The sequence below is a fragment of the Malus sylvestris genome, chromosome 1 (genome assembly GCF_916048215.2).
Source record: "Malus sylvestris chromosome 1, drMalSylv7.2, whole genome shotgun sequence".
Taxonomy (NCBI): domain Eukaryota; kingdom Viridiplantae; phylum Streptophyta; class Magnoliopsida; order Rosales; family Rosaceae; genus Malus; species Malus sylvestris.
Window position 1 is genome coordinate 109,639 of NC_062260.1, and position 72,089 is coordinate 181,727.

General features: G+C 38.4%; 1 protein-coding gene across 1 annotated transcript; it reads left to right on the forward strand.

Annotated features, from left to right (window-relative positions):
• Positions 1–12,682: 12,682 nt before the first annotated feature.
• LOC126628674 (vacuolar protein sorting-associated protein 20 homolog 2-like) lies at positions 12,683–39,432 on the forward strand. The gene is made up of 6 exons (XM_050298459.1): positions 12,683–13,076; positions 31,009–31,118; positions 31,242–31,394; positions 32,017–32,100; positions 39,035–39,179; positions 39,310–39,432. Exons 1-6 carry the CDS (start codon positions 12,683–12,685, stop codon positions 39,333–39,335), a joined length of 912 nt encoding a protein of 303 aa, XP_050154416.1. The 3' UTR covers positions 39,336–39,432.
• The last annotated feature ends 32,657 nt before the right edge of the window (positions 39,433–72,089 follow it).

Sequence of the window (72,089 nt, forward strand, 5' to 3'; positions counted from 1 at the left end):
ACAAAGGTTCATAGTCATCCTAAGGCCCTAAGGCAACTATATAGTCCATCAATGGATGCAAACCTTATGTTAGTAGTATCATATACTCTTGCTTTAAAAACCGTTTTATAAGCATAGTGGGAGTATTATATACAACTAAAACAATCAAATGGACCAATAGTTGTAATAGGACCAAAATTGTTTTAATAAAGATTAAAATGAATATTTATATGTGATGAGACCTAAAACCCTCAACCAAACCATTATTAAGTTGATAAGCGTGAGAGTGCTTTGAACACTCTTTCGTGGCCTTCCACCGTGGTAGCTCCGATCGTTTGTGACTCGTACACCGGCTTCACCCTATCATGGGGGAGTACAGCTTACACTCAGGAGGAGTCTATATACATACTTGATGAGGTGAGTGTAGGCAACGAGGATGGCCAACATCATATCATTGTGAGGCTATTCTTGAACCCCTTCATGAACTAAGCATGTTGGGAATGACTTAACTAAGTGCAATGGAGCCAACATCATATCATTGTGAGGTGACATTCTCTAGAGGCCAAATAAGATGGGTACTTGCAAGAGATGCAAATAAGTAAGCGTACTCTCTGATTATTATTAATGCTAGCCAACATCATATCATTGTGAGGTGGGCTTGGTAATAGTGAGTCTCCCATACCCTACTAAGAGTTTCCTCCAAAACTCTCAAATTCCAATGAGGGATATGGAATTTGCCAAAAATAGTGGGTGGTGCTATTTGATTTAAAGACCCAAATCAAATGGCTTAAAATCAATCAATTTATATTCGTTATGTATTTACTTACCATTATATTTGCAAACGCTATCCCTCACTTGACAAATAAAAACCGAAAGTTTAGTTTCCGGACTTGGTACTACAAAACCATAGATTGTCTTTAAATGGCTTGTAAATGTACCTAAGTACTCTCATCCTCACAATCTTCCTATTGATAATGTATCATTGGAAGAACATGTTAGATAAAGTCTATCATAAAGAGGACAACACTTTTAATGTCATAATTCTTCAATTACAATTTGTTGTATGAAGAAATAAGAGTTGCTTTGAACAACCCTTAATCAATGCAAACATTAGTGCTTGTTTCTTTGTTACATGAACAAGGAACTTTAGAAGAAAGCACAAAGGCATGGACACTTAATGTGCCATGATTCTTCACTTACAAATTGATGTATGAAGAAATGAGAGTTGCCTTGTACAACTCTTGAAAGTTTGTAATTATGTTTAGAACATAATGGTTGGTTGACAAAAATAGTCCATCAACATGGACTTATGATGATTTTGAATCATTGAGTGTTGAAGTGATAAACCACTTAACGAGATGGAAACTAGGCAAGGACTTCACCTTTATGTCCCTATCCTAATGGTTCACTAAGTTTATTGTAAACTATATAGTGAACAATAAACACATACTCTCCAAAATCGTTTGATGTGTATAACACAATCGAAATAAGTTTCAAGAGAGATAGTGGGAGTTTAGGGGCCATGACTATTGTAGTCAAAGGAGAAGTCAAATGAATAAAGCGAAATAAACTCCAAGGGAACAAACTTTCTTTATGAAAGGATGGACATTGGAAGGGGTATTTGCAAGAAATGTCTTGCAAGTGTCAAGAACACACCTTTCGAAGGTGTTGTAAATTGTTCTTGAATAGTTCAAAACAGTTGGTTCTTCTACTTGAATGCTTGATTCCGTATTAGCAACTATGTTTTACAATCGTTGTAAAAGTGTGACTAATAAGAAGTAGAAGATATATGAGAGAAGAAAAATGTGCTTTACATTCGGAACGTGAATAAAATATAGATCTCTACGAAAGCAGATAGTACTTACTTCCTCATATGAACTACCAAAGAAATTGGAAAAACCAAAGATTGTCTTTACATTCCAATTTTAAAGAACTTAATTCCGTCACTATAGTAGAGATGGATGAATGTTTTGTTTGACAAAACATTGTTCGTTATTAATCAATGATTGGATTATAGTAATCTAATTGATTGTCTCTATAGTAGAGATGATATGGTAGTCTTAACTGTTTAGAATATAATGATGCTTAAAACCCAAAAGGTTGCAAGGTAGTGACTAATCTCAACTAAATTGTGATACCTCTAAATCATAAATTACGAGTTGGTCATAGATGGATGCTTTGGATCGTTAGATCCGGATCCAATACCTTCTTGTTAAAATTGTATAGAGGTGAAATGTTCGAATCTTTATTCTTTTGGAAAGAAGAAAGAATCACAAAGTTGTTGAGGTTAATTCACTTAGATGTTAGTGGCACTTGTCCACAACATAATACTACTCATGCTATATGACATTCACCGAAGATCACTCTCGGTTGGACTATAGTTTATTTTGATTAAACACAAATCCGAATACCTTGCAAAATGTTTCAAAGAATTCAAGTAATGTAAGTTGATGAGTAAGACGTCTAAAGTATTTACCTCCTTAGATTTGATCCAAGATAAGGTAACACTTTAGAACAGTTTCCTTGAAAGATATTAAGGAAATAAGCATCATAAGATAATAGATTTCTACATAAGGAGAAGAACGAACTTAAATAAGATTTAGTTCGTTGGATGTTATCTATTACCCATATATAGGATATATACTTCTAAAAACAATATGATTGTCAATTAGAAGATCTTCCAAATTTTTCATGACTCCATAAGATGTAGTTGGAAAGAAAGACAAATCTTAAGCATGTTAAGATTTGGGGTTGTGTGCTAATAAGCAATATTTGTTTGATAACAATCTTGTGGGATATCCTTAAATTAACTTTTGGATATCGCTTCTATAAACCAACTAACAAATGTTGTTTTGCTGGGTAGTTCATTGTAATCCTACAATGTGATTTGCCTAAGAGCAAATGAACGAGGGATAGAACTCAAAGAATGGTTCTTTAAGAAACAAGATAGTGATCAACAAATATAACAACCTAGTTCCTATACCACAAGCTCCAAGGTAGTCGAGAAGGATTTATAAACCGTCTCAGTTGAATGGTTTGAACTTTATGACTATGTCATAGAGTTACACCTCTTAATTCGAAAGAAATAAGAATGAAAATCCTTATGACTACATTGAGTGTATATATGATATATACTCAAGGAAATGGTAAAGTACCATTTGACCCGAAATAATGAAACCTTCATAAGCTAATTGGTAGCTTAAGGTAACTACAATCAAAAGGATGGTTGACTTTGAAGAAACCATTTTTGACGTAGTCTTGGTTTCAATTAATTCGAAGATAGCTAGCTACAACTAAATGGTGATTCAATGTTTGGACATAATATGGGTTTCCGAAACCATTATTAAGATAGTCTTGATAATATATGTCTAAAACTATAAATCAAAAGACATGTAAGATGTAGAGATCCATCCATCATGAATCTTAGCAAGCTAGTGGGAGCCATATGCATCTTATGAGAGAAAGTTCAAATTGTTTAATTTCTCATAAAGATGTAAATGAATCTTTTGTTTACTAGGTTTACAAAAGATTAGCGGGAGTTAATCATATTCCTAAATTTAAATATATATTTGATATATTAATTTTGGAAATGAAAAGAATACTTCTTCGTTAAAGTTATGACTTTAAAACATTATATGAAGATAGAATGTATATGGGAGATATAGTCTATATACATGGGATGGAAATCTATAATGATATATTTCATGATATAATTGGATTATATCAATCCCTAATAATAGACAATAGATGCTAGGAAGTTTCTCATATGATGATAAACTTCAATTAGAAGGACAACTCTAGTGAGACTAAGAAGTTGCTCTTCTCAAAGAGAACGTACTCTTTGACTCCCAAAGAAATAATGCTTAAATAGAATCCTTTATGCGTATTCATAAAGGGGATTTATGTATTTCATATTGTATGAAAAACATTGATATGAGTTGTACCTAGAACGGTACAAGACGATATCAGTGCAAGCCCAGGATCAGAACCATGGCAACTGTCAAGTGAGTCCTTAAGTATTTAAGAAATACTAAAGGATAGATTCCTCAAAGACTGAGGAAGAATTAGAGTAACGTAAAGGAAGCGTAAATGTATTAGATTATGAATCTAATCCATCATTGGATGTTTCTTCATTATGAATGAAGAGATAATCAGATATCTCTTTATTATGACTAAAGAGATATTTGGATGGAAACATTAAAAGTAATGACTTTAGTGTGTTCCATTATGAATGCAAAATATATTGCCATATAGAAGCTTACAACAATGTTGTTTGGATGGGAAAGTTCATTTATGAACTCTCTATTCGGTTCCAACCAGAAAGTGTATCTAGTGTACTGACACTATGACACTAATGGGGCGATAGCTCAAGCCAGGGAATTAAGGTCTCATCAAGGTTCGAACTCAAATGAGAGACTGAACCACATGATTGAGAATCATGTATAATGGTGACGTCGTTATTCTCAAGGTTGCTTCTATGGATAACATATAGATATCCATTGTCTAGGCCAACTATTCAGCCATTTATGAAATGACTACAGAAGAGGTATCATCACTGATGACCAAGCTGATTGGCTCTAGTGCAAGTGGGAGATTGTTGGAAATGTGCCCTAAAACCAATCATATGATGATACTTTACGGACATTTCACATGTTAAACTAATCTAGTTTAATATCAAGGGCAAAGATTATTGTTTGAGCCGTCTCATATAAATGTTATATGCTTAAACGATAAGTCCAAGGAATATGTGATTGGGAGAATGCGATCTAAAGAAGTTAGATTCATGAGACCATCCTTTCGTAGACACATCCTAAACGTTCCTGATCATAGGATTGCCAATTGGGCATTGACAGTCCGTTAAGATCAGTACGTGCTGTGTATTCTCTCAGGGAGATTAACTAGTCTCGAGTCATTGGTGTGTGTGACATCAAGACAAGTACGTAGGTGCTCAATAGAGAATGAGTTCACTGAACACGATCAACGAAGAGTTCTCATATTCATGTCACATGAGAACTCATGGTTGGGATAATGCAAAGTAGTCCTTTGACCTGAGGCATCACAGTTGTCTTGTGGTTAAGTCCTTGATCTTTGATTATGTCAAAGTCACCCCATCCGCGGGTGTCCACGGCATCGTTGGGGTTAAGCCACTTAGCTATGGAGGCAAGTGAATGCGCAACAAGGGATCTCTAACCTTCAAACCGTTTGGGGGAGAATACTCTATGATATGATTTAGAATCTCTGGCCAGAGTATGAATGAGATTTAGGAAAGTCGTTCCAAATCACATTCAAGGTAATCATATAAGCACACGAATCACATTGGATAGTAGACATGAATAAACTATCAAACCAAACAATGTGGTCAAGAGTATTGTATTAGAGAAAGACCGTATTGCATTTGTAATCCTAAACTGAATAGGTTCTCTACCTCTTCTGATTAGCTTGGGTAACCATGATATGCTGCTAGGTGTCACTCTTGGTTTGTGGAAGCCCTAAACGTGTATAAACACTAAAGGGAGAATTGAAAGTAAGTTTCAATTCACAATCGATTTGAAAGAGTTTTAATCGCCCACTGCCTCGCTAAAAGAAACCTAATGGATCGTACACCGTGTAAGGTGGAGATTGAAGAAACAATGGAGATGAGTAAGAATAATTAAATGGTTTAATTATTTATGGCAAAGATTAATTAATATGTTAATTAATCAAACGAATAAGTTCGTTAAAGACCTCGGGATAGTTTTGGACCTTAAGGCCCAATGGGCTTCGAACGTCAAGCCCATTGACTTAAGTTGTATGACAATTTAATGAATAAAGATTCACAAAGGCCCAAAAGCCCAAATCCCTTATGTGGCCGGCCATGTGTGTTGAATTAGGGTTTTTGGTTCTTAAGTCATTTAAAGAAGTGACTATATAAAGAACTTTATAGCCTAAAATTCATTAAGGGTTCTTTTGGAGAAAATTGGAGAGAACATGTCTCTCCTTTTCTCTCTAGGAGGCCGGCCCCCTTGGAGGGATTAGCTAGCAATCCCACTCCTCCAAGGTCACTCATTTCTTCTCCAATCTAACCTTGGTGTAGACACTTTGAGGTTCTCAATTTTGGGAACTTGGAGAACCATATTATTCCATCCAAATCCATGGATCTAAGAAGCAAGGAATGAAGGCCCTCTCCTTGGGTGATTAGCCTTTGCTTATGCAAAGAGGAATCTACAAAGGTATAAATTTCTCAACTCACTTTGATTTGAGTTGAGTCTTGGTTCACCAATCTACTAGGCTTTGAATTTCATGGGTAATGTTTTGTTTTTGAATGCATGCAAGCATGATTCCGCCTTTTAATTGTTAAATGCATGCTATAAATGTTATTCAAATGAACATGTTTTCACAAAATCATCCGTCATCTGGGTCATAGCGGGATAAGTCTGTAAACTTCCTATAATACTCATGCATTGACATATTTTTTTCTTCAATTGATTGAACTCCTGCTTCTTAAGATCAAAGTACTCCGGGGGAACAAATCTTTTCTTAAAATTCTCTTTGAATACTTCCCAATCAGCTGCCGCTTCAGGTGACATAAACTGAGTTTGATTTTCCCACCAAGCTGCAGGCTCTCGTCCTAGAAACCAAGTAGTGGTCTCGACCCATTTACTAGCCTTAAGATTCCCTTAACTCTGCATCACCTGAAAGGTCTTCTCAATACGGTCTAACCACTTTTCTGCCCCTTCATGACCATCATTACCCATGAAGCGGTCTAATTTCAGATTATACATAGTCTCCAGGGGTGTTCTCAGAGGAGGACGGATTGCAGTCTGAAAGGCATAGGCCATCGCTTCCCCTAATTGAGTTATGTCAGGGAAATTAGGCTCAGAAGCACAACATGATTCCCTACGAGGCGACATAGTTCTGACAGAAGACACCAAAGTTCATTAGAGCATTCATAATTAATACAGGACTGCAAACCTAGGCTTTGATACCAAACTGACACACCCCGACCCTAAAATCAGGGCGTGCTGGCCATCACGTGGGCGTGACGTAACCAAAAGTACGACGCGGAAGCAAGAAGGTAAAAGAAATACGAAGGAATAAAAAACCAACTACTAGCAATAATATCCAACTAACATGCTAGAGTAAGTTTAAGAGTGAAACACACATAATCAGAGCATAAGTACTAAGTGCAGTCAAGTAGGACCATTACTAAAGTACAACACCCGAAGGTGAGTCCTACATTTAAGTAGTCTGTCAGAACGCTGTGGAAAATCCTCATGAGTCACCAACACTGCTAACTACAACCTGGAAGGGCGCAAAACAAGATTGAGTGGGTCAGTAAAACAAAGCTTTTCGAAAATATTTAAATTAATAATACTTCTAACCCCTCACTGTAAAACATGTATACTTCTAACCCCTCACTGTAAAACAAGATTGAGTGGGTCAGTAAAACAAAGCTTTTCGAAAATATTTAAATTAATAATACTTCTAACCCCTCACTGTAAAACATGTATACTTCTAACCCCTCACTGTAAAACATATATATATATAACCATATATACAGCAAATAACTCAAATCACAAGTCTTTAACACTTTTCATGAAATATGCCATGCTATGCTTCAAAACATAATAAGGATGCATCAATAGAACATGTGAAATAAGGAATCAACCGGAGACTCTGCAATTGTCCTGTACGGCTAATTCTATAGCTTAATATCCAATCCAACCGAAGTCACCAACTGTGACCTGTACGACACTACTCTGCACATAAGTCGGAACTATCTAAAGTAGTCTGTACGACAAGAATGGTGTAAGAATACGCTCTAGTGCTTCTCTCATCAACAGCTATATAATAATCTAAAGTCACCTATAAGTCGGAACCACCTCTAATGGTCTGTACGACATGTCGGAACCACCTCTAGTGATCTGTACGACATGCACCTACTTGGATCCAAGGTCAGCGTGTGGTGCGGGGTGAATAATATAATCACTAACACCAGGGATGCAAGTTATGAGCTCTTAACATAAATCATATCAAACAATAAACTACATGAACAACATAAAACTCACCTGATACTCACATGTGTGTCCACAACACCATTTAACATATATGCATCAAATACTAGTTCATATATTTCATATAATAGGTATGCATGGCATTTTAAAACATACTTTCATTTAAATTCAAATTCTGGAAAAAGTCAGTAGTATATTGATAGGAGCATATTTATGCGCCTTAGTTTAGCTCGTTCTTGTGCATTTATAGTGTTTTTCCTTAGTTAAGTAGTCTTTTAAGCTAGTTTTATGTGTTTTCAGGTTCTAAGGGCAAAGTATGCAAAAGGATGCATTTTGGAGCTTTTTGGAGCAAAGTTGAGCTTGGAATGGATGTCATATGCTTGGAGCCAAGAGGATGGACGAAATTGAAGATTTGAAGATGATTTTTCCTACTTGAACAAGGTTTCCTAGTCGAAGTAGGAAAGCGCCTAAGTGAAGATGGAATCCTAGTTGAATTAGGATTCCTAGTCAAAATGGGTTTCCTAGTTGAATTAGGATTCCTTGAGGATGAAGATTCCTACTCAAACAAGGTTTCCTACTTGAAGTAGGAAAGTTAAATCCAAATGGCATCAAGTTGTAGCTACAAAGAAGATTTCCAAGTCCAAGAAGGAGAAGGAATCCAGAATGAAGAAGGAATGACAAAGACAAGGTTTCCTAATCCTAATAGGCAAAGTTTCCAAATGCAATGAGGAGTCCTTATCCATTTAAGATACCTTATCCTTGTTCTAGAAACCTTATCCATCCTTGCCGTGAGTTTTCCTTGCATTAGAGGGTTTCTAGAAGCCCTAATCTGCCCTATCCTTTAAGTGCCGCACCTATCCCTTCTAGAAACCTGATTTCCTTGCCTTGCAAGGCCATCTAGAAGCCTTATCCACCTTATTCCTATCCAGCCACACCTAGGACCCCTTTTCCCTTGCAAAATCTGACTGTTAGACCTATTTCCTTGTGGATTTGGGTTATCCAAGTCCATATCTGATTACCCTAGGGTTTTAAGTGCCTATATATACTCCTATTAACCCCTAAATCAGAACACAACTCACCACAATTCACAAACAACTCCAGAAATTCGTCCAAACTGCTCTCCACTCTTGCAGCAGCCTCCCTACACCATTCTACACCTTTGCCGCACCATCCTTCCTCCCTAAACACTCATACATCCATCCATAATCGTTCTACACCATCCATAAGGCCCTAAACCTGTCCCTAAGTCCTTTGCCGCACCAAGGAGGATGAGAAGAATGCTTGGGAGTTCATGAAATTCAAGTTGAAGCTGCTGGAATTTCTAGGTGTTTCTTTTCCTTTGATTTCAATGTTTAAATTCAATTCTCTTTGTTTTGTGCATATGAGGAACTAAACCCCCCCTTGGCTAGGGGGGATTCGAAATACATGTTTATGCTTGCGTTATGATTTGATTACTTCTAATTGCGTTTCATAAGTTGTGAATTCAATTTACTTATCTATGTGGATTACATTGATTTGTGTGTGTTGGTTGAGAGTGCACGCTTAATTATCATGCATAAATTGAATGCTAGGATATAAGGAAATTTCACCTAATCGTTATGGAATTATATTCACAAGTAGTAAAGGTTGATGATCTCAATCGCGTTAAGTAAATTCTTGGCATAAGTTTCATGCAATCATAGTAACAAGTGCTTCGTCAATGCTTATGGTTTTCATAGAACTTAATGATTCTTGCTTGTATCTCTATTATGCAATCATGTAGGGGACTTGTGGGGAATGTTTTGGGTTGTCGTATGCAATCATCCAATTCAATAACGTTAGGAAAATCTGAAGGTTAATTTAAGCGGACCTAATTAACTTGGGGTATTGAGAATTCATGGTTTATTGAAAAGCAATTGGAAATCGTTTCGTATGCAAGTATAACATGTGTGGAGATGAACCCCTTAGCTAGCCTTCCATTCACCCATTTAAATCAAATTCGTTCTTTCAATCTGTTCTAATTTACAAAGTTTGTTTTGTTTTTAAATTCGTCCAAAACCAATCCCCCTTTGTTTTAAAGTGTCAAATTAGTTAGTAAGTGTTTTACTTTGTGTTTTTAAGTGTTTTGATTCAAGTTAAAACCCAAATTCGTCCAATTTGGTGCTTAGTGTCCAAAACTGCCCAGATTGTGTTTTTAAGGCAGTTTTGAGTGTTTTGGTGCTGTTTTGAGTCTTTTGGTTTGTTTTGGTGTTTTAAAGTTTAGTTTTGCATTCTTTGAGTCTATTTTAGTGTTTAAAACTTGTTTTTACGTTTTTGAGTCCTGTCCAAGTGATTTTGCAATCCCTCCTAATCCCCGGTCTAGAACGATCCCTACTTACATACATTGCTACAATTGATAAAAAGAGGGTTTAATTTGAGTGTCAACATAATTTTCACACCAAATTTTGGCGCCGTTGCCGGGGATTAGCAACTTTGCTAATCCCTTGGATTGTGATTTTCGTTTTTCTTATTAGATCAGATTCTTATGTTGTTTTGTTTCTTGTTTTAGGTACTTGTTTATGACTCGGAGTTCTAATCCGGTTCACGAACATATTTTAGACTTTGACGACGATTTTGAGCGTGAATTGAGACGTAAGAGGAAGAACCCAGAACCTAGTGAGTCAAGTGCAAGTTCCGAGTCCGTTTCTGAATTTGAAGAGGAAGTGGAAGACATGGCAGCAGACAACCGAACGATCAAGGAGCTTTCCGCTTCAGGATTGGATAACGCCGCACCTTTATGTATCCAATACCCTAGGGCTGCTCCGGACAAAACTGCCGAGTTCGAATTGAAGTCAAGCTTGTTACATCACATTCCGAAGTACCATGGGCTGTCCATGGAAGATCCGAACAAGCATTTGAAGGAGTTTGAAGTCGTTTGCTCAAGCATGACTCCGGTGAACGTGGATGAAAGCATCTTGAAGATGAAGGCTTTTCCCTTTTCTCTCCTAGAGAAGGCGAAAGATTGGTTGTACGAGTTGGCTCCCGGCACTGTCACATCATGGGAAAGCATGAAACGCGCTTTCTTGGAGAAGTTTTTCCCAACTTCTCGAGTCATCCTCCTACGAAAAAGGATAACTGGAATTCAACAAGATGAAGGTGAGTCGTTTCCTACATATTATGAACGTTTTAAATCTCTTGTTGCTTCATGTCCACAGCATCAAATGAAGGAGGAACTACTTCTACAATACTTCTACGAGGGGCTATTACCTATCGAACGTCAAATGTTAGATGCCTCGGCAGGAGGAGCATTGGTGGACAAGACCCCTACGGCTGCAAAGATGTTGATTTCCAACCGTGCGTTGAATGCTCAACAATACGAAGGCGTTGGACAAAGGAGCATGCCACGGCAACATCAAGTCAATGAGGTAAGTGCCATAACCGAACTTCAAAATCAAATGGCTAACCTTACTACTTTGCTTTCTCAGGTGGTGGAAGGTCCAAAAGTCAAAACCGTAGCTTCTTGTGGTGTATGCTCTATGCAAGGACACCCTACGGACAAGTGCCCACAATTGATCGAGAATGGAGGGTGGGAGACACTCAATGTCGTGGGATATGGTAACCAATACCAATCACGTGGTGATCCATTTTCCAATACTTACAATCCCGGTTGGCGTGATCATCCGAATTTCAAATGGCGAGACCCCCAACAAGGCCAACAACAAAGCGGATTTAGGCAACAACCCCCGGGGTTCTATCAAAAGCCGTTGGCACCACCACAAGCCCAAGCCCAACCTGCCCAAAGCAATGTAGGTAATTCAACTGATAATGATAAGATTTTTCAATTACTTACTACTTTGACGCAGGAAGTCCAAACTCAAAACAAAGAAAGGCAAATCCAAGACAAGAGGGTGGACAACTTGGAGAAGCAAGTGGGACAAATTGCTGAGTTCATGGGGCAATTTCGTGAGCAAGGAAGGTTGCCTAGCTCAACGGTGGTCAATCCGAAATGTGGATTCGAATCTGCAAAAGCTATACATTTGCGAAGTGGGAAGCAAGTCGGATCTGACCACAAACGATCCAAGTCACGTTCCAACGAGGAGGAAGAGTTGAGAATTGAGGAGGAGGAGCAAAGGCCACTCACGGCCAAGGTGGAACCAACCTTGCCGCAAGCACCAATGGAGTCCAATTCGGCCAATTCAACCAATAAAGGTAAAAACGTGTCAAGTTCGGTTTCTACTAATGATTTTCCTGCCAATGTTCCTTTTCCTAGTAGATTCAAGCAAACAAAGAAAGAAGAAGCGGAGAAGGACATTTTGGAGACGTTTCGGAAAGTTCAAGTCAATATCCCCCTTTTGGATGCAATCAAGCAAGTTCCGAGGTACGCCAAGTTCTTGAAGGAACTTTGCACTAATAGGAGGAGGATTTCGACCAAGGAGGTGGTCAAAGTAGGTGAGAACGTCTCAGCCATCTTACAACGCAAACTGCCCCCAAAATGCAAAGATCCGGGTAGTTTTACAATTCCGTGTGTTATTGGTAATTCTAGGTTTGAATCTGCCATGTTAGACCTAGGTGCATCTATAAATGTCATGCCATATTCAATTTATGCATCTATGAACCTAGGAGCGTTGAAAAACGATGGTGTAATCATACAATTAGCCGATAGATCTAACGCCTATCCCAAGGGAGTTTTGGAGGATGTGTTAGTACAGGTTAATCATTTGATCTTCCCGGCGGATTTTTATGTACTTGAGATGGATGAATCGGGTCATGCCCCTTCCTTGCCCATCCTCCTTGGAAGGCCATTCATGAAGACTGCTAGGACGAAGATTGACGTCTATAATGGCACTTTGACAATGGAATTCGATGGGGAAGTTATTAATTTCAATCTTTCCGATTCTATGAAGTACCCTAGTGAGAATCATTCATGTTTTGCTATTGATTTAATTGACTCTTTGTCACAGGACCATTTGGACAAATTGAACGACGATGCACTTGAAGTGGTCATTGCACAAAGCATGGACAAGCCAAACGTTGAAACTACAACCAAGGAAGCCCATGGCATGCATGATCATCCTTGTGCCGTGCCCCCTAATGATGAGGTTATTGAGATGGTGGCTGCCCTCGAGTCATTGCCATCACAATCGGGTAAGTATTCGGACCCTATTTTAAGTTCAGTTTCGGCTAATAAAATGCTTCCCTCAGTTGTGCAGGCACCTACACTTGAACTTAAGCCGTTGCCTAGTCACTTGAAGTACGTTTTCTTAGGCGAGAATGACACGTTGCCCGTCATTATTTCATCCTCACTCACGGCACAAGAAGAGAGCAAATTGGTGCGAGTGCTTAAGGAGTACAAAACGGCAATTGGATGGACCTTAGCCGACATAAAGGGAATTAGCCCTACTACATGCATGCATCGCATACTTCTAGAGGAGGGGTCCAAAACATCCCGAGAGGCTCAACGCCGTCTCAACCCTCCGATGATGGAAGTTGTGAAAAAGGAGGTAATCAAGCTTTTGGATTGCGGCGTAATCTATCCAATCTCGGATAGTAAGTGGGTCTCACCTGTTCAATGTGTTCCGAAGAAATCTGGAGTGACGGTGGTTGCAAATGCCGAGAATGAACTTGTTCCTCAACGCATCCAAACCGGTTGGAGAGTGTGCATAGATTATAGGAAGCTAAACGCCGCCACGAGGAAGGATCACTTCCCTTTGCCGTTCATCGACCAAATGCTTGAAAGGTTAGCCGGTTATGCTTTTTATTGTTTTCTTGATGGTTATTCTGGATATAATCAAATTGTCATAACACCTGAAGATCAAGAAAAAACCACTTTTACATGCCCCTTTGGCACTTTTGCATATCGTCGCATGCCTTTTGGTCTATGTAATGCACCGGCTACATTTCAAAGATGCATGATGAGCATATTTTCGGATTATGTTGAGAAAATCATTGAAGTGTTTATGGATGATTTTAGCGTGTTTGGTGATTCTTTTGATGGTTGCTTGCATAATCTTAGTTTAATTTTAAAACGTTGTGTTGAAACTAACCTTGTACTTAATTGGGAAAAATGCCATTTCATGGTTAAACAGGGCATAGTTTTAGGTCATATAGTCTCTGAAAACGGTATTGAGGTTGATAAGTCGAAAATAGATCTTGTACGTCACTTACCCTCTCCAACTTCGGTTAGAGAGGTTCGTTCTTTTCTTGGCCATGCAGGTTTCTATCGTAGGTTTATCAAGGATTTCTCAAAGGTTGCACAACCTCTTTGCCGTCTCCTACAAAAAGACGTGGCGTTTGAATTCACCAAGGAGTGCACGGCATCATTCAACCAACTCAAGGAGTTGTTGACCACGGCACCCATCATTGTTCCACCAGATTGGAGTCTACCTTTTGAGCTCATGTGTGATGCGTCCGACTATGCCTTAGGAGCTGTTTTAGGACAACGAAAGGACAAGAGGCCGCATGTCATCTACTACGCCTCACGAACGTTGAATGATGCACAATTGAACTACTCCACTACGGAAAAAGAACTTCTTGCCGTTGTCTTTGCTTTAGATAAATTTCGATCATATCTAATTGGTACTAAAGTAATTGTTTTCACTGATCATGCAGCTCTGAAGTACTTGCTCACCAAAAAGGAGGCCAAGCCACGGCTAATTCGATGGATGTTGCTACTTCAAGAGTTCGACATAGAGATTCGGGACAAGAAGGGAAGTGAAAACGTGGTGGCTGACCACCTAAGCCGAATGGTGCACAATGAGGAGTCTTTGCCAATTTTGGAGACATTCCCCGATGAACAATTGCTGTCCGTTAAGGTTAGTACACCTTGGTATGCCGATATTGTTAATTTTTTGGTGTCAAAACGTATTCCAAGTGAGTTCACTAGGCACCAACGTGATAAACTTAGGCATGATGCACGGTTTTATGTGTGGGATGATCCGTACTTGTGGAAATTTTGCCCCGATCAGATTATACGTCGTTGTGTGCACGATTCTGAATGTCAATCAATTTTGAGTTTTTGTCACACATATGCATGTGGGGGGCACTTTGGCACACAACGCACAGCCCTCAAGGTGTTACAATGTGGATTCTATTGGCCTAGTATTTTTAAAGATGCTAAAACGTTTTGCTTAACATGTGATAAATGCCAAAGAATGGGTGGAATTAGTGCAAGAGACCAAATGCCGCAGGTTTCTATCCTCAATGTTGAAATTTTTGATGTTTGGGGTATTGATTTTATGGGTCCCTTCCCTTCTTCGTATGGTTTTATGTATATTTTGCTTGCGGTTGATTATGTGTCGAAATGGGTGGAAGCCAAGGCCACCCGTACTAATGATTCTAAAGTGGTTGCAGATTTTATTAGAACTAACATTTTTGCAAGGTTTGGAATGCCACGAGTAATCATTAGTGATGGAGGATCACACTTTTGCAATCGGACCATTGAAGCATTATTGAAGAAATACAGTGTCACCCATAAGGTTTCTACACCTTACCATCCTCAAACGAACGACCAAGCCGAGGTGTCCAACCGAGAGATCAAGCAAATACTTGAGAAGACCGTTGGGCCAACAAGGAAGGATTGGAGCTTACGGTTAGATGATGCACTTTGGGCGTATCGTACGGCGTACAAAACCCCCATTGGGATGTCCCCCTTCCGGCTTGTCTATGGCAAGGCGTGCCATCTTCCCGTTGAATTGGAACACAAAGCACTTTGGGCCATCAAGAAGTTTAACATGAACCTCGATGAAGCAAGAAGTCAACGGAGATTGCAATTGAATGAGCTTGATGAGATACGGCACGAGGCGTACGAGAATGCAAGCATTTACAAGCAAAAGACCAAAGCTTTCCATGACAACATGATCCGTGGGAAATCATTCTCACTTGGGCAGAAAGTGCTATTGTTCAATTCCCGTTTACGGTTGTTTCCCGGTAAGTTACGTTCTAAGTGGATTGGACCGTTTGTTGTTACTAATGTTTTTGTTCATGGTGCAGTCCAAATCCAAAGCTTGAAAACGGGACAAGAATTCAAGGTGAACGGGCATCGTTTGAAGCCATATTATGACACCTTTGTGGAGCATGCCGTGGATGACATACCCTTGGATGCCGTGGGACCTAGCAAGGAGTGAATGAGGTCTTCGTCCGGCTGAACGACGTTAAAGCAAGCGCTTCTTGGGAGGCAACCCATGCATGCAACAAAGGAAGACCTAGAAAGCACTCCAATTCCAGATTTGCGTTCCTAAACTCTTCTCTTTGTTGTTGATTTCATTTCTGCCATGTTAGGTTGTTAGATGTGTTTTGTTTGCTTGTTGTTATTTGTGTGAGTCTATGCTTGAAACATTGAGGACAATGTTTGATTTAAGTGTGGGGGGGTAACCAAAGTGTTTTCTTGCAAATTCGTAAGGTTTTATCAACCATAATTTCAAATGTTGTTTCTTGCTGTTTTTAGGTGTTTTTAGGCTGTTTTGGTGTGTTTGAGTATATGTTGATCTAAAAATCCGAAAATCCCATAAAAATGTGAAAAATTTGTTTTAAAAACCCAAAAAGAGTCGTTTTTGTGTGTTTGTTTGTGTCTTAGGGTACCTTCCAACACAATGATGAGGATTCGGTTTGTAATTGCATGACGGTTAAAGAGAGTTAGAAACATGGATAAAACTTTGATTTACTCTTTGGTTTACGCTTGGTTGTGGTTATAACTTATGAATGCACATGTAATCATAAAAGGAAAAAATTAGTTTTTGTAACATGCTTGAAGGAAGTAACTCAACTAACGCTACAACCTTGTGAGACTTGAGCCTAAACGTTTAATTGGAGAGTTAAAATCTGTGCATTCTTTGTTTTCTAAAGTCGTTGCATGATCTCATTATTCTTTGCTTGGTTGCTACTTAGAAGGCGTTTCATCACTTAGAACCAAACACTAGAACTCATGCCCATTGCATTCAAAACATGTCATTGATTTGCATAACACATATTCAAGATTAAAGTGTGTAGTGTCCACCATAGCCCAAAAGCCGTATATCCCTATTCCATTATGTTTTGTAGGTTTTAACCCCATTGAGACTTGTTTAGCCTATTTTCTTTGTTAACCACATTATCCTCACCTAGCCTAGATTAGGACCATCCACACCCTTGTTCTTAAAACATAGTAAAGCATAACACAAAGATGAATTCCTTTTGATCAATGTGTGCGGGAAATAAGTGTGGGGGAAGGATGAGTGATATGGGGATGTGCCAAAGTCTTGAATGAGGCACGGCAAAAGAAGAAGAAGAAAAGAAAAAGAAAAAAAGAAAAGAAAGAAAAAAAATTCGTGAAAAATAGAAAGAAAAAAAGAAAAGTTGTGAAAAACATGCAAAATAGTTGAAATGCATGTGAAAAAGAGTTCCAAAGTGTTGTTTGTTGAAGAAAGGGTCCAAAGAGTTGCATTCGGCCCTAATTGATTGTTTGAGTCTTCCACTCTGTTTTGAATTTGATTTCGGCATGCTAAAGTGAATTCTAAGTTTCGATTTCCATACTTTGCTTACTATTGTTTTAAAGAACGTTTGTTTTCCATATCCGTTTTTGTTAGCCAATACCTTGAGCCCCGTTACAACCCTTAACTTTAATCTTGAGTGTTGTGTATTTCAATTTGTGGAGTTTGAATTTGGTTTGAGCATATGGTGTCATTGGTTCTCGCATCTAAGTAGTGGCATTCCATTCATGAGATCATATTTATAAACATGCTTAATAACTCCGTAAAGTGCTTTCTTTGTCATACATATATGTGAGCATTCGTTTTTATTTTTACATCAATCTTCTCACATATAACTAGGGTAGGGTGTGAAGTTAGAAAATCTGAGTGAAAATAGAGTGCATATCTAGTAAGGAATTGAGGGATTCTCTAAGGCATGTTACTACATTCAAAATCATGTTTTAATTGGTTATTTGTGAACTAATGAGTAGTGATTATGATTAAGTATATGCTTAAGTGTAAAGATGGCTAAAATCTGTGGGAATGATGATTTTTAACATGTCATGTGCATTGGAAATCCCTGAGGCGATTGTTGGAAGGTTTAGGTCGAGTTTTACTTGTTTTGCTTTGTTTTATTTACTTTGTTTCGTTTTGTTTTGCTCGAGGACTATGATGTGAAAATTATGTTGACACACAAATTAACCCTCTTTTTATCGATTGTAGTAAGTATGTAAGTAGGGATCGTTCTAGGCCGGGGATTAGGAGGGATTGCTAAATCACTTGAAAACTGACTCAAATACGTAAAAACAAGTTTAAAACACTAAACTAGACTCAAAGAATGCAAAACTAAACTTTAAAACACCAAAACAAACAAAAAGACTCAAAACAGCAAACAAACACTCAAAACTGCCTTAAAACACTTTCTGGGCAGTTTCTGACACTCAGGAAGAATTTGGACGAAAATTGATTATAACTTGACTCAAGACACTTAAAAACACAAACTAAATTGATTTCTAACTAGTATGACTCAACAAAGAAAAGGGGGATTGATTTTGGACGAATTTAAAAACAAAACAAAACTTTGTAAACTAAAACAGATTTTAAAACGAATTTGGAAGATTTGAATGGATGGAAGGCTAGCTAAGGGGTTCATCTCCACACATGTCACACTTGCATATAAAACGATTTCCAATTGCTTTTCAATAAACCATGAATTCTCAACGCCCCAAGTTAATTAGGTCCGCTTAAATTAACCCTCAGATTTTCCTTAAGTTATTGAATTGGATGAATTGCATACGACAACCCAAAGCATTCCCCACAAGTCCCCTACATGATTGCATAATAGAGATACAAGCAAGAATCATTAAGTTCTATGAAAACCATAAGCATTGACGAAGCACTTGTTACTATGATTGCATGAAACTTATGCCAAGAATTTACTTAACACGATTGTGATCAACAACCTTTACTACTTGTGAATATAAGTTCATAACGATTAGGTGAAATTCCCTTATATCCTAGCATCAAATTCATGCATGCAAACTAAGTGTCGACCCTCAATCAACATACAAGAATAAGTTTTAATTCACATAGATAAGCAAATTGAACTCACAACTTATGAAACGCAATTAGAAGTAATCAAATCATATAGCAAGCATAAACATGGTTTCGAATCCCCCCCTAGCCAAGGGGGTTTAGTTCCTCATACTCGCAAATAAACAAAGATAAATAAATTTAAACATTAAAACAAAGATAGAAAACACCTAGAAACGCTCCACAATCCAAGCTCCTTGAATGGCATGCACGGCTCCAAGAGTTCTTCCTTCTTCTCCTTTGCAAACTCACGGCACAAGAGGTATATTTGGGTGAATGGTGTAGTGAAAATATGGTAGAGGATGGTGACTAAATGGTGCAGCAAAAGATGGTATTTATAGGCTGAAATTCGCAGCCCCTATGTAGCAAAGGAAAAGGATTTAAAGGCCTAATTTGTATAGGATAATAACACACAATCCTTGAAGGAAAAGGCTAAGGCTTTTAGAAACCAAGGGGGAAAGGAATAATCAGGTTTCTAGGAGTCCTAGAAAGGTTTGGGGCGTCACTTTTGTAGGACAAGGGATAAGGCCTTCTAGAAAGGTTATTTTGTGGCTGATTTCTAGAAAAACAAGGGATAAGGTGTGGCACCTTTGTAGGAAAGGATTAGGTCTTCTAGAAATCCCATTTTAAGCATCCTAATCTAGTTAGAAACCCTCCTAAGTGGCTGGAATGTGGATAATTTAGGATTAGGATAAGATAAGATAGGATAAGGTTTGTTTGGATAAGATAAGCTAAGATAAGGTTATGGATGAGGTTTTGGATAAGATCCTTCTCTTGAGTTGATTCTTTGGCTTTAATTCTTCTTCTTCATGTAGGAATACTTGCTTGAGTAGGAAACTTCATTCGTCTAGGAATCCATCTTCAATTAGGACTCCTACATTGATTAGGAATCCTTCTTCATTTAGGAATCCTTCGTTTAAGCCCTTTCCTACTTCAACTAGGAAACTTTGTATATTCAATTCTTCAACTTTGAAACACCTTCCTAGCTTCATCAATTCCTCAAATTCGTCCATCCCTTGTGCTTCATGTGCATGAACTCCATTCTAGCCCAATTTTGCTCCAAATTGCTCCAAATTGCTTCCTTTTGCTCACTTTGTCTCTAAAACCTGAAAACATATGAAAATAGCTTAAAAGACTAACTTAACTAAGAAAACACAACATAAATGCATAAGAACTAACTAACTAAGGCGCATAAATATGCTCCTATCAGACTAGCAAAAGCTAAGTGTGGGGGAATTTGATAGGAGCATATTTATGCGCCTTAGTTTAGCTCGTTCTTGTGCATTTATAGTGTTTTTCCTTAGTTAAGTAGTCTTTTAAGCTAGTTTTATGTGTTTTCAGGTTCTAAGGGCAAAGTATGCAAAAGGATGCATTTTGGAGCTTTTTGGAGCAAAGTTGAGCTTGGAATGGATGTCATATGCTTGGAGCCAAGAGGATGGACGAAATTGAAGATTTGAAGATGATTTTTCCTACTTGAACAAGGTTTCCTAGTCGAAGTAGGAAAGCGCCTAAGTGAAGATGGAATCCTAGTTGAATTAGGATTCCTAGTCAAAATGGGTTTCCTAGTTGAATTAGGATTCCTTGAGGATGAAGATTCCTACTCAAACAAGGTTTCCTACTTGAAGTAGGAAAGTTAAATCCAAATGGCATCAAGTTGTAGCTACAAAGAAGATTTCCAAGTCCAAGAAGGAGAAGGAATCCAGAATGAAGAAGGAATGACAAAGACAAGGTTTCCTAATCCTAATAGGCAAAGTTTCCAAATGCAATGAGGAGTCCTTATCCATTTAAGATACCTTATCCTTGTTCTAGAAACCTTATCCATCCTTGCCGTGAGTTTTCCTTGCATTAGAGGGTTTCTAGAAGCCCTAATCTGCCCTATCCTTTAAGTGCCGCACCTATCCCTTCTAGAAACCTGATTTCCTTGCCTTGCAAGGCCATCTAGAAGCCTTATCCACCTTATTCCTATCCAGCCGCACCTAGGACCCCTTTTCCCTTGCAAAATCTGACTGTTAGACCTATTTCCTTGTGGATTTGGGTTATCCAAGTCCATATCTGATTACCCTAGGGTTTTAAGTGCCTATATATACTCCTATTAACCCCTAAATCAGAACACAACTCACCACAATTCACAAACAACTCCAGAAATTCGTCCAAACTGCTCTCCACTCTTGCAGCAGCCTCCCTACACCATTCTACACCTTTGCCGCACCATCCTTCCTCCCTAAACACTCATACATCCATCCATAATCGTTCTACACCATCCATAAGGCCCTAAACCTGTCCCTAAGTCCTTTGCCGCACCAAGGAGGATGAGAAGAATGCTTGGGAGTTCATGAAATTCAAGTTGAAGCTGCTGGAATTTCTAGGTGTTTCTTTTCCTTTGATTTCAATGTTTAAATTCAATTCTCTTTGTTTTGTGCATATGAGGAACTAAACCCCCCCTTGGCTAGGGGGGATTCGAAATACATGTTTATGCTTGCGTTATGATTTGATTACTTCTAATTGCGTTTCATAAGTTGTGAATTCAATTTACTTATCTATGTGGATTACATTGATTTGTGTGTGTTGGTTGAGAGTGCACGCTTAATTATCATGCATAAATTGAATGCTAGGATATAAGGAAATTTCACCTAATCGTTATGGAATTATATTCACAAGTAGTAAAGGTTGATGATCTCAATCGCGTTAAGTAAATTCTTGGGATAAGTTTCATGCAATCATAGTAACAAGTGCTTCGTCAATGCTTATGGTTTTCATAGAACTTAATGATTCTTGCTTGTATCTCTATTATGCAATCATGTAGGGGACTTGTGGGGAATGTTTTGGGTTGTCGTATGCAATCATCCAATTCAATAACGTTAGGAAAATCTGAAGGTTAATTTAAGCGGACCTAATTAACTTGGGGTATTGAGAATTCATGGTTTATTGAAAAGCAATTGGAAATCGTTTCGTATGCAAGTATAACATGTGTGGAGATGAACCCCTTAGCTAGCCTTCCATTCACCCATTTAAATCAAATTCGTTCTTTCAATCTGTTCTAATTTACAAAGTTTGTTTTGTTTTTAAATTCGTCCAAAACCAATCCCCCTTTGTTTTAAAGTGTCAAATTAGTTAGTAAGTGTTTTACTTTGTGTTTTTAAGTGTTTTGATTCAAGTTAAAACCCAAATTCGTCCAATTTGGTGCTTAGTGTCCAAAACTGCCCAGATTGTGTTTTTAAGGCAGTTTTGAGTGTTTTGGTGCTGTTTTGAGTCTTTTGGTTTGTTTTGGTGTTTTAAAGTTTAGTTTTGCATTCTTTGAGTCTATTTTAGTGTTTAAAACTTGTTTTTACGTTTTTGAGTCCTGTCCAAGTGATTTTGCAATCCCTCCTAATCCCCGGTCTAGAACGATCCCTACTTACATACATTGCTACAATTGATAAAAAGAGGGTTTAATTTGAGTGTCAACATAATTTTCACACCATATATAGGTATATACAGAAAATAACTGCCCACTCACTGGTATGTCGAAGGGTCGTAACCCCCGTGACACCCTTGAATGCGCTCGTCCTCGGGATAGGTCTCACCTATATGCGAAACAACTATAAAAACGTTATTTAAAGCACATAGGCAAAACTAGCTAATAATTTCTCATACATTGCTCAATTTTGGTATCTGAATATACCAACGCGATCAACTCAACCTCAGGATCATCACCAAATTTTTAGAAAAAATTTTGGAACTCTCACGCGCCCTCACGCGCCGACCAAGGTGTTGGAAGTATGCCCACAAAGCCAATCATTTGATGTAATAGCTTTTGGAAAACTTATTGTATTAAACTTTTATATGTTTAATGAAGGGCAAAGCTTAGTGTTAATCACTATTTATTGTATCATGTGTTTAAGCAATAAGGGAATCCAAGGAATGTATTTGATCTAAGAGACAAATGATTTAAGTAAGTTAGATTAACGAGACCTTTCTCTTATGTTCATTCCTAAAACGTTCCTAACCAAAGGATTGCCAATTAGGCATTGACAATCCGCTAAGGTTAGTATGTGTTATGTCGACTCAAGCGTGAGTATGACTAGTCTCAAGTCATTTGGTGTTGGACACTAAGACAAACACATAGGTGCTCGAAAGAGTAATCGAGTACACTGAACTACGATGAAAAGAGAGTTCGAACATACATGTCATGTAAGAACTCGATAGTTGCAATATGCAAAGTAGTTCTTTGACCTGAGGCATCATAGATGTCTAATGGTTAGGTCATTGACCTTTCATCATGTCAAAGGCATTCCATTGGAGTGTCCACGGCATTGTTGGGGTCAAGCTATCTAGTCATGTAGGCATATGAATGCACAACAAGAGATCTCTAACCTTCCATGGTGGAAGGAGAATACTCTAAGATATGATTCGAGAGTCTTTGGCCAAAGCATATGAATATGACTTAGGAAGTTTGTTCCAAATCTTATTCAATAGAATCATATGGAGAAGTATCACATTGGATAGTAGACATGAAACAAACTATCACTTAAACAATGTGATTAAGAGTATTGTATTAGAGAAGGACCGTATTGCATTGTAGTTGTAACTGGATAGGTTCTCCAACCAATTCTACTTAGCTTGGGTAACCATGACATGCTGCTAGGTGTCACTCATGGTTTGTGGAAGCCCTAATGATTAGCAAACACTAATTTTAAGGGAGAATTGAAATGTGGTTTCAATTCACAATCGATGGTTAAGAGTAACAATCGCCCACTACCTCGCTAAATGGAACCTAATGGATCGTACACCGAGTAAGGATGAAAGTGAAGATATTAAATGAAATGGATATGCAATTAAATGGTTTAATTGAAGAATGGTCAAAGTTAATTAATTAGTTAATTAATTATACGAAATGTTTGTATTGGGCTTTTAAGTTGGTTTTGGGCTTCGGGGCCCAAAAGCGTTTTGGTCCACAAGGCCCATTATGTTTAAGTTGTATGATAACTAAAACAAAATGGGCAATTAGCCCAATAACATCAACATGGCTGGCCATAGGGTGAGTGGATGCAAACTTGGATTAATTACAAGTTTGCCACTCACATGTGATGAAGTATAAATTCAACTTTATAGCTTTATTTTCATTTAGGGTTTTCTTGATGAAAAGAGGTGAAACATTTGCTCTCTTTTTCTCTATAGAGGCCGGCCACTTAGAGAAGTTTTAGCTAGCAATCTATTCTTCTCTAAGTCATCCATTTCTTCTTCACAATATATCCTTGGTGAAGAGACTTAGAGACATCAAGCTTTTGGTGTTTTGGAGAACATATCCTCAAATCCTCAAAGAAGCAAAGGAGCACTAAAAGGAAGAAAATCACAAGGAAGATCCAAGGAGCAAGGAGGTGACTTGAAGGCCGTCCACTTGGGTGAATCCCTTGTGTAATCAAGGATGAGCTTCAAGGGTAATGAATCTCTAAATCCTTTATTCTCTTTAATGTTGTTAAAGAGTTTATTGGTTCACCATTCACTAGGCTTTGAAAGTCATGGGTTTTATGAATCGTTTTTTAATGCACGCCTACTTTAATGTGTTAATAGTTTGTATATGTATTCAAATATTCTCACATGTTCTTAGCTAAGACAAAATTTTTCCTTCAAGTGGTATCAGAGCCTAGGCCTAGTTTATGGTGAATCCTTTTGGGTTTTGTGATTTTTCATGGTTTATGATTTAAGTGTTGTAAATGTTACAAGCTCTGTTCTTGCTTTTGAATAAATTTTGCTTGAAAATTTTGCATCTCAAATGTTGTAGATGTAGTTCATTGAAGCATGAATATTGGAACTAAAATTTGGTGCCATATATGTGGGGAAATTCGGCCAAATCCAAAGGGTGGTTTTTTGGGTTCATGTTTGTCTTGTTAAAAAGGTTTTAAAGTGACTTTTGGAACCCCTAAGTACCCTAGGATGTTAGCCCTCTTTTGAGTAGTGAAAATTTGAGTTTTATTGAGTGAAAAACATTCATGGAGCTATTATGAGTTTTCATGAGTGTTCTTCAATGTTCTTGAAGTTCTTGTCAAGAACAAAAAGTTTTGATTTTTAGATTCAAAAGTTTAATGTTTTTCATAAAGTTTTGGTTTATTTTTCATGGGTGATGGTTATAGGTGAAGGATGTTTAATGCCTTTAATGTTAGACAAAAAATTTTCAATGTTTGACAAAACTTTATCTTACAACCCATCCAAATCACCTTTATCTCATCTAACAAATCAACTTGCAAAAACTTTTTAGAAAATTTTTCACTTCTTCACTAAAAGCCGGCCACCCTATAGAATAGGGTATTTTTTGGCCTTTTGTGCAATTATATAAAGTTTTGATACTTTTGTGTATTTGCATTTTGGCCCAAAAGTTTACGTATTTTTACGTAAAGGTCCAAAATCACTAAAGGACAAATTGTTTTGTTCCTTTAATGAAGTTTTAGCAATTGTTGAAACTTTTGGGTTCTAGTTGTAATTACATGAAATTGTGGACTTTTGTGTTTTTACAAAGTGACCCCAAAAGTTTTTTTTTTGTTTTTGCAAAATGGCCCAAAAGTTGTGGTCATTGTTTTTGGCCCAAATAAAATGAGAACAAAATGGTTTTGTCTCTTTAAATGAGAATTGGATTTTCATTTTGTTTAGTTCCATTTAAATCAATTCTATGAATCCGAAAACCAATTGTTTAAGTTGCTTTCTTAGTTAATGTGATTGATTAAGAAAAGGGTGATTATGAACCAAAGGCCTCGATAATTGAGCTATGTGATTGGCCGCTTTACATTATGAATGTTTGGGTTAAGTAGATTAGATTTGAATGTAATTTGATTAGTTCTAATTTGTTGTAAATGGAAATAAGTCCATCAAATGTGTTGTAAAAGGGCATAAACCCTTCTTTTTATTTCTTGTATTCCTTTTTGTTTAAATGTATGCAAATTGGAATAGTTGGGTCCAACGCCCAATAGGAAATAACGGTTTAATTAGATTAAACGCGTAAATAAAATCAACAACTATCTACCTTAAACCCAAGGTCCAATACAAGGCTCGTGTTGGATCAAATGAAACGGTTCATAATCATCCTAAAACCTAATATGACTATATAGTCCATATGAGGATGCAAAGCATTCGTTAGTAGTTCCATATAGTCTGGCTTATTTCATCGAAATAGTGGGAGTATTATAAACTACTAATTCATAATAACTTGGACCAATGGTTGTGATAGGCCCAAGTTCTTTTAATGAGATTAAAATAAATTTGATGTAGCCCAACACTACTCCCTTAACAAAACGAATATTAAGTTGATAAGCGAGAGATGTTTTGAACATCTCTTCGTAGGCCTTCCACCGTGGTGGGCTGCAATCGTTTGTGACTCCTACACCGGCTTCACCCTATCATGGGGAAGTTCAAAGTATGTGCTTACATCGAGGAGGAGTCCATAAACATATGATGAAGTGAGTGTACGCAACGAGGATGGCCGACATCGTATCATCGTGAGGCTATTCATGAACCCCTACACGAACTAAGCATGGTGGGAATAACTTAACTAAGTGCAATGGTGCCGACATTGTATCATCGTGAGGTAACATTCTCTAGAGGCCAAACTAGATGGGTAATTACAAAAGTTGTAAATGAATAAAGCGTTATTTTCTCATCATTATTTTTGCTAACCAACATCATATCATCGTGAGGTGGGCTTGGTAATGGTGAGTCTCCCATACCCCGCTTAGAGTTCAAAATAACTCTCGAATTCCATTGAGGGATGTGGAATTTGCCAAAAATAGTGGGTGGTACTATTTGATTTAAGACCCAATCAAGTAGTTTTAAAACAAACAATCTAATACGATTTCTGTTATGTTATGTAGTTAACGACATGCCTAAAATAATACCCACCTTTATACTTGACAAAAGGGGCCTTAGGGGCCAACGTTTCCTTGCTTGGTATCGCCACATTGAGAATGTCTCAAAGGTGAAAGACATATTGTATGTGCTTAAGCAATCCCCTCCTCATGTACCTCCTATGAAACTAGCTTCAAATGAGGAGTGTCAAAATTATGTTAGACACTATGAGGATGACTTACAAGCCAAATGCTTAATCCTCACTTCACTTAGTGAAGAGCTTATGAAGCTACATAAGCACATGGACACTTCTTGTGCCATGGTTGAAAGTTTGCATAACATGCATGACATTGAGACCAGTAATGTACGATTCTCAAATGTTTGTAGTCTATTGAATGCCAAAATGGCAAAGGGGACATCGGTCCATAAACATGGACAAAAGATGGAAAGGATCTTTAAAGATCTTGCGAGTTTAGGAACTTCCATCGATGGGAAAATGGCCCAAGATTTTTTCCTTGCATCTCTCTCGAATGATTTCACTAAGTTTATTGTAAACTATAAAGTGAATAGATTCGATCATACTTTTACCGAGATGATTGACATGTGCTGTAAGTTTGAACAAGGTTTCAAAAAGGACAGTGGGAGTGAGAATGCAGTCACAAGGAAAAGGTTGCATAAGAAGAAGGCAAAGAAATCCAAAGGAACATGCTTGCATTGTGGAAAGGATGAACGTTGGAAGAAGAAATACAGGGTGCGCATTGCGAGCCTTATGACACGAACTTTTGAAGAGACTATTTCCCTCATAGAGAGTGCTTTTACAGTGAGCTCCAATTCCTGGATATTTGATTCAGGCGCTAGTCAACATATCTGTAATACGATGCAGGGACTAGCAGGGAGCAGGTCACTGCACAATGGGGAGATGGTTGTGCGAGTTGGGAACGGCACTAAAATCTCTGCAAAAGCAATAGGCACCTACATGCTTAAACTACCCTCTGGGGAAGTCCTGGAACTTAAAAATTGTTTATATTTTCCTTCATGTATAAAGAATTTGATTTCTATCTCTAAGCTTTTATGAGATGGGCACTCAGTATTGTTTGACAAAAGGAGTTGCACTTTATACTTGAACGGTCGTATTATCTCTCATGGTAATATGATAGAGGGACTTTTTCACCTAGAGACGAATAGTGGGATGCACTGTATTGAAAGCGGGAATACCTCAAAACCCAAAAGGGCTAGAGAAGAAGTTAACCAAGAAAGGATGTGGCATCTTAAACTTGGACATGTGAACCTTGATAAGATTCGCAAGATGTCGAAAGATGGATATTTCCGCCCATTAGGTAATGACCAGATGGGTACTTGTGAATGTTGCTTGAAAGGGAAGATGACCAAATCTCCATTTATTGGAAAAGGAAAGCGTGCCACTGAAATTCTAGGGTTAATCCACACTGACGTATATGGACCTATGTCTACTACATCGAGAGGAGGCTTCTCCTACTATATCACATTCACCAACGATCACTCTCGGTTTGGCTATGTGTATCTTATGAAGTACAAGTCAGAATCCTTTGAAAGGTTCAAACAATTCAAGAATGAAGTTGAGAAGCAAACTGGGAAACAGATAAAGACCCTAAGATCGGATTGAGGGGGTGAATATCTGAGTAATGAGTTCCTAGATTATCTCAAAGAATGTGGAATAGTATCACAGTGGACTCCACCGGGAACTCCACAACTTAATGGAGTTTCTGAAAGGAGAAATCGAACCTTGATGAACATGGTTCGTTCTATGATGAGTTCTGCCAATCTACCTGTAGCATTCTGGGGATACGCTCTATATACAGCAACTTACTTGCTTAACAGAGTACCTTCCAAGTCAGTTTCACAAACGCCCTATGAGATATGGCATGGAAGAAAGCCAAGTCTTAATCACATTAAGATTTGGGGTTGTGAAGCATATGTCAAGAAGCTTGAAGCTACTAAGCTTGAAGCGAGATCAGTAAGACGCTATTTTGTGGGATATCCTAGAGAAACTATGGGATATGAGTTCTACCAACCTGACGACCTGACGACCAGAAAGTCTTTGTCGCCAGAACTGCTAAGTTTCTAGAGGACGAATTTGTTCTCAAAGGAACTATACGCAAAGAGATGGAAATTAATGAGATTAATGATGAACCACAAACAAGCACTCAACAAGTTGACAACCCTGTTCCCGAACCCCTAGCTCCACGTAGATCTGAACAGGTTAGCAAGCCACCTAAGAGGTATGGCTTAAATAATGACTTTGCGGAATTGCACGTTCTAGGTGGCAATGACACAAAGGAGGACCCTAGGGACTACACTGAAGTAATGTCCGACATTGATTCAAAGAGATGTCAAGAGGCCATGAAATCCGAGATGGATTCCATGTATCAAAATCAGGTCTGGACTCTTGTAGACCCTTCAGAAGGTATAGTACATGTTGGAAACAAATGGGTCTTCAAGAGGAAGATAGGCGTTGATGGGAACGTGGAGACTTATAAGGCTAGACTAGTAGCCAAGGGTTACAGGCAAATAGAATGGATTGACTATGAAGAAACGTTTTCTCCTGTAGCCATGATTAAGTCCATTCAAATTTTGCTTGTTATAGCTGCGTACCATGATTATGAGATTTGGCAAATGGACGTGAAGACGGCCTTTCTGAATGGCTACCTAGAGGAAGAGCTTTATATGACTCAACTCGAAGGTTTCATGTCCAAGTCTGAAAACACTAAGGTATGCAAGCTTCAGATGTCCATTTATGGACTTAAGCAAGCCTCCAGGAGCTGGAACATTCGTTTTGATACTGAAATCAAATCGTTTGGTTTTACTCAAAACGAAGACGACAATTGTGTTTATCAAAAGGTCGTTAGGGATGCAGTTGTATTCCTAGTGTTATATGTAGATGACATATTACTATTCAGGAATGACACTGCAGTACTTTCTTCTGTAAAAGTGTGGTTGTCCAAAACCTTCCACATGAAAGATTTAGGAGATGCATCTTATGCACTTGGGATAAAGCTCTATCGTGATAGATCAAGAAAATTAATTGGATTATCCCAATCTATGTACATTGATAAGGTGCTAAGTAGGTTCCAGATGGAACAATCTAAGAAAGGTTTTCTTCCTGTGAGACATGGAATTCACCTTTCTAAGTCCATGGAACCTAAGACTCCTGAAGAGATACGGAAAATGAAAGCTATTCCTTAAGCTTCTGCGAAAGGAAGTCTCATGTATGCCATGATATGCACAAGCCTTATATCGCAATAGCTGTGAGCATTACTAGTCGATATCAATCTAACCCAGGATCAAAACACTAGACAGCTGTCAAGACGGTCCTTAAGTACTTAAGAAGAACTAAGGACATGTTCCTCGTTTATGGAGGAGCGACAGAGTTGCGAGTGGAAGCCTATACAGACGCAGATTTCCAATCTGACGTCGATGATAGAAGTTCCAACTCTGGATATGTATTCACTCTAAATGGTGGGGCTGTCAGTTGGAAAAGCAAGAAACAAAATGTAATTGCTGATTCCACGACAGAGGCTGAATATGTCATTGCAGCTGAAGCCGGCAAAGAAGCGTTCTGGATGAAGAAGTTCATTACTGAACTTGGAGTGGTTCCAACCATTACATCACTAGTAACTTTGTATTGTGATAAAGTGGGGCGATAGCTCAAACCAAGGAACCCAGGGCACATCAAAAGAACAAGCATTTTGACAGGCGCTTTAATATCATTAGAAGATATGCTGCCGAGGGGAAAATCAACATCCTCAAAGTTGCCTCAGCCGATAACGTAGCAGATCCACTAACGAAGCCAATGTCTCAAATCCAACTTGACCGCCATATGGAAAGGATGGGTATTAGATACATGGGAGGATGGCTTTGAGTGCAAGTGGGAGATTATTGGAAGTATGCCGACAAAGCCAATCATTTGATGTAATAGCTTTTGGAATACTTATTGTATTAAACTTTTATATGTTTAATGAAGGGCAAAGCTTATTGTTAATCACTATTTATTGTATCATGTGTTTAAGCAATAAGGGAATCCAAAGAATGTATTTGATCTAAGAGACAAATGATTTAAGTAAGTTAGATTAACGAGACCTTTCTCTTATGTTCATTCCTAAAACGTTCCTAGCCATAGGATTGCCACTTGGGCATTGACAATCCGCTAAGGTTAGTATGTGTTATGTCGACTCAAGCGTGAGTATGACTAGTCTCAAGTCATTTGGTGTTGGAAAGAGCTTTGTTAGCATTAAAGAAGAAGAAGGCACAAGAAGAATTATTGAAGCAAGTTGATACCTGGGTTATTAATGTTGAGCAACAAGTCTATAATTGCACAACCCTACCTTACTTGTCCATTTTCTTTCTTTCCATTTCCTTTACAACTTGGTCTACTTTAACAAGCAAATAACATGTTCACACTCCTCGAGTAAATGTTTTGGTTCAGTTGCAAGACATCGAACTCACAAGCAAGCAGAAAGCGGTATTCGAGAGTTTGAAGGCTGGTAATAATGCGATTAAAGCCTTACAAAGTGAGATCAATCTCGACGATGTGCAAAAGCTGATGGATGATACCGATGAAGCTAAAGCTTACCAAGATGTGAGCTTCATTTCTTCTCTTTCATTTTTTGTTTTTATTTATCTAGTATTTCATCTGAGTTTTTTTGGGTTGCATTCTTAGAATGAGGATCTATATCAAAACACTTTCTGGTGATTTGGGAAGAGTTTTTATTGTCACATTTCTGATGCTCGTTCTGTGCATGGCCCTCCCTCTTCCCATCTCCCTCCCTCATTTATTAATATTTGAGAGCCTACCATCTTTTTTCTTATGGTAAATGGAGGAGCGTAAGTGCTTGGAATTCTGTTGTTGTTTTTATTATAAATCAAGTGCGAGAAAATGTTTGCCTCTGAGTTGAGTTTGTAAAGATTGGCGATCTTGTAAGGTTTATACAGGTTATTTTCCTATTAACAAGTTTACTTTTCAACCCCCACCCATCCCTCTTGTTTGACACTAGATACCCAATATAACTATTTATGCTATGATCTCGTAAAAAATTATGTCTTTGTTTTTCACATCATTTGTGTGTATTCCTGTATGTTATTCTCGTCATTGTAAACAATGATTAGTTAACATCTAAACCTTATCTTCTTCTTTGCTTATCATCTTCTCCTCGGTTTTTCCTTTTTAATAAATTCTACCATTTCGCTCATGATTTTGTTAGGAAATTAATGCAATCTTGGGGGAGAAATTATCCGCTAAAGACGAAGAGGATATTTTAGCAGAATTAGAGAATTTGGAAGCTCAAGTATGATATTTCTATTCTAAAAATAGGTCCACAAACGCTAATGATTGTTTTGCTTCCTGATTGTCATTTTTTCCCATCTGGGTATTTTTTATAAAGCAAATTTGTTCCTGTTTCAATTCTTTATTTAGTGATTAACATACAATGCATTACTGCTCTCTACAACAACAACAACAACAACTAAGTGGGGTCAGCTATATGAATCCTAGAACGCTATTGTGCTCGGTTTTATGTCATGTCCTCCGTTAGATCTAAGTACTCTAAGTCTTTTCTTAGGGTCTTTTCCAAAGTTTTCCTAGGTCTTCCTCGACTCCTTCGGCCTTGAACCTCTGTCCTGTAGTCACATCTTCGAACCGGAGCGTTAGTAGGCCTTCTTTGCACATGTCCAAACCACCGTAACCGATTTTCTCTCATTTTTCCTTCAATTTCGGCTACTCCTACTTTACCTCGGATATCCTCGTTCCTAATCTTATCCTTTCTCGTGTGCCCACACATCCAACGAAGCATCCTCATCTCCGCTACACCTACATGTTGATGCTTCACCGCCCAACATTATGTGTCATACAGCATCACCGACCTTATTGTCGTCCTATAAAATTTTCTCTTGAGCTTCAGTGGCCTACGATGGATACACAACACGCCAGATGCACTCTTCCACTTCATCCATCCAGCTTGTATTCTATGGTTGAGATCTCCATCAAATTCTCCATTCTTTTGCAAGATAGATCCTAGGTAGCGAAAACGGTCGCTTTGGTATTTCCTGATCTCCGATCAATACCCCTAACTCATTTTGGCCTCCGTTTGCACTGAACTTTCACTCCATATATTCTGTCTTTGATCGGCTTAGGCGAAGACCTTTAGATTCCAACACTTCTCTCCAAAGGTTAAGCTTCACATTTACTCATTCCTGAGTTTCATCTATCAACACTATATCGTTTGCGAAAAGCATACACCAAGGAATATCATCTTGAATATGTCATGTTAACTCATCCATTACCAACGCAAAAAGGTAAGGACTTATGGATTGTTGATGCACAAAAGCAGTGAGGACTTTGGGACAACAAAAAGTATTAAGTTTGTGATTTTCGCTAGATTGCTCCGGTCATTAGTGTGGATAAGTATATAAATGGATAGAAACAGGAAAGCAAACACAAGATGTACTTGGTTCACCCAGATTGGCTATGTCCATATAGTAGAGGAGTTCTCATTAATTGTGAAGGGTTTACACAGTACATAGGTTCAAGTTCTCCTTTAGTGAGTACAAGTGAATGATTTAGTACAAATGACATTAGAAAATATTGTAGGAGAATGATCTCGTAATCACGAAACTTCTAAGTACCGAAGTGTGGTATCGTCTTCACTTGCCTTATATGTCTCATAGGTAGATGTGGCATCTTCTCTAGAAGTACTCTTCCTCCATCCAGGGGTGGTATCTTTAACTGGTAGAGATGCATAAGGTAATGTATCAATTTCACTTGAAGCTTACTTGTAGTTTTAGGTTTGGTCAAACTCGATACAAACCATGTAGTAAGAGTCCCCCAAGTCGCCGAGCTAGGGGATCTGCTAAAAGAGGTGACAGACAAGGTAAGCAATTAGAGCTCCAAGCAATCAGTCCCAGATCAGAAGTTTGATTTCGAGTTTCGGCTGATTGTTCTCATTCTCCCTATCTTGCAGGCAGCATGAAGGATAAAAAGAAGAAAAGGAGAAGAGGTGATATGAGATACTTTTTCTTTTGAAGAAGTAACTTTCCACAGACTTATTCTTGAACTGGGCTGGAAGGTTTTCTGGTTTCCTCCAGAGTATAAGGCCGACTGAATAATTTGAGGGTCAAAACAAGTCCATCAAATCTAGAGTACGTTCGACCCTGCTGATATGGGATACTTTTGTTGTTGACAAAGTAGTGGATGTATCGGCACATGTTCTGTTACGCTTGTCTCCACATGCTTCCTTGTATCCTTCTCACTTGCCCTATCTGTTCCTCAGGCAGATGTGGTATCTTCTCTGGAAGCATAAGATGTTGAAGATGAGTACTCGAGAGCAATGCCAGGTAAGTAATCAGGTAAGGGGTTCCAGGTAGTCAATTCCTGACTGGAAGCTTGATTCCAAATGCTGACTGATTGCTCTCTTTCTCCTTGTCCTGCAGGTAAGAACAAGGCCAAAGGAAAAGACAGGGAAAAAGCATGATATGGGATACTCTTGCTTTTAACCCTGATGATATGAGATATTCTTTCTCTGATGTAGCTTGTTTGTAGAGGTATTCTCGGGGGGAAAGAAAGCTGAGTATTTCGAGAGGCTTCGTTGGGAGTGCCCTCTCAAATATGAGGAAGGGTTGAGCATTTTTGCAGGTCTACCTATTCGTTGAGGATGGAGGTCGACATATATAGGAGTCTCCCTAACAATAAGTAGTAATACTATTCCTTTACCCTGCTTGGTCATAGCACGGTAGTGGGAGCTGCCAGCTTCACGTGTTTTAACTCTATCAGAGCACTTTGAAAAAGTGGTCTGTGATATCTGGAAAGCTGATGTTGCGTGTGAAGATTACAGACAAGCTTTATCCAAGGAGATCTGGCTCTCGAAGTTGAGAAAGCAGTGTGAAGATTACAGACAAACTTTATCCAAAGAGATCTAGCTCTCGAAGTTGAGAAAGCGGTGCCTCTTCGGTTTTCAAACAAGCAATCCTGTCGGGGATCTATCTCTTGAGATTCAGAGAACGATGCCTCTTCGATTTTTGAGAAAGCAATCCTGCTAGGAGTTTGGCTCTCGAGATTCAGAGAGCAGTGTCTCTTCGATTTTTTAGAAAGTAATCATGTTAAGAGTCTGGCTCTCGAGATTCGGAGGGCGGTGCTTCTTCGATCTTGAAGCAAGCAATCTTGTTAGGAGTGTTTTCTCGAATGTGAGTAAAGGTTGGGCCTGTTTGCTAGTCTACCTTGCCACGAAGCACAGAGGTTGACACACAGGGACTTTCCAATTATCCAGCAATGGTCCTGTTCCTTTACCCTAGTGGGTAATAATATGGTATCTAGACCTTCAAAATTTATGTGTCTAAACTTTGTTAGTGCTGTTTCTTTGCTATTCTTGTACCCTTCTTGGTCATAGCGATGTAATGAGAGCTGCAAGCTTCACGTGTCTAAACTTTGTCAGAGATCTTTGGCAAAGTTATCTGTGGTACCCGTGAGCTAATATTGCGTGTGGAAAGTGGATGATTGAACAGTAACATTCACGTGCTTTCTACTTCACCAGAAATCTTCGACAGAATGCCCATAATTTCTGCAAAGTTGAGTGTGCATGGGACAGGTGCTGAGAAGGCTGAAAAAGCAGGTGCTTCTTCGATTTCTGAGATCAGCCCTCGTGGTCTCTGAGTAGCCCAGCTTTTGAGAAAGCAAGCGCCTCTTCGATTTCTGCAATCGGCCTTCATGGTCTTTGAGCAGCCTAGCTTTTGAGAAATCAAAAGCCTCTTCGATTTATAAGATCGGCCTTCGTGGTCTCTGAGCAGCCCAGCTTTTGAGAAAGCAAACGCCTTTTCGATTTCTGAGTAGGCGCCTCTTCGATTTCTGAAGCTCCGTCGAGTGCAAATTTTTATAGAGGCTGGCATTAAGTTTCAAAGCACACTTGAACCTCTACTAGTAGAAGCTCCCTTCTTGCATTTCTAAGATCTTGATTTGTCCGACCTTTTCTCTCTTCAACACCTTTGAAAATGTCTGGCCCCTCCGACCGTCGTTTTGACTTGAACCTTGTTGAAAAGGCAGCCACGCCTTCTCCAGACAACATATGGCGCCCATCCTTCTTATCCTCTACTGGTCCTCTTATTGTTGGGGATTCCGTGATGAAGAATGATATGACCGCTGCGGTGGTGGCCAGAAACCTTCTCACTCCCAAAGATAACAGACTACTTTCCAAACGGTCTGATGAGTTGGTTGTTAAGGATTATCTGGCTCTCAGTGTTCAATGTGCAGGTTCTGTGTCTAATATGGCCCAATGCCTATTTGCTCGAACCCACCAAGTTGAATCATTGGCGGCTGAAGTGATGAGTCTCAAACAGGAGATTAGAGGGCTTAAGCATGAGAATAAATAGTTGCACCGGCTCGCACATGACTATGCTACAAACATGAAGAGGAAGCTTGACCAGATGAAGGAATCTGATGGTCAGATTTTACATGATCATCAGAAGTTTGTGGGTTTGTTCCAAAGGCATTTATTGCCTTCGTCTTCTAGGGCTGTACTGCGTAATGAAGCTCCAAATGATCAACCTCTGATGCCTCCTCCTTCTAGGGTTCTGTCCAGTACTGAGGCTCCGAATGATCCCCCTCCGGTGCCTTCTCTTTCTGGGGCTCTACCGATTGCTGAGACTTCTCCTAAGCAACCTTTGTGAAGGCTCCCTCTTGTTTGTTTATTTTGACTCATGTATATGTACATATTTGTAACTTATCAGAGATATCAATAAATAAGCTTTGTTTCATTTCAACGTATTGTGTTAAATACACCAAAGCCTTCTTCACTAAGTTCTTTGAATTTTTCTTTTGTTGAAGCTTGTATGTTGAAGCTTTGTGAGTGGAGCATGTCGGTTGAGGTAATGTTCCCTTAATTTCCCGAGTGAGGAAAACTTATCGGTTGGAGACTTGAAAAATTCAAGTCACTGAGTGGGGTCGGTTATATGAATCTTAGAACGCCATTATGCTCGGTCATGTGTCATGTCCTCCGTTAGATCCAAGTACTCTAAGTCTTTTCTTAGAGTCTCTTCCAAAGTTTTCCTAGGTCTTCCTCTACCCCTTCGGCCCTGAACCTCTGTCCCGTAGTCACATCTTCTAACCGGAGCGTCAGTAAGCCTTCTTTGCACATGTCCAAACCACCGTAACTGATTTTCTCTCAGCTTTCCTAAAATTTCGACTACTCCTACTTTACCTCGGATATCCTCATTCTTAATCTTATCCTTTCTCGTTTGCCCACACATCCAACGAAGCATCCTTATCTCCGCTACACCCATTTTGTGTACATGTTGATGCTTCACTGCCCAACATTCTGTGCCATACAGCATCGCCGGCCTTATTGCCATCCTATAAATTTTTCCCTTGAGCTTCAGTGACATACGACGATCACACAACACGCCGGATGCACTCTTCCACTTCATCCATCCAGCTTGTATTCTATGGTTGAGATCTCCATCTAATTCTTCGTTCTTTTGCAAAATAGATCCTAGGTAGCGAAAACGGTCGCTCTTTGGTATTTCCTGATCTCCGATCCTCACCCGTAACTCATTTTGGCTTCCATTTGCACTGAACTTGCACTCCATATATTCTATCTTTGATCGGCTTAAGCGAAGACCTTTAGATTCCAACACTTCTCTCAAAAGGTTAAGCTTTGCATTTACCCCTTCCTGAGTTTCATCTATCAACACTATATCGTTTGCGAAAAGCATACATTAAGGAATATCATCTTGAATATGTCCTGTTAACTCATCCATTACCAACGCAAAAAGGTAAGGACTTAAGGATGAGCCTTGATGTAATCCTATAGTTATGGGGAAGCTTTCGGTTTGTCCTTCATGAGTTCTTACGGCAGTCTTTGCTCCTTTATACATATCCTTTATAGCTTGGATATATGCTACTCGTACTCCTTTCTTCTCTAAAATCCTCCAAAGAATGTCTCTTGGGACCCTATTATACGCTTTTTCCAAATCTATAAAGACCATGTGTAAATCCTTTTTCCTATCTCTATATCTTTCCATCAATCTTCGTAAGAGATAGATTGCCTCCATGGTTCAGAGCCCTGGCATGAACCCGAATTGGTTGTCCGAAACCCGTGTCTCTTGCCTCAATCTATGCTCAATGACTCTCTCCCAGAGCTTCATTGTATGACTTATTAGCTTAATACCCCTATAGTTCATGCAATTTTGTACATCGCCCTTATTCTTGTAAATAAGCACCAAAGTGCTCTTCATTTATCCTGTTACCAATATTGCTATTACCAATTCTGTTTTCATGCAATGCATGGTATCCAGTTCTTGTAAGAACAATGCAATTTGGTGTCTCATCATCCCTTCGCCAGCAGTTTGACTGCTAGATTTCTAGGATAGAAAATTGGTAGATATGCCACTACCTTATCCCACTTGCTTTGGACTTTCAACTGGGGTAAGATATATTCTTCTTCGGAACATGAACTTGTCGCACAGCGTAAAGGGCAGGTTTTTGTCCCTCTCTGACCTTCATTTAACCTTTCCTTCTCCTTCATTTAACAATCAATCTTATGTAGGCATCCGTTCAAATTATGATTTTGAACTTAGATATAAGTAAATATGAAATTTCTTCTTTTAAAATTTTCTCAACTTCTTGTTCTTGCTGGTTTTCCCTTTTAGTTTTATGTTTTTGTTGTACGGTTACCTTTTGGTTTTCCCTTTTAGTTTTTTTGCTGGTTTTAATAGTATATGTTTGCTTCTGGTATGAAGGCAAAGTTTGCGAATGAGTGGAGGGTGATCTGAGGACACATGGTCATGGGATGGTGATTTTTCAATAACTAATAAAAACACACCTTGCACATTATGGAACAAGTTAATGTTCAATAACTCAACAAAATGAAATGCTGATTGTTTTTGTCAGAAGCATTTTTAACCCTTAGATGTTTTTACGTCTAAGGATTCATGGTGTGTTTTTCATTGTGTCCTTAGACACATACACACTCATGAATGTTGTCTAATGAGAACTTAACCTGAGGGCTTGAGTTTGTGATTTTAGTCCATATGTTTGAGGTCTTTCACTGAATCTTCATGTATGTTGAAATTGGATCTTGTAGATTTCATATTGCCAATTAAATCATTAAAAAACTAACCTTGTGTCAAATTATATCATGAATTTTCTTTTGTTTGTTTCTTATTCTTGTTAGTTTTACTATTCTGGTGTCACATAATTTCATCTAATCTAAAAGTGAAACTTCGCTCCTTTGTCAGATCACCGTTCAAGATATGTCTATAGCTCCTGCTTCAGTGCTATCTCCTAAAGAAAATGAGAGGTTGGACCTTCCCGATGTACCAACCAAAGTACCAGTTGCACCTGATCTGGTTACGAATGATGAAGTTTCCACTAAGACAAAAGGTCTCTCTCTCTCTCTCTCTCTCTCTCGCACACACACACACACAACAAGAACCCGACAAACACAATGTTAACTGCTCGTTGCTCGCGTTAACTCAGCTGCAAATGCCTGACAATATTTTGGGATATGCAGTTATGGAGGAACCGTTGGTGGCTTGATTAGATTAATTGAATTAAGTTGCCTTCTTGTCAAACTGTTTTCAAATGTCAATTGATGCTCATCCCTTCTGTAACCATGCATGTACCAGTAAAAATTATTTGCTCTAGACAACTTTGATTGTGTTCTTTCTTGATTACCCGAATTGGATTGTACAAATATGTAATTTTTCAGGACTTAGTCCAAAGACTCATTGCTCCAACATATATTTACTTCTTTTCGACAATCAGTCTTTCTTCATGGAACGAACAATGGGAAACAAGAATGTGAATGCTCTGGGATGAAACTTGTTTGTTGTAGTGCTATATATGTTGCTTTGAGAAATTATTAATTGTGTTTTCAAGAAATGTTTAATTTCCTAATTATTAGATAAGAGTTTTGTTTGGATCAAAACTTAAACTTTGGGCTCGGGGAAAGTTGGCCCAAAGAGCAGCCTAAAAGGAAGAAGCCCAGTCAAGGCCAGTCAAAACCCAGCCGAAGTCTAGAAGACAGGAGAAGCCCATTTCTGACTAGGTGCAGACCATGAAGACTACTTGCTCACCTACCCAATGGCCAAGTGGTATAGACCAGCCAGCTAATCAGCCCAAAAAGTACTTTTAAATGGCAGTACAAGTAAATAGCTGATGAGTCACTATCCTTCAAACTACATTTGGGCAAGATTATTGCTACAAGAGGCCAAGCCAAGGTGTCTATAAAAGGAGAAAGAGAAGTCAGAATCAAGGACACTCAAACAAACAAACAAAAGCACAAACTCTGCTCAAAGCCAGATTTTCCTTCAAAACGAAGCTGTAGTCAGCCCAAGCCTTCATCCCTTTCGGGATAAACCCTTTATAATAGCTCTGCTACCCTGTTCAACACCTGCTGTAGTATCGATTTTTGTTTCTGCAAACTCATTTGCCAACCCCTTTTCTAAGCCTTCAAACCTTCTATTAACCCACAAAGATAGAAAGTTGCAAGACGATCAGCCTTGTCCGACAAGGTTAAACCTTGCCCGACCTCCTTTGTTTTTGTCTTTTCATTCATTAGCCTAGCAATATGTTGTATACTTCAAGTTGTATCCAAGTTATTTCTAGTAATATGGCTATTAAAAGACTCTCTCAGCGCTTGAATCCGATTTGAATATGTCTTAACAGTTCAAGTCAGATCTAAGTTCTAAGCCTTCGGGCATATAAGATTTGATCACCCTAAAAAGTCCTTGGCCTCAAGGCATAAAAAAGAACCTGATGTGGACTTAACCCATCCACGACAAGCTTTGATAAACAAGAAGTCCGAAGTTACTTGGGGCGCAAGTAATCGACCTGCCACTTGGTTTTATTTCTGTTATATTATGATGACCATATAACGTTCGAGTACGAGATGAATTCTGATGGGAAGCCTCAAGGCCTATTCAAGGCCTCACAAAGGCACCTATTTGGATTCATCCTATTTCTCGGGCAAGAACATTGAGTATAGAAGGGGTTCTGATGGGAAGTCTTAAGGCCTATTCAAGGCCCCACAAAGGCACCTATTTGGATTCATTCTGCTCTTTGAGCTCAGGTAATCAGAAGTGTGATGGTTATAAGACCCATATAACTCACAAAAGGAACCTTATGTGTTTGAGTACTAAGTTAGTTATTTATAGGAAGCCTCAAGGCCTACACCTAAGGCCCCCACAAAGGCACCTGTCAATAACTAACATGGTTTCTCGAATATATATATAATAATAACTAAAACATCCGTTCTACATCTACCATGTTGAAGATGGTAGTGGCACGCTTGAGCAATTTAAAGTTAATCTTGATCGTGAGCCTCAACGCCTACATTCAAGGCCCCACAAAGGCACCTTTCAAAGTTAACTCTGTCCTTCTCTTTCAGCCTTGCCCGACAAGCCTTGCCCGACAGGCTTTGCCCGACAAGCCCGCCAGTAAAGCAGAAGCCCGACAGAAAGCATCAACCGGCGCCAACCTCTCGGGGAGCTGTGTGCTTGTCGGCCAGGAAGCATTCCCCACGGAAATTCCTTCCACGAACAAGTTTCAAGAATTTGATACAACTACTAACCATTTATGATATTAACGGTCTTGATGATAAGACGAAAGTTCTGAGTGAATTCCTTTATTATTTACTATTTTTTTAAGTCATCCAATTCTGTTATTGACAGAAAACAAACACATTGACTTACTAATAACTTGACAAAAAAGGAACACGGGAAAGAAAAGTTGCCAAAGAATCAAAAGTAGCAATCCAACCAGGAAACCTCGAAAAAATTTGATTGCGTTTCCAATCATCGGATTGATTTCGCCGCTTTCCCTGTATTCGACTTGATCACAACACTCGTAGATATCACGGCTTTGCCTAGCAATGGCACCTCCTAGACCGAATCCAGATTCTCACCAGATCCTCTTTGTGAGGATCTCGGGATCTGTTAATTTTGTTCGTTCATCGTACATCTGGCGGTTAGAAATTATTTTTAATATTTTTATTTAAAATTAAACACAAACAGTACTTGACAAAAACTGACCGTACGATGTACGATGTATGATGAACGAACACAATTCACGGATCCTTAAGATCCTCACCAAAAGGATCTGGAGAGGATCCTGCTGGTCATAGACCTACTGATGATTTATCAAAATCATCATGTCATATCTCCCCCATGTCGCTTGTATACTATATAAGGGTCACAATTTTTTTCCTCCAAGCTAGAATGTGTCTACTCTACATTTCGACTGCTGACCTACACTCGTTGCCAACCTGCCGCGCGATAGGTAGTATAGCCAAAGGTGATTTGAGTCGATCCATGTGTCTTTTGGTGAAGGGCTCATTGTTCCCATTTTTTTCGATGCTTTGCTTTTTTGCAAGGAATTACAGCATTTTACATATGTGCCAGTTCCACCTGATTGTAATTACAACCAAAACTAATAACTGGACTGCCGACTTAGTACTACCGTTTAGTGATATTCTTTTTCACATGTAAGTAAGAGATCTTAAGTTTGATTCTCGCCAAAGGCGAATTTGAACTATATTATTGTTAGCCTATTGTAAGGCTAAGTATATACGCCCTCCCCTTAGTGCAGATAATATCGTTTGTTAAAAAAAATAATAATAATTGCTGCACTGGAGAGCACAAACACATTTCACATCCCCTCCATCGTCGACTCTGAGCTCAAGCTTGCCAAACTTATATGAGGACGAGTCTTGCAACATTCTCAGCTGCAACATTGTACTTGTTGCGCTCTCAAAAGCAGCATTCACATGGTACAAATGCTGACCATAATCAATATTTATTTAAAGGATCAAGGGTACTTTATCCAACCTAATTGGGCATTTACAATCTGCTTAGATCAGTACTTGTTATGTCTTTTCTCTTGAGAGAGTGACTGGTCTCGAGTCATTGGTGTGATTGATACTATTGTTATGTCTTCTCTCTTCAAACATTAGGTATGGTGTGGAAGCTAGAAGTTCATCAGTTTAGCATGTTGAGAAAGAGAAAGTTGGCATGGTTGCATGGTGTTCTCTGGTAGATAATATGGGTTTCCTAGGGTGGCAGCAAGGCTTACGATGGTTGGAATACTAAGAGGGAGGTTATGGAGAATGCTAAGTTGCAGAGTGATGTTTCTGGGCTTCTTTTGTTCTTTGTGTGAAGCTGGAGGATTTGGGATCAAGAGGCTTTCCTTGATTGAAAGGGTTGAAGGAAGTTTGGGGGAAAACTCCAAGATTGCATAACGATGGTTATGTGTTTCTCTACCTAACGTTTGAACCTCTCTGTTTATGATGTTCTGGGCTGAGTTCTTGGATTCCTTTTAATGGCTTATGACTCCCATTTTTGTAGGTGAATGACTCATTTCTAGGGTTTTCCTGGGAATCTCAAATTGTGGTTTGGTTCTCCCTCCCTTTTCTCCCTAGTTCTTTTGCTATTCCCCTATTTTAGTGTAAGGAGGTTAGACTGTAGAACTTGCATTGTTCCTTTTCCTGAGGCGCGGATTTCTCGAGTCAGTTTTCCGTAGTCGCTACTTTTGTTAGCACGCTTCATGGCATTCGCGCATTGGTTTTCTATGTGAGCTAGGAAGAGAAAGTCTACTGCTCTCTTCATTAAAAGCATGCCTGGCAAAGCTTTTATGTGACCAGGGCTTGGTTCCTCCTCAACTAAGTTGGTTAGCTGCTAGGGAAATGAGAAAACTAGGTTGGTTCTCTCTCAAACTTATCCATGTGTAATGCAAAGGTTATGGGCATGGACTTTTGGGCTCCCAAGCAACCCAAAGTCTTCCACAATATTAACTCCATGTAGGCCCAATGAACTTCTGTAACCATCCATGTACTTGAGCAAGCTCCATGAACCCTTCCAACACCATATATTTCTTCTACTCTCTTTTATCTTCTAATTTCTCTCTCTAAACATATATATAATATATACACACTGCGTGAGCTCCAAAGCATGCATAGCATGCGAACTCGTGCAGGAAAACAACTGGAGCTTAGCTCCTATTTATAGGGATATAAAAGGCCGCATAACTAGTGTTTTATGGCAACTAAGATGAGATAAGAATTCATTTGATGAATGATACGTTGACAAACGGCTTCCAAGTGCCATTGTGCATGAGATTAATAACGTGGGTTTAACAGGTGGCTTGTAAACAATGCTAGAAGGTGGAGGTGTCAACTTAGTTGTGGAAGAAGGGGCTTAAAACGTGATAGGTGGATAGATGATAATACATATGGTTAAGTTGGAGGTGTCATGATATTAGGAAATGGAGGCAGCAAAGATCTATTCTAATAATGATCATGCAAAAATACTTTTTTAATAAAGGCTTTAATATATCTAACTAGAAGTAGTATAAATATTACTATACAAAACAAAGCATAGCTAATATGTAGATAGTATTAAAATACGGGTTCTCACAGGGTAGGTCCTTATTCTTTGACTATGTTAGAGGCATTCCATTTGAGAGTGTCCATGACATAGTTGGGGTTAAGCCACTTAATCATGGAGGCATGTGAATGTCCAACAAGGGATGTCTAACCTTCAAACCATTGTGGGAGAATACTCTATGATATGATTAATAATCTCTGGCTAGAGTATGAATGAAATTTAGGAAGCCCTTCCAAATCACATTCAAGGTTATTATATAGACAAGAAAATCACATTGCATAGAAGACATGAATGAATTATCAATCTAAACAATGTGATCAAGAGTATTGAGTTAAAGAAGACTGTATTGCATTTGTAATCCCAAACTGAAAAGGTTTTGCAACCTTTTCTAATTAGCTTGGATGGCCATGCCATACTTGACACACCTCGACCCGGAATTTCCGCTAGAGCTTCGAATCAAACTGTGTTGGCCGACACCTGGAAGATGACGATGCCATAAAGTGTAGTGATGTGGAAAATGTGAATAAATTTAAACCCAAAAGTGCTTAAGTATAAGAGTGCACTGGTGAGCGAGAATGAACCTAATTCACACGTGATGACAAAGCATATGTATAGTATAGTAAATAGGGTGCGAAATTATACCATTGAAGGTAATCATCTACACCAAGACTTGCCAAGAGTCCTCATCGATACAAAAGTTTAGTTGCTAAAAGCCTAGAGGGGTGAACAATAGAGGGGTGAACACAAGGGTGAGTGGGCCTGAAAATAAAGTTTTAATAAAAACCTTTGAAAACGTTATAACCCCTCGCCGTAAAACATGTATAGTTTCCAAAAAAATCATACTACGTATAAGTATGAAATCAAATGCATGCCAACAATAAATCTAGAAATATGCCACAGCAGAATATCTCAATGGCAATATGAATATAATCATGTGCTTAACAATCTATACTAGCATGCAAGTCGGAGTCACCTAATGTGACCTGTACAACTACACCTATTGCTCATCAGTCATATGTTAATACACGAGTTGGAGTCACCTAATGTGACCTGTACGACAGGACTAGGTGCAATAATAATCACTCTAGTGCTACGATCACGTGAAAACTAGCGCTATGCATGAGTCACCTATGATTCGGAGTCACCTAATGTGACATGTACAACAGGACTAGCACCTACTTGGATCCTAGGTAAGTGTACGGTGCTGGGAGGTGAACATACACATGAAGGCTAGCCTAGCCTCGGGCTGAGCACTCACCTAGGGTGTAGCATTGATGAGCATACTATATGAAAAAGCATGCCATAATGATTCAACAATTTCAATCAACATAACCTTACCTGAACTTACCTACGCATCCCGTATGATCATTTTGGCATTTCATAACAGTGCAACATTTCTTGTAACATTATTTAATCATGGCATGATATGCATCAATCAATTTAAAAGTATTCGTGGAAACTATCAATCATATATATACTATAAGAAGGAAAAGACCCACTCACCTGGGGTTTGTGTTAGAATTCCTTAACACAAATATCAAGGCATCACGAACGATGGTCTCCTAAAACAAATATCAAATCACATCTCATAATTCTTATCGATAGAGCATTTAACGTAAATCACATCCCCAAGGACGTTCTACAATGATTTGAAACCCATCGATCAAAAGTCAACCATCAGTTGAAGGTCAACAGTAGGGTCCACAACCCTATATAACTCAATCTAGAAGATGCACACCTTGGATTTCTGATCCGTAACTTCCAGAAATCCACATTATTCTTTTAAAACAACATTCTAAAATCTTACCACGATCTGACAATTAGATCTTCGCCAATCACAAGTCAAGTGGCAGTTAACGTTTTATTTTACGAACTTACAACTCCATTTCTATGGTCCTAGAATATTTAGTTCCATAACATATTAAGGTTTGGTGACGATCCAACAGTCGGATCGTCATGCATACAAGGACCTCGTGGCAGCCAACTAGGTGGTCAACTATAAAACTATACTAAAACATCGTAATTTCACTAAACGGATGTCAAAAATGGAATCGGGACATCAAAATTAACCTAAGATGGTTAGGTGGGGTCTCGGCCCAAGTGCTGTTACCACCCGCCCTAACTCATCGGAAAATTCCACTATTTCTAAAAATTACCAAAATTTACAGGAATGAAGATCTTACTGAGAGAACAACTTTTATACATATAGCCAAGGCCAATTTGGCCGGGAAAAGGTCCAATTTCACTCAAACTCGTCAGAAATCTTAGAAAAGGGTGTGCCTCGATTAGTCACCACCTGTGCTCCGCCACCCTTACAATTGTTTGGTGGTAGACCCAATCGGTTCAAGAGTTTGAATTGACAATAATGGTAAATAGTGCAGGGAATTTAAAAAAAAAGACAGGAAGAGAAATCGAGGAAAGGGAAAGGAAAGTTTCATTCATTCATTCGTATCCTCTTCAACAGAACACATTACATTATTTATATCCATGCTAGAAGAGAAACCCTAGCTAAAGGAGGCCTAGGCCAAGAGCTTGTTAAGAGTAGGTTAGACAATAGCTGATAGGCCCAACCATGTGGTCCTAACATTTGGGGTTTGTTCCTGGCACTGCAAGGAGTGATTTGGAAGTGGTGGTGGTTGTTGGGACCTTCGAATTCAATGGATCACCGCCAAGAGCTATCCGTCCCTCCGGTGATGTTCTTCGCGAATTTGGACCTAAAACCCTCAAATTGGGTGGAGATGGTAGAGATGAGGTGGTGGAGTAGTGATGCAGGCCAAGGACTAAAGGCGTGATTACATAAAATTACTAGCAGTTGAGATTTAAGTTTTATAATATAATACATGCATTTTTAGAGTTATAATGCATGCATCTAGCTTTAAATTTGTGGCTTATGGAATTCCTAGGTGAATGACATTTTATGAAATCATTTAGTTTTTTAGGAGTTATATTGTAAGCCTTTATTTTTTGTCTTTTCATATCTTTCACTTTAAGTTGTAAGCCTATAAATACTTGTATTTGTAAAGAAGAAGGGGAGAAGTTGTTTGAATTATCATATTGATATTTGACTTGTAAACTCGTTTTTATGTGTCTTTCTCTTTGTAAGAGTCTGTTGCTTTGTTCTTTGTAGTGTCTATGTTGTAGGTTGGTACTAGAACCAAAGTTTATAGGGTTTTCAGGCCTCTCTTCGCGCTAGGAAATAGTGGACCCTACCTATCCATTCTATCTATCATTTTAATTCGTTTCTGTCCACTACGCCCTACATCAATTGGTATCAGAGTTTGATCGTTATATTCAGCATGTCGCATATGCCATTAGATGAAGATCTTAATATGGACCTTTGATAGGAGCATATTTATGCGCCTTAGTTAGTTAGTTCTTATGCATTTATGTTGTGTTTTCTTGGTTAAATTAGTCTTTTAAGCTATTTTCATGTGTTTTCAGGTTTTAGAGACAAAGTGAGCAAAAGGATGCAATTTGGAGCATTTTGGAGCAAAATTGGGCTAGAATGGAGTTCATGCACATGAAGCACAAGGGATGGACGAATTTGAGGAATTGATGAAGCTAGGAAGGTGTTTCAAAGTTGAAGAATTGAATATACAAAGTTTCCTAGTTGAAGTAGGAAAGGGCTTAAACGAAGGATTCCTAAATGAAGAAGGATTCCTAATCAATGTAGGAGTCCTAATTGAAGATGGATTCCTAGACGAATGAAGTTTCCTACTCAAGCAAGTATTCCTACATGAAGAAGAAGAATTAAAGCCAAAGAATCAACTCAAGAGAAGGATCTTATCCAAAACCTCATCCATAACCTTATCTTAGCTTATCTTATCCAAACAAACCTTATCCTATCTTATCTTATCCTAATCCTAAATTATCCACATTCCAGCCACTTAGGAGGGTTTCTAACTAGATTAGGATGCTTAAAATGGGATTTCTAGAAGACCTAATCCTTTCCTACAAAGGTGCCACACCTTATCCCTTGTTTTTCTAGAAATCAGCCACAAAATAACCTTTCTAGAAGGCCTTATCCCTTCTCCTACAAATCTGGCGCCCTAAACCTTTCTAGAACTTCTAGAAACCTGATTATTCCTTTCCCCCTTGGTTTCTAAAAGCCTTAGCCTTTTCCTTCAAGGATTGTGTGTTATTATCCTATACAAATTAGGCTTTTAAATCCTTTTCCTTTGCTACATAGGGGCTGCGAATTTCAGCCTATAAATACCATCCTTTGCTGCACCATTTAGTGACCATCCTCTACCATATTTTCACTACACCATTCACCCAAATATACCTCTTGTGCCGTGAGTTTGCAAAGGAGAAGAAGGAAGAACTCTTGGAGCCGTGCATGCCATTCAAGGAGCTTGGATTGTGGAGCGTTTCTAGGTGTTTTCTATCTTTGTTTTAATGTTTAAATTTATTTATCTTCGTTTATTTGCGAGTATGAGGAACTAAACCCCCTTGGCTAGGGGGGGATTTGAAACCATGTTTATGCTTGCTATATGATTTGATTACTTCTAATTGCGTTTCATAAGTTGTGAGTTCAATTTGCTTATCTATGTGAATTAAAACTTATTCTTGTATGTTGATTGAGGGTCGACACTTAGTTTGCATGCATGAATTTGATGCTAGGATATAAGGGAATTTCACCTAATCGTTATGAACTTATATTCACAAGTAGTAAAGGTTGTTGATCACAATCGTGTTAAGTAAATTCTTGGCATAAGTTTCATGCAATCATAGTAACAAGTGCTTCGTCAATGCTTATGGTTTTCATAGAACTTAATGATTCTTGCTTGTATCTCTATTATGCAATCATGTAGGGGACTTGTGGGGAATGCTTTGGGTTGTCGTATGCAATTCATCCAATTCAATAACTTAAGGAAAATCTGAGGGTTAATTTAAGCGGACCTAATTAACTTGGGGCGTTGAGAATTCATGGTTTATTGAAAAGCAATTGGAAATCGTTTTATATGCAAGTGTGACATGTGTGGAGATGAACCCCTTAGCTAGCCTTCCATCCATTCAAATCTTCCAAATTCGTTTTAAAATCTGTTTTAGTTTACAAAGTTTTGTTTTGTTTTTAAATTCGTCCAAAATCAATCCCCCTTTTCTTTGTTGAGTCATACTAGTTAGAAATCAATTTAGTTTGTGTTTTTAAGTGTCTTGAGTCAAGTTATAATCAATTTTCGTCCAAATTCTTCCTGAGTGTCAGAAACTGCCCAGAAAGTGTTTTAAGGCAGTTTTGAGTGTTTGTTTGCTGTTTTGAGTCTTTTTGTTTGTTTTGGTGTTTTAAAGTTTAGTTTTGCATTCTTTGAGTCTAGTTTAGTGTTTTAAACTTGTTTTTACGTATTTGAGTCAGTTTTCAAGTGATTTAGCAATCCCTCCTAATCCCCGGCCTAGAACGATCCCTACTTACATACTTACTACAATCGATAAAAAGAGGGTTAATTTGTGTGTCAACATAATTTTCACATCAACCTTCCTCCAATATTTGATTGTTGCTTGGATAGTTCATGTCCAATATGTTGTGAAAATTATTTAGGTGATTGTCTCGTAAACTTGATCCTCCTCCAGAGTTTGATCGTTCTCCATATGGTACTTATCACGTTTTCTGTCAAAGTTCTTGTGTGGTTCAACGAAATGTTGATATGGAATCTTGTCTAATTATTAAAAATGCTGATTACAAAGATTTTTTGAAGTTGGAGTTTCATGATTTATGAGTTCATTGGAAACTTCTGGATATGTTGATTTAATTGGGGTTGATGTCTTCTACTTCAGAATTTTCAAAGTTTTGGTTGACATTATAAATCAAATGAAAGAGAATGTCAAGGTTGCGAGGTATGCTATTAAGGGTGCTTTTCACACTTCAACAGTCAATATTAAATGCTCCAAATATCTATTTGTTTGGACTGGCAGAGTTCAATTTTATCGCTCCAAATTAGATGATGATCCGATTTCGAGGACGAATTCTCTCCAACCCCACGAGAATGATGCAGGCCAAGGACTAAAGGCGTTAGTACATAAAATTACTAGCGGCTGGGAGTTATAATGCATGTATCTAGCTTTAAATTTGTGGCTTATGGAATTCCTAGGTTAATGACATTTTATGAAATCATTTAGTTTTTTAGGAGTCATATTGTAAGCCTTTATTTTTTTTATGTCTTTTCATATATTTCCCTTTAAGTTGTAAGTGTGACGACCCATCCCTAGTTTTCTATGTAATTTCTCCCCGAGTAGGTGAAATGACTACTATGCCCTTATTGGCAAGTGACGTGGACGTATTTATATCACATTTATTTTATTTCTCGTTATCTGATTTAAATTGGACACGTTGTTATGAGTGTACGAGAATTTCTATCAGTATAGAAACATTGTTACAGACAGATTTCGATTCCGTTTTCTGTACAAAATCTAAAATTCTATCCCTAGCCTTCTATTTAGCCCATCCCGTGCTCCCCTTTATGTCATCCACCAATCCCATCCACTCCCTCTTTGCAGCAACCAATCAGAAAAAGAGAAAAAGGGACTCTCTCTCTCTGTCTTCCTTTTTTTTTCTCTCTCTCTCTCTCTCCCATATACTCTCCCTTTTTGCAAACCTCTTGAATGAACCCTAAACCTCACAGATCGAACCCAAAAACCACACCATTGTACTCCTCTCATCTTCATGAACTCAACCATGTTCTTGAAAACCGGAATGGACGAGTTTGCGACGTTGAACTCATGAGGTCCGAACTCAGTGCTTTGAGTTCATCTTATTTGGCATCGACTTACGGACTTTTAGGAATTTTGAAGGCTTCCATTAAACTCCTCGAGATCCCTAGTGAAACTTTGGTGAAGAAGCCACGTCGAAACAACTGAGTTTCGAAGAGTTCCAGTTTGGCCGGAATTTTCGAGGTAATTTTCGACCACCTCCGTCCACTTTTTGGACTCCAAGTAGGTATAATGCCATTCTACGCTTTATTAGCTTCAAATCCATATAAAGTGGGTTAAAATGGATGAGAAATGAAGAAGTTATGTTAATTTGAAATTTTCCCAGAAATTCGACGAAAATCAAGTTGTAGACGGTGGTGGACGACGGCGACAACGAGGTTTGTAGGAGAAGGTTAACAGAATATTCCTGACGATGTCAGGTAACACCGTTAACTTCTGTTAGCATTTAACAAAATATTCTGTGGAATATTCCTGACGGCATCAAACTAGCTGATTGCACCGGCCTGCGCGTGGAGGCGCATTTGGCTGTGCCATTGCAAGCACGTGGAGGCACGTGAAGGGTCCATAATTTATTCTTAAAATATGGGGATGTTTGTGACGTCAAGTAGGTCACGATGGTATATTTAAACCCTAGGTTTGAGGAAACTATGGGGGTTTTATTTAGGTTTACGTATATGTGCTTTAATTAATTCGAAATTAGTTATTTCACATATAGGGGAAATGTATCCCGAGGATGTTCGAGGCCAATCTAGGTTCGGGGGCTACAATCCAGCGACGTACTTGTGAATGGGCAGTTTATTTTTATATCTATACGTATTTATAGTTTCCAGAACTGCATAAATACATTACTTTACGTAAATATTACCAAATAATTGATAACTGAGGTATAATTGTGATAATGCTACTATATGGTTGAGATATTACTGTCATGACATTCATACATATTTGTACATGCTCATCTTGCTACACTAGTGTTAGTACTCGCCCCAGGGCAAGGGACAGTCCTTCACGTGTATGTTCACATCGCACCGTTCGCTCGTCTTGGATTCAAGTTAGGTGCCAGTCCTGTCGGGTAGATTGCATTAGGCAATCCGACTTGTTTGGGACCATGCTTCTGCACCAACCTTCACGTGACCGTAGTACTAGAGCATATTGATTACACTCGGTCCTATTCATTTAAGAAATTATCTGTTCGAACTCGTGTGTCAGCCTAGATGGAGTCCATAAACATATATGATGAAGTGAGTGTAGACAACAAGTATGACCAACATGATATAATTCTGAGGTTGTGCTTGAACCCCTACATCAACTAGCATGGTGGGAATGACTTAACTAAGTGCAATGGTGCCAAAATGATATAATTCTGAGGCAATCATTCTCTAGAGGCCAAAACAGATGGGTAATTACAAAATTTGTAAATAGCTAAGAGTTATCCTCTCATCATTATTGTTGCTAGCCAAAATGATATAATTCTGAGGTGGGCTTGGTAATGATGAGTCTCCCATACCCTACTAAGAGTTTCCTCCAAAACTCTCGAATTCCGATGAGGGATATGGAATTTGCCAAAAATAGTGGGTGGTGCTATTTGATTTAAAGACCCGAATCAAATGGCTTAAAATCAATCAATTTATATTTGTTATGTATTTGTTTACCTATATATTTGCAAACGCTATCCAAAACTTGACAAAGAAAAGTCGAATGCTTTAGTTTCTGGACTTGGTACCACAATCCCAAAGATTGTCTTAAATGGATTGTATATGTACCTAAGTAGTCTAATCCTCACAATCTTCCTATTGATAATGTATCATTGGAAGAACATGTTAGATAAGTCTATCATAAAGAGAGCAACACTTTTAATGTCATAGTTCTTCACTTACAAATTGTTGTATGAAGAAATGAGAGTTGCCTTGAACAACTCTTGAAAGTTTGTAATTATGTTTAGAACATAATGGTTGGTTGACAAAAATAGTCCATCAACATGGACTTATGATGATTTTGAATCATTGAGTGTTGAAGTGTTAAACCACTTCTAGAAACGGAAACTAGGCAAGGACTTCACCTTTGTGTCCCTATCCAAATGGTTCACTAAGTTTATTGTAAACTATATAGTGAACAATAACCACACACTCTCCAAATCGTTTGATGTGTATAACACAATTGAAATAAGTTTCAAGAGGGATAGTGGGAGTTTAGGGACCATGACTATTGTAGTCAAAAGGAGAAGTCAAATGAAGAAAGCGAAATAAACTCCAAGGGAACAAACTTTCTTTATGAAAGGATGGACATTGGAAGGGTTATTTGCAAGAAATGTCTTGCAAGTGTTAAGAACACACCTTTCGAAGGTGTTGTAAATTGTTCTTGAAAAGTTCAAAACAGTTGGTTCTTCTACTTGAATGCTTGATTCCATATTTGTAACTATGTTTTACAATCGTTGTAAAAGTGTGGCTAATAAAAAGTAGAAGATTAATGAGAGAAGAGAAAGTACTTCACATTCGGAACGTGAATCAAATGTAGATCTCTGCGAAAGCAGATGGTACTTACTTTCTCATATGAACTACCAAAGAAATTGGAAAAAGCAAAGATTGTCTTTACATTCCAATTTTAAGGAACTTAATTCCATCACTATAAGGGATGGATGAATGTTTTGTTTGACAAAACATTGTTCTTTATTAATTAATGATTAGATGATTGTAATCTAATTGATAGTCTCTATAGTAGAGATGATATTGTTTAGAATATAACGATGCTTAAAACCCAAAAGGTTGCAAGGTAGTGACTAATCCCAACTGAGTTGTGATACCTCTAAAACATAAATTACTAGTTGGTCATAGATGGATGCTTTGGATCGTTAGATCCGGATCCAATACCTTCTTATTAAAATTGTATAGAGGGGAAACGTTCGAATCTTTATTCTTTTGGAAAGAAGAAAGAATCGCAAAGTTGTTGAGGTTAATTCACTTAGATGTTAGTGGCACTTGTCCACAACATAATACTACTCATGTTGTATGACATTCACCGAAGATTGCTCTCGGTTGGACTATAGCTTATTTTGAATAAACACAAGTCCGAATACTTTGCAAAATGTTTCACAGAATTCAAGAAATGTAAGTTGATGAGTAAGACGTCTAAAGTATTTGCCTCCTTAGATTTGATCCATGGAAAGATAACACTTTAGAACAGTTTCCTTAAAAATATCAAGGGAAGAAGCATCATATGATAATGGATTTCTCCATTAAGAGAAAAACGAACTTGAATAAGATTTAGTTCGTTGGATGTTATCAATTACCCATATATAGGATATATACTTCTAAAACAATATGATTGTCAATTAGAAGATCTACCAAAATTTTCATGACTCCATAGGATGTAGTTGGAAAGAAAGACAAATCTTAATCATGTTAAGATTTGGGGTTGTGTGCTAATAAGCAATATTTGTTTAAAAATTATCTTGTGGGTATCCTTAAATTAACATTTGGACATCACTTCTATAAACCAACTAACAAATGTTGTTTGTTGGGTAGTTCATTGTAATCCTACACTAGGATTTGTTGGAAATGTGCCCTAAAACCAATCATAGGATGATACTTTACGGACATTTCACATGTTAAACTAATCTAGTTTAATATCAAGGGCAAAGATTATGGTTTGAGCCGTCTCATATAAATGTTATATGCTTAAACGATAAGTCCAAGGAATATGTGATTGGGAGAATGCGATCTAAAGAAGTTAGATTCATGAGACCATTCTTTAGTAGACACATCCTAAACGTTCCTGATCATAGGATTGCCAATTGGGCATTGACAGTCCGTTAAGATCAGTACGTGCTGTGTTTTCTCTCAGGGAGAGTGACTAGTCTCGAGTCATTGGTGTGTGTGACATCAAGACAAGTACGTAGGTGCTCAATAGAGACTGAGTTCACTGAACACGATCAACGAAGAGTTCTCATATTCATGTCACATGAGAACTCATGGTTGGGATAATGCAAAGTAGTCCTTTGACCTGAGGCATCACAGTTGTCTTGTGGTTAAGTCCTTGATCTTTGATTATGTCAAAGTCACCCCATCCGCGGGTGTCCACGGCATCGTTGGGGTTAAGCCACTTAGCTATGGAGGCAAGTGAATGCGCAACAAGGGATCTCTAACCTTCAAACCGTTTGGGGGAGAATACTCTATGATATGATTTAGAATATCTGGCCAGAGTATGAATGAGATTTAGGAAAGTCGTTCCAAATCACATTCAAGGTAATCATATAAGCACACTAATCACATTGGATAGTAGACATGAATAAACTATCAAACCAAACAATGTGGTCAAGAGTATTGTATTAGAGAAAGACCGTATTGCATTTGTAATCCTAAACTGAATAGGTTCTCTACCTCTTCTGATTAGCTTGGGTAACCATGATATGCTGCTAGGTGTCACTCTTGGTTTGTGGAAGCCCTAAACGTGTATAATCACTAAAGGGAGAATTGAAAGTAAGTTTCAATTCACAATCGATTTTAAAGAGTTTTAATCGCCCACTGCCTCGCTAAAATGAACCTAATCGATCGTACACCGTGTAAGGTGGAGATTGAAGAAACAATGGAGATGAGTAAGAATAATTAAATGGTTTAATTATTTATGGCAAGGATTAATTAATATGTTAATTAATCAAACGAATAAGTTCGTTAAAGACCTCGGGATAGTTTTGGACCTTAAGGCCCAATGGGCTTCGAACGTCAAGCCCATTGACTTAAGTTGTATGACAATTTAATGAATAAAGATTCACAAAGGCCCAAAAGCCCAAATCCCTTATGTGGCTAGCCATGTGTGTTGAATTAGGGTTTTTGGTTCTTTAGGTCATTTAAAGAAGTGACTATATAAATAACTTTATAGCCTAAAATTCATTAAGGGGTTCTTTTGGAGAAAATTGGAAAGAACATGTCTCTCCTTTTCTCTCTAGGAGGCCGGCCCCCTTGGAGGGTGTATCTAGCAATCCTACTCCTCCAAGGTCACTCATTTCTACTTAAATCTAACCTTGGTGTGGATACTTAGAGGTTCTCAATTTTGGGAACTTGGAGAACCATATTCTTCCATCCAAACCCATAGATTTTAGATGCAAGGAATGAAGGCCCTCTCTTTGGGTGATTAGCCTTTGCTTATGCAAAGAGGAATCTACAAAGGTATATATTTCTCAACTCACTTTGATTTGAGTTGAGTCTTGGTTCACCAATCTACTAGGCTTTGAATTTCATGGGTAATGTTTTGTTTTTGAATGCATGCAAGCATGATTCCGCCTTTTAATTGTTAAATGCATGCTATAGATGTTATTCAAATGAACATGTTTTCACAAAATCATCCTTCAGGATTTGCCTAAGATAGAGCAAATGAACGAGGGATAGAACTCAAAGAATGGGTTCTTTGAGAAACAAGATGGTGATCAACAAATATAACAACCTAGTTCCTATACCACAAGCTCCAAGGTAGTCGAGAAGGATTTATAAACCGTCTCAGTTGAATGGTTTGAACTTTTTGGCTATGTCATAGAGTTGCACCTCTTAATTCGAAAGAAATAAGAATGAAAATCTTTATGACTACATTGAGTGTATATACGATATATACTCAAGGAAATGGTAAAGTACCATTTGACCCGAAATAATGAAACCTCCATAGCTAATTGGTAGCTTAAGACGACTACAATTAAAGAGATTGGTTGACTTGGAAGAAACCATCTTTGACGTAGTCTTGGTTTCAATTAATTCGAAGATTGCAAGCTACAACTAAATGGTGATTCAATGTTTGGACATAATATGGGTTTCCGAAACCATTATTAAGATAGTCTTGATAATATATGTCTAAAACTATGAATCACAAGACATGTAAGTTGTAGAGATCCAACCATCATGGATCTTAGCAAGCTAGTGGGAGTTATAAGCGTCTTATGAAAGAAAGATCAAATCAATTGATTTCTCATAAAGATGTAAATTAATCTTTTGTTTACTAAGTTTACAAAAGATTAGTGGGAGTTAATCATATTCCTAAAATTGAATATATATGATATATTAATTTTGGAAATGAAAAGAATACTTCTTCGTTAAAGTTATGACTTTAAACATTCTATAACGATAGAATGTATATGGGAGATATAGTCTAAATACATGGGATAGAAATCTATAATGATATATTTCAAGATATAATTGGATTATATCAATCCCTGATAATAGACAAAAGATGCTAGGAAGTTTCTCATATGATGATAATGAAGGAAAATTTTTGTCCTAGCTAAGAACAAGTAAGAACATTTGAATACAAATGCAAACTATTAACACATTAAAGTAGGCATGCATTAAAAAACAATTCATAAAACCCATGACTTTCAAAGCCTAGTATATGGTGAACCAAAAAGACTCTTTAACAACATTAAAGAGAAGTAAAGATTTAGAGTTTCTTTACCCTTGAAGCTCATCCTTGTTTACACAAGGGATTCACCCAAGTGGAGGGCCTTCAAGTCACCTCCAAGCTACTTGAATCTTGCTTGTGATTTTCCCCTTTTAGTGCTCCTTTGCTCCTTGAGGATGTGAGGAAAGGATCTCCAAAACACCAAAGGTTTCGTGTCTCTAAGTCTCCACACCAAGGGTGAGGTGTGAAGATGAAATGGATGACTTAGAGAAGAAAAGATTGCTAGCTAAATCTCCTCTAAGTGGCCGGCCTCTTTGTAGAGAGAAAGAGAGAAAATGTTTCACCTCTTTGCCTCAAAGAAAACCCTAATGAAAATAAAGCAATAAAGTTGCTTTTATACTTCATTACAAGTGAGTGGCAAACTTGTAATTAATCCAAGTTTGCTCCATTCACCCTAATGGCCGGCCTTACCTTGTTATTGGGCTAATTTGCCCATTTTGTTTTAGTTGTCATACAACTTAAACATAATGGGCCTTGTGGACCAAAACGCTTTTGGGCCCCGAAACCCAAAACCAACTTAAAAGCCCAATACGAACCTTTCGTAAAATTAATTAACTAATTTAATTAATCTTTGACCATTCTTCAATTAAACCATTTAATTGCATATCCATTTCATTTAATTTCTTCACTATCGCCCTTACTTGGTGTAAGATCCATTAGGTTCCAATTAGCGAGGTAGTGGGCGATTGTTACTCTTAACAATCGATTGTGAATTGAAACCACATTTCAATTCTCCCTTAAAATTAGTGTTTGCTAATCATTAGGGCTTCCACAAACCATGAGTGACACCTAGCAGTATGTCATGGTTACCCAAGCTAAGTAGAAGTGGTTGGAGAACCTATCCAGTTACAATTACAATGCAATACGGTCATTCTCTAATACAATACCCTTAATCACATTGTTTGAATGATAGTTTGTTTCATGTCTACTATCCAATGTGATACTTCTCTATATCATTCAATTGAATATGATTTGGAACAAACTTCCTAAGTTATATTCATATGCTTTGGCCAAAGACTCTCGAATCATATCTTAGAGTATTCTCCTTCCTCCATGGAAGGTTAGAGATCCCTTGTTGTACATTCATATGCCTACATGAGTAGATAGCTTGACCCCAACAATGCCGTGGACACTCCAATGGAATGCCTTTGACATGATCAAAGATCAATGACCTAACCATTAGACATCTATGATGCCTCAGGTCAAATGACTACTTTGCATATTGCAACTATCGAGTTCTTACATGACATGTATGTTCGAACTCTCTTTTGATCGTTGTTCAGTGTACTCGATTACTCTTTCGAGCACCTATGTGTTTGTCTTAGTGTCCAACACTAAATGACTTGAGACTAGTCATACTCACGCTTGAGTCAACATAACACATACTGACCTTAGCGGATTGTCAATGCCCAATTGGCAATCCTATGGCTAGGAACGTTTTAGGAATGAAAATAAGAGAAAGGTCTCGATAATCTAACTCACTTAGATCACTTATCTCTTAGATCAAATACATTCCTTGGATTCCCTTATTGCTTAAACACATGATACAATAAATAGTGATTAACAATAAGCTTTGCCCTTCATTAAACATATAAACGTTTAATACAATAAGTATTCCAAAAGCTATTACATCAAATGAGTGGCTTTGTGGGCATACTTTCACTCAAAGCCATCCTCCCATGTATCTAATACCCATCCTTTCCATATGACGGTCAAGCTGGATTTGAGACATTGGCTTTGTCAGTGAATCTGCTACGTTATCGGCTAAAGCAACTTTGAGAATGTTGACTTTCCCCTCGGCAATACTAATGATATTAAAGCGCCTGTCAAAATGCTTGTTCTTTTGATGTGCCCTGGGTTCCTTGGCTTGAGCTATCGCCCCACTATTATCACAGTACAAAGTTACTGGTGATGTAATGGTTGGAACCACTCCAAGTTCAGTGATGAACTTCTTCATCCAGAACGCTTCTTTACCGGCTTCAACTGCAGCGACATATTCAGCCTCTGTCATGGAATCAGCAATTACACTTTGTTTCTTGCTTTTCCAACTGACAGCCCCATTATTCAGAGTGAATACATATCCGGAGTTGGAACTCCTATCATCGACGTCAGATTGGAAATCTGCGTCTGTATAGGCTTCCACTCGCAACTCTGTTGCTCCTCCATAAACGAGGAACATGTCCTTAGTTCTTCTTAAGTACTTAAGGACCGTCTTGACAGCTGCCCAGTGTTCTGATCCTGGGTTAGATTGATATCGACTAGTAATACTCACAGCATATGCGATATCAGGCTTTGTGCATATCATGGCATACATGAGACTCCCTATGGCGGAAGCATAAGGAATAGCATTCATTTGCCGTATCTCTTCAGGAGTCTTAGGTTCCATGGACTTAGAAAGGTGAATTCCATGTCTAACAGGAAGAAAACCTTTCTTAGATTGTTCCATCTGGAACCTACTTAGCACCTTATCAATGTACATAGATTGGGATAATCCAATTAATTTTCTGGATCTATCACGATAGAGCTTTATCCCAAGTACATAAGATGCATCTCCTAAATCTTTCATGTGGAAGGTTTTTGATAGGAGCATATTTATGCGCCTTAGTTAGCTAGTTCTTATGCATTTCCATGGTGTTTTCTTAGTTAAAGTAGTCTTTTAAGCTAGTTTTATGTGTTTTCAGGTTTTAAGGCCAAAGGATGCAAGAAGATGCATTTTGGAGCATTTTGGAGCAAAATTGGGCTTGGAATGATTATCACATAATTGGAGCCAAGGTTTGGACGAATTTGAAGACTTGAAGATGATGATTCCTACTTGAACAAGGTTTCCTAGTTGAAGTAGGAAAGTGCTTACATGAAGGAGGATTCCTAATCGACGAAGGATTCCTAATCAACGAAGGATTCCTAATTGAAGATGGATTCCTAATCACATGAGGATTCCTAGAAGAACAAGGATTCCTACTCCAACAAGGATTCCTACTTGAAGTAGGAAAGTTAAGCCAAGGTTTCCTACTTTGGTTTGATTTTTCCTAATTGTCCCTAAAAGTTCCAGCAATTATGAAGACTTTCTAAGCATTTTAGGACACAAAACAAAAGCCTAGAACCCTTTTGAACCCTTGCCTCACCCCCCTTTGCATTTCCTCTTCCTTATTTCCTGTTTTTATGCTTTAAAACACCTTCCTTTTGTGTTTTAAACCCTAGCCGAATTTCCCTTGCCCTTTCCTTTAATTTTCTGATTTATTTCCTAATTCTAGAATCCTTAGACTTAATTTCTGTTTTCCTTTAAATAAACCTCCTTGTTGCAGCCACAAAACATTCCCACTCATCCAGAAAATAATCCTTCACGCCAGAAACCATTCTCCATCCTCAACAGCCCTATTCCTTCACCATTCACCAAAATTTCTGCCAAACAACCACCCTAGCCGCACCACCCATCAACCCTAAACACTTCCATACATCCTCCATCCATACTACATCATTCAAATACCCAAGAACCTGCTACATTCTCCCAAAATTCGTCAAAACCCATCCACAACCTCAGAAACCATTCCTCCTCCATCTCTGCCGATTTCCACCACCATTCTTCATCTCCACACCTTCCACACAACACCCATACACTACCCCCAAGCCTTGCCGTGCCCCTACACCATCCATAATCCATTCTACATCACACAAACCCCCCAGAAATCATCCTCCCCCAATCTGCCGCAAGGAGAAGAGAAGGAGACAGTTCATGAAAATTGTTTGGCTCTTCAATCTGAGTTGTTGAACAATTTTAGGTGTATTCTATCTTATATTTCAATGTCTACTTCTTGTAATCTTTGTTTTTCATTGAGTATGATTGGCTAAATTCGTTTTGGCTAAGGGTGTATTCGAAACCATGTTTATTTATGTGAAATAAGTTGATTACTTCCAGTTATCGTTGCATAAGTCGTGAATACAATTTGCTTAACCGTTTAATTCAAAACTTATTCTTGTATGTTGATTGAGAGTGCACGCTTGATTTGCATGCTGGAATTTGGTGCTAGAATATAAGTTTGTTACACCTAATCGTTATGAATTTATATTCGCAAGTAGTGAAGATCGCTAGTCACGATCGTGGTAAGTAGATTCATGGCAGGAGTATCATGCTTTTCATAGTTACAATTGCCTTGTCGATGCTTATGATTTCCAAAGAACTTAATGATTCTAACTTGTATCTTTATCATGCTGTTCATATAGAGAACTTGTTAGGAATAATTTGTTTGCGATGCATATTCATCCAATTAAATGATTCTAGGGAAATCTGAAAGTTAATTTAAGCGGACCTAATTAACTTGGAGTGTCGAGGTTCATAACTTATTGAATTGATAACTGGAAATCGATTATGTTGCATAAATTTCATGTGTGGAGAAGAACCCCTTAGCCATTCCATCACCCATTGATTCATCACATTTAGTTTACAATCTGTTTTAATTTACAATCTGTGCATTTAGTTCAAATTCGTCCAAACACAATTCCCCCATATTTTGTTCAGTTTGAGTCTTCATAATCTGTCCTCTTTGGTGTTTTTAAGTATTTTGAGTCATAAGTTTTGTCAAATTCGTCCAAATCTTGTCTTAGTTGCTGTTTGAGTCAATTAACTTGTTTTAGTCAGTTTTGGGCAGATTTGAGTGTTTCAAATCTGTTTTGAATCTTAGTAGTCTAATTAGAGTCTTTAAGTTTAGTTTTTGTGTTTCTAAGTCGATTTGTATTAGATTAGCACCCCTAGTTAATCCCCGGTTAGAACGATCCCTACTTACATCATTACTACAATTGTCACAAATAGGGTTTAATTTGTGTGTCAAGTTAATTTTCACACCAAATTTTGGCACCGTTGCTGGGGATTAGCAAAGTTGCTAATCCCTCGTTATTTATTTTTGCGTTATTTTTGTTTGTTTTAAATTCAGTTTCTGACTTGGTTTCTTGTTTTCTTGTTTTAGGTACGAGTGTATGACTCGAAGTTCTAAATCTGTCCAAGCAAACATTTTGGAGTTCGACGACGATTTTGAGCGAACTTTGAGAAGAACAAGAAGGCAACAAGCATCCAATCCACCTAGCCCGGAACCTCATTGCGAAGAAAACGAATTTGAAGAAGAAGAAGAGCCCACGGCTAGAGTTGTAGAGGAGAACCAAGAGATGGCAGCGGACAACCGAACCATTAAGGAGCTTTCTGCCTCGGGTTTGGATAATGCAGCCCCTCTTTGCATCCAATACCCCGCGGCAGCCCAAGGGAAGACCGACGAGTTCGAATTGAAGTCGAGCTTGTTACATCATGTTCCAAAGTACCATGGGCTGTCCATGGAAGACCCAAACAAACACTTGAAGGAGTTTGAAGTTGTTTGTTCAAGCATGACGCCGGTAAATGTTGATGGCAACATTTTGAAGATGAAAGCTTTTCCATTCTCTCTAATGGATAAAGCTAAAGATTGGTTGTATGAATTGGCCCCGGGGACGGTTACCTCGTGGGAGAGCATGAAACGAGCGTTTTTGGAAAAATTCTTTCCAACCTCAAGAGTCATTCTTTTGAGGAAACGCATTAGTGGCATCCAACAAAGCCAAGGTGAGTCATTTCCAACATATTATGAATGTTTTAAAACTCTTGTTGCTTCTTGTCCACAGCATCAAATGAAGGAGGAGTTGCTCCTTCAATACTTCTACGAAGGACTCCTTCCCATGGAACGCCAAATGCTAGATGCCTCGGCGGGTGGTGCATTGGTGGACATGACTCCGGTGGCTGCCAAGACTCTCATTGCGAACCGAGCACACAACGCACAACAATATGAAGGTGTTGGGCAGAGAGATACCCCACGGCCACATCATGTAAATGAGGTAAGTTCTATTTCTGAGTTACAATCCCAAATGGCTAACCTCACTTCTATGTTATCGCAGTTTGTTGAAGGCCCCAAAACGCAAGGAACTACAATCTGTGGTGTATGCTCTATTCAAGGACACCAATCGGATCAATGCCCTCAATTAATTGAAAATGGAGGGTGGGAATCTGCCCATGCCGTGGGTTATGGGAATCAAAACCAACCAAGGGGTGATCCTTTCTCTAATACATACAATCAAGGATGGCGTGACCACCCAAATTTCAGATGGAGAGATGCACAACAACCTGCCCAACAAGGTGGATTCCGACAACCTCCGGGTTTCTTTCCAAGGCCAATGGCACCACAACCACCTCATCAAGCACAATCATCACAAAACAACTCAGGTACTTCTATGAATGATGATAAAACTTATCAATTATTGACCACAATGGCGCAGGGATTGCAGACCCAAGCAAAGGAAGTTAATGAGCTCAATAAGCAAATGGGCCAAATGGCAGAATTTTTAGGGCAAATTCGTGAGAATGGTAAGTTACCAAGCACTACGGTAGTCAATCCTAAGGGTGGGTTCGAATCTGCAAAAGCTATCACCCTAAGAAGTGGAACAGAAGTAGGAAGCAAAGCACATGAATCTGCCCAAAACAAGGAGGATGAGCCATCACACCCCACGGCAAGGGTGGTACCACCTATGCCGCAGCCACCTAAGCCCTCCCATCCGTCCACCTCAGGTAATGTTGTTCCAAATGTTGTGAATTCAAACACTAATCTGCCCAATGTTCCTTTCCCTCGCAGATTTGCACAATCAAAGAAGGAAGAGAGCGAAAAAGACATTTTGGATACCTTCCGGAAAGTCCAAGTAAACATTCCTTTACTTGATGCCATTAAGCAAGTACCCAGGTATGCAAAGTTTTTGAAAGAGTTATGCACAACTAGGAAAAGAATTTCAAACAAAGAAGTTGTGAAATTAAGCGAAAATGTATCCGCGGTTTTGCAACGAAAGTTGCCTCCAAAGTGTAAGGATCCAGGGAGCTTTACTATCCCATGTATAATTGGAAACACTAGATTTGAACAATGCATGTTAGATCTAGGTGCTTCTATTAATGTTATGCCATATTCCATTTATGCATCTATGAATCTTGGTGAGTTAAAACAAGATGGCGTTATAATTCAATTGGCCGATCGTTCTAACGCTTATCCCAAGGGAGTCCTTGAGGATGTTTTAGTGCAGGTCAATCACCTTATCTTTCCTGCAGATTTCTATGTTTTGGAAATGGAGGATTCGAGCCATGCTCCATCATTGCCACTCTTGCTTGGCCGACCTTTCATGAAAACGGCTCAAACCAAGATTGACGTGGCCAAAGGAGAAGTCACTATGGCATTTGGTGGTGACATGATTTGTTTTAAAGTTTCTGAATTTATTGAGACTCCTAATGTTGTTCGTTCTTGTTGTGCCATTAATGTAATTGCAAATATAGGGTAGGAATGTTCAACACTCATCAAGACGAAAGTACCTCGAACTACCACCGAGGAAGGAATTGGAACAACAAGGGGAGCACGGCCCCACCCTTGAAATCACCAAATCTAGCCGAGTGCACTCTTTGTGCATCTGTCCATAGTGCTACCATTTCTTTGCCGTACAAAGGTAAGCCACCTATTCCAAATTCGATTCCCATTTCAACTAATAGGTTGTTACCTTGTATGATGCAGGTACCTAATCGAAGTCAACGTGGTGGAAGAGTTCGTGTTGATTCGGAGAACCAAAACACGACAATAAGAAAGGATCATTATCCCATCCCATTCAAGGACCCAAAGAAGAAAGTATTTTGTAGGACAGGTTATGGAAAAACCCCTCCATGCCGTGGGGTTCCATAAACCTTCAATGGAGCATCGTCCGGCCGCAAGACGTTAAAGAAAGCGCTTCGTGGGAGGCAACCCATGCATTCGACAAAGGAAGACCTAGAGAGCACTCCAATTCCAGATTTGAATTTCTCAAACCCTTCTCTTTGTTGTTTACCATCTGCCATGATTAGTGTGTTTAGTTGCTGTTTGTTTGTTTGATTTTTGTTTATGTTAGTTTATGCTTGAAACATTGAGGAGAATGTTTGATTTAAGTGTGGGGGGGTAAACAATATGTTTGCATGAAAATTCGTGGGTTTTATTCACCTATCACTTACAATGTTGTTTCTTGCCGTTTTAAGTGTTTCTAGTATGTTTTGAAGCATTTTGGTGTGTTTAGACATAGAAATCCGAAAATCTCATAAAAATTTGAAAAATTTGTTTTGAAAAACCCAAAAAGAGTTGTTTTTGTGTGTTTGTTTGTGTCTTAGGGTACCTTCCAACACAATGACGAGGATTCGGTTTGTAATTACATGGCTATTAAAGAAGAGTGATTAACATGGATGAAAGTTTGATTTACTCTTTGTTTATGCTTGGTTGTGGTTATAACTTATGAATTCACATGCAATCATAAAAGAAAAAATCAGTTTTTGTAACATGCTTGAAGGAAGGAACTCAAACTAACGCTACAACCTTGAGAGACTTGAGCCTAATACGTTCTTTGGAGAGTTATTAATCTGTGCATTCTTGTTTCTAAAGTCGTTGCATGATCTCATTATTCTTTGCTTGGTTGCTACTTAGAAGGCGTTTCATCATTTAGTTCCAAATACTAGAACTCATGCCCGTTCCATTCAAAGCATGACATTGATTTGCATACCACATATTCAAGATGAAGTTGTGTAGTGAACTAGAGCCAAAAAGCCGAACCCTATACACATGTTTTGTAGGTATAAACCCCCTTGAGCCATGTTTTAGCCCATTGTCTTTGTTAACCCACATTACACCTACCTAGCCTAGATTAGGACCATCCATACCCTTGTTCTTGAAGCATAGTAAAGCATGATTCAAATTGAATCCCTTTTGATTAATGTATGGCAGAAAACAAGTGTGGGGGAATTTGTATGTGTGTGTTGATATGCCAAGAAAAGAAATAAGGCATGAGTGGAAAAAGAAAAAGAAAAGAAAAAGTTGTGGAAAGAAAGAAAAAAAAAAAAGAGTATGAAATAAGTGAAAATAAGTTCACATGTTTATGGTAGTTGAAGAAAGGGTCCAAAACGTTGAATATGGCCCTAAGAGTTGTATGAATCTTCCCCTTGTGTGTCTAAGTGAGTTTCTGCAATCATAAGTGATTCTAAGTCTAGATTTCATTACTTTGCTTATTATGCTTTAAGAACGTTTGTTTCCCTATCCTTTCCTTGTTAACCAACACCCCAAGCCCCATTACAACCCTTAACTTCTATCTTGAGTGTTATGTGTTTCAATTTGTGGAGTTTGAATTTGATATATGTGAGCATTCGTTTTCATATCTACATCAATCTTCTCACATATGACTAGTGTAGGGTGTGGAGTTAGAAAATCTGAGTGAAAATAGAGTATATATCTTGTAAGGAATTGAGGGAATTCTCTAAGGCATGTTACTACATTCAAAGCATTGTTTTAATTGATTACTTGTGAACTAGTAAGTAGTGGCTTTAATTAAGTATGTGCTTACGAGTAAAGAGAACTCAAATCTGTGGGGATAACAATCTTTAACATGTCATGTGCATTGGAAACCCCTAAGCAAATGTTGGAAGGTTTAGGTTTTGTTTTGGTTAGTTTGTTTCGTTTTGTTTCCTTTCTTTTGTTTGTTTTGCTCGAGGACTAGCAGTTTTGGACAACCACACTTTTACAGAAGAAAGTACTGTAGTGTCATTCCCGAATAGTAATATGTCATCTACATATAACATTAGGAATACAACTGCATCCCCAACGACCTTTTGATAAACACAATTGTCGTCTTCGTTTTGAGTAAAACCAAACGTTTTGATTTCAGTGTTGAAACGAATGTTTCAGCTCCTGGAGGCTTGCTTAAGTCCATAAATAGACCTTTGAAGCTTGCATACTTTAGTCTTTTCAGACTTGCACACGAAACCTTCGGGTTGAGCCATGTAAAGCTCTTCCTCTAGGTAGCCATTCAAAAAGGTCGTCTTCACGTACATTTGCCAGATTTCATAATCATAGTACGCAGCTATAGCAAGCAAAATCCGAATGGACTTAATCACGGCTACAGGAGAGAAAGTTTCTTCATAGTCAATCCCTTCTCTTTGCCTGTAACCCTTGGCTACTAATCTAGCCTTATACGTCTCCACGTTCCCATCAACGCCTATCTTCCTCTTGAAGACCCATTTGTTTCCAATAGGTACAATACCTTCTGGAGGGTCTACAAAAGTCCAGACCTGATTTTGATACATGGAATCCATCTCGGATTTCATGGCCTCTTGCCATCTCTTGGAATCAATGTCGGACATTGCTTCAGTGTAGTCCCTAGGGTCCTCCTTTGTGTCATTGTCACCTAGAAGGTGCAATTCCGCAAAGTCATTGTCTAAGCCATACCTCTTAGGTGGCTTACTAACCCGTTCAGATCTACGTGGAGCTAGGGGTTCAGGAACAGGGTTGTCAACTTGTCGAGTGCTTGTTTGTGGTTCATCATTAATCTCATTAATTTCGATCTCTTTGCTTATAGTTCCTTTGAGAACAAATTCATCCTCTAGAAACTTAGCAGTTCTGGCGACAAAGACTTTCTGGTCGTCTGGATGGTAGAACTCATATCCCATAGTTTCTCTAGGATATCCCACAAAATAGCACCTTACTGATCTCGCTTCGAGCTTAGTAGCTTCAAGCTTCTTGACATATGCTTCACAACCCCAAATCTTTACATGATTAAGACTTGGCTTTCTTCCATGGCATATCTCATAGGGCGTTTGTGAAACTGACTTGGAAGGTACTCTATTAAGCAAGTAAGCTGCTGTATATAGAGCGTATCCCCAGAATGTTACTAGTAGATCAGCGGAACTCATCATAGAATGAACCATGTTCATCAAGGTTCGATTTCTCCTTTCAGAAACTCCATTAAGTTGTGGAGTTCCCGGTGGAGTCCACAGTGATATTATTCCACACTCTTTGAGATAATCTAGGAACTCATTACTCAGATATTCACCCCTCGATCCGATCTTAGGATCTTTATCTGTTTCCTAGTTTGCTTCTCAACTTCATTCTTGAATTCTTTGAACCTTTCAAAGGATTCTGACTTGTACTTCATAAAATACACATAGCCAAACCGAGAGTGATCGTCGGTGAATGTGATATAGTAGGAGAAGCCTCCTCTCGACGTAGTAGACATAGGTCCACATACGTCAGTGTGGATTAACCCTAGAATTTCAGTGGCACGCTCTCCTTTTCCAGTAAATGGAGATTTGGTCATCTTCCCTTTCAAGCAACATTCACAAGTACCCATCCGGTCATCACCTAATGGGTGGAAATATCCGTCTTTCGACATCTTGCGAATCTTATCAAGGTTCACATGTCCAAGTTTAAGATGCCACATCTTTTCTTGGTTAACGTCTTCTCTAGCCCTTTTGGGTTTTGAGGTATTCCCGCTTGCAATACAGTGTATCCCACTATTTGTCTCTAGGTGAAAAAGTCCCTCTATCATATTACCATGAGAGATAATATGACCGTTCAAGTATAAAGTGCAACTCATTTTGTCAAACAATACTGAGTGCCCATCTCGTAAAAGCTTAGAGATGGAAATCAAATTCTTTATACATGAAGGAAAATATAAACAATTTTTAAGTTCCAGGACTTCCCCAGAGGGTAGGTTAAGCATGTAGGTGCCTATTGCTTTTACAGAGATTTTAGTGCCGTTCCCAACTCGCACAACCATCTCCCCATTGCGCAGTGACCTCCTCCCTGCTAGTCCCTGCAACGTATTGCAGATATGTTGACTAGCGCCTGAATCAAATATCCGGGAATTGGAGCTCACTGTAAAAGCACTCTCTATGACAGAAATAGTCTCTTCAAAAGTTCGTGTCATAAGGCTCGCAATGCGTACCCTGTATGTCTTCTTCCAACGTTCATCCTTTCCACAATGAAAGCATGTTCCTTTGGATTTCTTTGCCTTCTTCTTATGCAACCTTTTCCTTGTCATTGCATTCTCACTCCCACTGTCCCTTTTGAAACCTTTTTCAAATTTACAGCACATGTCAATCATCTCGTTTAAAGCATGATCGAATCTATTCACTTTATAGTTTACAATAAACTTAGTGAAATCATCCGAGAGAGATGCAAGGAAAAAGTCTTGGGCCATTTTCCCATCGATGGAAGTTCCTAAACTTTTAAGATCTTTAAATATCTTTTCCATCTTTTGTCCATGTTTATGAACCGATGTCCCCTTTTCCATTTTGGCATTCATTAGACTACAAACATTTGAGAATCGTACATTACTAGTCTCAATGTCATGCATCTTATGCAAACTTTCAACCATGGCACAAGAAGTGTCCATGTGCTTATGTTGCTTCATAAGCTCCTCACTAAGTGAAGTGAGGATTAAGCATTTGGCTTGTAGGTCATCCTCATAGTGTCTAACATATTTTTGACACTCCTCCTTTGAAGCTAGTTTCGTAGGAGGTAAATGAGGAGGGGATTGCTTAAGCACATACAATATGTCTTTCACCTTTGAGACATTCTCAATGTGGCAATACCAAGCAAGGAAACGTTCGCCCTTAAGGCCCTTTTTTTCAAGTATAATGGTGGGTATAATTTTAGGCATGTCGTTAACTACATAACATAACAGAAATCGTATTAGATTGTTTGTTTTAAAACTATTTGATTGGGTCTTTGAATCAAATAGTACCACCCACTATTTTTGGCAAATTCCACATCCCTCAATAGAATTCGAGAGTTATATTGAACTCTTAGCGGGGTATGGGAGACTCACCATTACCAAGCCCACCTCACGATGATACGATGTTGGTGAGCAAAAATAATGATGAGAGAATAACGCTTTATTCATTTACAACTTTTGTAATTACCCATCCGTTTGGCCTCTAGAGAATGTTGCCTCATGATGATACGATGTCGGCTCCATTGCACTTAGTTAAGTTATTCTCACCATGCTTAGTTTGTGAAGGGGTTCAAGAATAGCCTCACGATGATACAATGTTGGCTATCCTCGTTGCCTACACTCACCTCATCATATGTTTATGGACTCCTCCTGGATGTAAGCACATACTTTGAACTCCCCCATGATAGGGTGAAGCCGGTGCATGAGTCACAAACGATTGGAGCCCACCACGGTGGAAGGCCTACGAAGAGATGTTCAAAACATCTCTCGCTTATCAACTTAATATTCGTTTTGTTGAGGGAGTAGTGTTGGGCTAGATCAAAATCATTTTAATCTCATTAAAAGAACTTGGGCCTATCATAACCATTGGTCCAAGTTAATATGAATTAGTAGTTTATAATACTCCCACTATTTCAAAGAAACAAGCGAGACTATATGGAACTACTAACGAATGCATTGCATCCTCATATGGACTATATAGTCATATTAGGTTTTAGGATGATTATGAACCATTTAATTTGATCCAACATGAGCCGTGTGTTGGACCTTGGGTCTAAGGTAGGTAGTTGTTGATTTTAGTTACGCGTTTAATCCAATTAAACCGTTATTTCCTATTGGGCGTTGGACCCAACTATTCCATTTTGCATACATATAAACAAAAAGGAATACATGAAATAATAATAAGGGCTTATGCCCTTTTACAACACAAATGATGGACTTATGTCCATTTACAACAAATTGAATTAATCAAATTACATTCAAATCTACACTACTAAACCCAAACATTCATAATGTAAATCGGCCAATCACATAGCTCAATTATCGAGGCCTTTGGTTCATAATCACCATTTTCTTAATCAATCACATTAACTAAGAAAACAACTTTAAACAATTGGTTTTCGGATCCATAGAATTGATTTAAATGGAACTAAATGAAATGAAAATCCAATTCTCATTAAAGAGACAAAACCATTTTGTTCTCATCTTATTTGGGCCAAAAGGAAACTATGACCACAACATTTGGGCACAATGCAAATACAAAAAACTTTTGGGGTCACTTTATAAAAACACAAAAGTCCACAACTTCATGTAATTACAACTAGAACCCAAAATTTTAATAATGTAAAAACATCATTAAAGGATCAAAACAATTTGGACTTTAGAGTTTTTGGGTCTTAACGTAAAAACGTAAACTTTTGGACCAAAGTGCAAATACACAAAAGTATCAAAACTTTATGTAATTGCATAAAAGGCCCCAAAAGTACCCCCACTAGGGGGTGGCCGGCCTTTAGAGAAGATATGAAAAATTTTCTAAAAAGTTTTTGCAAGTTGATTTTGGTGGGTGAGGTAAAGTTGAAATTGATGGTTTGTAAGAAAACTTAAAGTCTATGACAAACATTAAAACCATTTCATCACATCTCACCAATAACCATCAACCATCAAATAATAAACCAAAACTTTATGAAAAAACATAAAACTTTTGAATCAAAACTTCAAACCTTTTTGTTCTTGGCAAGAACTTCAAGAACATTGAAGAACGCTCATGAAAACTCATAATAGCTCCATGAATGTTTTCACTCACCAAAACTCAATTTTTCACCACTCAAAAGAGGGCTAATATCCTAGGGTACTTAGGGGTTCCAAAAGTCACTTTAAAACCATTTTAACAAGACAAACATGAACCCACAAAATCACCCTTTGGATTTGGCCGAATTTCCCAACATACATGGCACCAAATTTTAGTTCCAATATTCATGCTTAAATGAAATACATCTACAACATTTGAGATGCTAAATTTTCTAGCAAAATTTATATTCAAAAGCAAGAACAAAGCTTCTAACATTTACAACATTTAAATCACAAATCTTGAAAATCACAAAACCAAAAAGGATTCACCATAAACTAGGCCTAGGCTCTGATACCACTTGAAGGAAAAATTTTGTCCTAGCTAAGAACAAGTAAGAACATTTGAATACAAATGCAA

Bases quoted from the DNA above. Each gene is read 5' to 3' on its own strand.
- LOC126628674 (XM_050298459.1), top strand. From the start codon at position 12,683: ATGGATGAATCGGGTCATGCCCCTTCCTTGCCCATCCTCCTTGGAAGG. The intron at 13,077-31,008 runs GTAAGTATTCGG...GAGTATGACTAG, and splicing joins GTCATTGCCATCACAATCGG to TCTCAAGTCATTTGGTGTTG. The intron at 39,180-39,309 runs GTCTCTCTCTCT...TGGGATATGCAG, and splicing joins AGTTTCCACTAAGACAAAAG to TTATGGAGGAACCGTTGGTG.